At 45.0% G+C, this 52,593-nt stretch overlaps 1 protein-coding gene and 1 pseudogene across 2 annotated transcripts; both read left to right on the forward strand.

Moving 5' to 3' along the window:
• The first annotated feature begins 1,709 nt into the window (after positions 1–1,709).
• Positions 1,710–18,466, forward strand: CCN5 (cellular communication network factor 5). Its single transcript, XM_081868106.1, has 5 exons — positions 1,710–1,869; positions 8,627–8,843; positions 11,809–12,060; positions 14,341–14,543; positions 18,082–18,466. Exons 1-5 carry the CDS (start codon positions 1,822–1,824, stop codon positions 18,103–18,105), a joined length of 744 nt encoding a protein of 247 aa, XP_081724232.1. The 5' UTR covers positions 1,710–1,821; the 3' UTR covers positions 18,106–18,466.
• Positions 18,467–33,646: 15,180 nt separating this feature from the next.
• Positions 33,647–36,427, forward strand: LOC309345014 (P2Y purinoceptor 1 pseudogene; annotated as a pseudogene). The gene has a single exon. The product of its transcript is annotated as a P2Y purinoceptor 1 pseudogene (transcript).
• The last annotated feature ends 16,166 nt before the right edge of the window (positions 36,428–52,593 follow it).

Here is a 52,593-nt window from a genome sequence, read left to right on the forward strand (position 1 = left end):
TAGCCCTGCTATGTACTAAGCTTGGATCCTAGAAAAATAGGCAGGTAGGATCGTAGAATGCAACAACTGATTGGCCTGCAGGAGAAGACCAATCAGGCTCCAGGAGGAACTTAATCAGCCTATTAGGCTGGTAGGATCGTAGAATGCAACAACTGATTGGCCTGCAAGAGAAGACCAGTCAGGCTCCAGGAGGGAAGCAGAATCAGCCAATCAGACGGGACTCATTGTGTAAATAATGTATATAAAAGCCTGAGGTTTTTTGGGGGGTGGAATTCAGTCAGTGTTTTACAAGCTGCAATAAAGAGCATGAAATCACTGCAGGACTCTGAGTATATTTCAAGCCCCAACCTGGGAGCAGAGACAAAGCAGAGAAACACAAAGACAATCAGGTCAACGGACGTGGCTCTGGCAGTGCTTTACTGCTTTCCTCTTCCATCCTTCCTCCTTGGTGGGCAGTGGTGGCAGCTGCCTCCCCTCCCTCTCAGCCGGCCCAGGGGAAGAGGGCATGTGGGTGTCCTTTCGCCAGCTGGGAGCAGAAAGAGGCACTTATCTCCCCACAGATCTTGCCTTGATGAGGGACCCCATCATGGGAGTGCCTGGTTGCACCTCTTCAGAAATTTGCACCTGGAGCCATTGCTCCCTTGCCCCCATGCTACACCACTGGAATGGGGCTCTGTGCACCAGTGGGTGCAGGTACGGCTGCATACCCTTGAGCTCCCAATCTGGCATGATATATCTGACCTGGGCGCTGCTGGCCATTCAGCAGCATTACCTGCATCGGCACTGCCTTAGCTGCCCCTGGTGCCTCTAATGTTCCCTTCCCTGGTCTGGGTCTACAGTCATTGGCAGTGGTCAGTTGCTATTATCCAGGGGTCAGCGAACTTTTTCAGCAGGGGGCCGGTCCACTGTCCCTCAGACCTTGTGGGGGGCTGGACTATATTTTTTTGGGGGGGGAATGAATGAATTCATATCCCCCACAAATAACCCAGAGATGCATTTTAAAGAAAAGGACACATTCTACTCATGTAAAAACACACTGGTTCCCAGACCATCCGTGGGCCAGATTTAGAAGGTGATTGGGCCGGATCCGGCTCCCAGGCCTTAGTTTGCCTATTAGTTTGCCTATTATTCAACCTCCCTTGCAAGCTTGCCTATTAAGCTTGCAAGCTTGCCTATTAAGTTTGCCTATTAGTTTGCCTATTATTATTAGTTTGCCTATTATTCAACCTCCCTTGCAAGCTTGCCTATTAAGCTTGCAAGCTTGCCTATTAAGTTTGCCTATTAGTTTGCCTATTATTATTAGTTTGCCTATTATTATTAGTTTGCCTATTATTCAACCTTCCTTGCAAGCTTTCACTTGGGTGCAAAGGTGCTCAAAGTGTGCAGGCTTCCACAATACACAGAACCTCTGCTCCTCAAAGATCTCTGTGGAGCAGGCATGTTGCTGAGAGCACACAAATACACAGCGAGAGAAGCTCTCCCATTAAAAGATACACTTACTGTTGATACCTTTGCTGCTTCCCCCTCTGTTCTGCTTCTCTGCAACCAGCACAGCGAAACTTCCCTTCTGTGCTTTGTGAATGGGTTGCATGTTCTCACCTTGAGGTGAATGGAAATGTTAACTGGAATGTGGGGGGAGAAAAAGAAAAAGAAACAACTTGACGCTTGTCCAAACCTACTCGTGTTTATACTGGAGCCTAGGAGTGACATCAGAGCAGGGAAGAGTATAAACACTTGCAGGGCTTTACTCGCAGACTTTAAAAACTTCAGACACGCTGCTGTCTCCAAACTGCCTGGGGAGGGATGTGCTGAAGTGTCAGAATGAAACTCCAGCTTCTCTTGATCTCCTTCCTTTGTCTCCTTTCCAAGGTAAGGAAGCTGGGAATGTTTGTTTAGATAGCAAGGATCTTTCCCCCCCACTTCCCCACTTACAAAACAATTTATAATCAAGCAACTTCAGTTTGGCAACTGGAATAATTAAAGGATGTCTTCAAACACTAATGTGTCTTTTTAATGTGCATGCTGAAGTGTCACATCTGTGCAAATGTGCTGTTGTGAATAAATGCTGAAAGGCCAACTTTTATCCTTTAGCACCACGGTTCCCATATTTTAAATCACTGTATTTGGATCTACTTCATTAATTTTGTGCCGGTACCAAAGTCATGTGCTTATGCTAGCTGAGGAGCCTGCATAGTAATCAATTAAAAAGTTTTCTTCTGCACACTCAGTTCTCTGTTTTACAACCTCAAGAGGCACAAAGCCAAGCAGCTGGCATTATTTTTCAATATTGCTCAATTGTTGTCCAACTTTTGCTCCGGGAAATACAGAGAAGCACATGTATAGCTGATGCCTCCTGCAGGATTGCACAAGATGAACAACATTGTTCATTTAACATGCACACACACACACACACACACACACACACACAAACACACGAGAACAATTTAATCACTTGGGAGTTTTCCAGTGGTTTTAGAATACTGCTTCAGTTTCAGATTTTGGAAACACACTATAAATGCTGAGATCGTTGCAGTTGCCTGTCTTTAAAAATATGTAACACATGGACTGGATACCTGTGTGAAAATATAATCGGGTGTTAATTAAGGACAGAGCAAACCAGAATATAAAGCCTAGGGGAGGTAAAATTAATCAGATCAAAGCAGATATTCAGCATATCTACATCCAAGAATAGCCTGTAGTGGAGAGAAGCAAGCCTATGAAAACAAATACTATACCTCAACAGCTATAAGAAGCTGTGCATTATATCCCAATGACATCAATCCCCGTTTGGTCATATTATCCTAGGAAATAGAAAGGTGTGGTTTGCTTTTCCTTACTGCACACTCTTGGTATGACTCAATGTCAGGGGCAGCACAATTGATCAATTTTTAGATTATTCAGATAGCACTCCAGTGAGTGACTCTAGGTAGGTTTTGTTTCCAAATTCTGTGAGGGAGATGAAAGGGCATCATTTGATGAGTTACACTGCTAGAGATGCTGAACATATTAGCATCACAATGACATTATTTTCTTTCGAATGCAAGTATATCACCATAAAGAAGAAACACTGACAAAGAAGCTCACTGACAAAGAAGCTCTTGAGCAGATTCTTAAGAAGGCAGGTTCTCTTATAATCTTTGACCCCTGTCTACTGAGTAGCGCAAGTGTGAGTTACCATAGACACTAGTCCCTTTCTCACTTCATTGGAAAGGAAGGAGTGTGGCAGGCTGTATCCATACTTAACACATTGCTTTTTTTGGGGGGGGGGGTCTTGATTCACCACTTCCCTTCCCTGTTTGCTTTAATGCAGGGGTAGGCAACCTAAGGCCTGGAGGCCGGATGCGGCTCAATCCGGCTCACGGCTGGTCCAGGAATCGGCGTGTTTTTACATGAGTAGAATGTGTCCTTTTCTTTAAAATGCATCTCTGGGTTATTTGTGGGGCTTGCCTGGTGTTTTTACTTGAGTAGAATGTGTGCTTTTATCTAAAATGCATCTCTAGGTTATTTGTGGGGCATAGGAATTTGTTCATTTCCCCTCAAAAAATATAGTCCGGCCCACCACATGCTCTGAGGGATGGTGGACCGGCCCATGGCTGAAGAAGGTTACTGACCCCTGCTTTAACATGTCCACTGCCTCTCTTTTTACCTCAAGGCCTTACTCACGTGTCAATTAGTTCATTTGCTCATTCATTACGTTTTTATCCCTTCCTTGCTTTGCTGAGCTCAGGGAAGTTGTTTGCCTCCTGTGAAGTAGACTAAGCTGAGTATAGTAGACTAAGTGATTGGCCCAAGGTTAACCAGTGAGCTTCTTTGTTGAATGGGGATTTGAGCCCACGTGTTCCTGAATCTAGCCTGAGTTGGCTTTTATCATCTTTCCTTTCCCCTTCTGTGCCATGTCTTTTAGTTGGTAATCCATTAAATGATTGTATATAAGCCACTCCGGAGTCTTTGTGTATGAAGAGCGGGGTGAAGTTGCTATGAATAAATAAAAATGCTTGCATCTGTGTATGAGGTACATGTACTGGGAAGATATGGCTTATTGTGTGTGCAATTGTAAATCACAAGAAATCGTCTGCACTTGAGATCTGTGCTCTGCACAGAGATGTTATTTTTTTATAGAAAATATGATATTATAGAACACTGTTAGTCTGAAAACACCATGCTTGATTTAACTACAGTGCTTTTTCAGTCTTGACAAACCATTTAGTGTTACATCTAAAACAAGGATCATGGTTTGTTTTGTACATGGTTTTGTTTTGTACTAAGAAACCAAGATTGGTAAGCCAAGAACAAACTGTAGCCAATCATCATGGTTTGGAGCAATACAGATCAGCCTGAGGAGTACAACTCTGATGAGGAATGGCCAGGATCCTGAAACTCCACAGGAGCAGTGGAGTAGTGTTGATTTGGAACAATGGTTTGATGAGGGGCACAGTTTGGAGGACAACAGTTGGGCAGAACTGGGAAGTGAACAGCAAGAAGAAGAACAACAACGGGAAGAGAGTGAGCTAGCAAACTCTCTCTCATTGGAAGATGTGCAGCCTCTCAGTGCCAAGGCTAGGAGATTAGATAAGATGGCTTCGCAAAAGGCTAAAGGTTGAAAGATCAGGTAACTAGGAGACAAGAGGATGGTAGTGACTAGAGGGAAGTCGGTGGAACCTTAACTGGGAGCACCTGCACTCTGAGAAGGGTCACTTGTTCTTTTGCTGCATTCATTAAACATTTCCGTTACTGGTAAGAGACTGCTTTCTCTTTGTACTGCTTATCTATGGCCAAGGGGGGGAGAAAGCAGTGCCTCTGAAGCCTGACACAAAATGATATGTGGGCTACCATGAAGTCCAAACGTGGCCTATATGTAATTAGAGTAGTAACCATAAAAAGACCCTGTGTTGTGTTCAGGCATATTAATGGTGCCCTGTCTCCTTATGTACAGCCCAGTCTCCAGATTTTAATCTTCCTCCTTGACATGGACTAGGAGAATCCTTATCAAAGGCTGTGAGCCTTCGCCTAATGAAGCTGAATGAAATACAGATACAGTGGTACCTCGGGTTACAAACACTTCAGGTTACAGACTCCGCTAAAGTGATACCTCAGGTTAAGAACGGTTTCAGGTTAAGAACAGACCTCTGGAACGAATTAAGTTCACAACCAGAGGTACTACTGTACTAAACTCTGTGCTAGTTTAGATCAGGGGTAGTCAACATGCTTCCCTCTACGTGTTTTGGACTACAACTCCCATAATCTTTGCCCATTGGCAATGATGGCTGGGGCTGATGGGATTTGTAGTAAAAAAAAAAATCAAATCTGGATTCACCACTGGTTTAGAGACTAGCCCAAAAACATAAGCTAGCGACACATCACCAAAATGTTGTGTTGCAGTCTGTCAATTTGGAACACACCCTTTCAATGTATTTTAGAAGCTAGGAAGATGCAGAAAACTATTTATTTATCTTGCTTCTCTCATTATTGATGTAACAACTTTACAAAGGCACATAATTTTCCAGCCTTTGTTATGAGTTATGCCAGAGGACACTCAATTGGATACTTGTTCGATTGATACTAAATTAAGGTGCTACACTCAATATGCCAGCAAGTTTGGAAAACTCAGCAGTGGCCAGAGGATTGGAGAAGATCAGTCTACATCCCAATCCCAAAGAAGGGCAGTGCCAAAGAATGCTCCAACTACCGCACAATTGCACTCATTTCACAAGCTAGCAAGGTCATGCTTAAAATTCTACAAGGAAGGCTCAAGCAGTATATGGACCGAGAACTCCCAGAAGTGCAAGCTGGATTTAGAAGAGGCAGAGGAACCAGAGACCAAATTGCAAACATGCGCTGGATTATGGAGAAAGCTAGAGAGTTCCAGAAAGACATCTACTTTTACTTCATTGACTATGCAAAAGCCTTTGACTGTGTCGACCACAGCAAACTATGGCAAGTTCTTAAAGAAATGGGAGTGCCTGATCACCTCATCTGTCTCCTGAGAAATCTCTATGTGGGACAAGAAGCTACAGTTAGAACTGGATATGGAACAACTGATTGGTTCAAAATTGGGAAAGGAGTACGACAAGGCTGTATATTGTCTCCCTGCTTATTTAACTTATATGCAGAATTTATCATGCGAAAGGCTGGGCTGGATGAATCCCAAGCCGGAATTAAGATTGCCGGAAGAAATATCAACAACCTCAGATATGCAGATGACACAACCTTGATGGCAGAAAGTGAGGAGGAATTAAAGAATGAGGGTGAAAGAGGAGAGCGCAAAATATGGTCTGAAGCTCAACATCAAAAAAACGAAGATCATGGCCACTGGGCCCATCACCTCCTGGCAAATAGAAGGGGAAGAAATGGAGGCAGTGAGAGATTTTACTTTCTTGGGCTCCATGATCACTGCAGATGGTGACAGCAGTCACAAAATTAAAAGACGCCTGCTCCTTGAGAGAAAGGCGATGGCAAACCTAGACAGCATCACAAAAAGCAGAGACATCACCTTGCCAACAAAGGTCCGTATCGTTAAAGCCATGGTTTTCCCAGTAGTGATGTATGGAAGTGAGAGCTGGACCATAAAGAAGGCTGATTGCCGAAGAATTGATGCTTTTGAATTATGGTGCTGGAGGAGACTCTTGAGAGTCCCATGGACTGCAAGAAGATTAAACGCATCCATTCTTAAGGAAATCAGCCCTGAGTGCTCACTGGAAGGACAGATCGTGAAGCTGAGGCTCCAATACTTTGGCCACCTCATGAGAAGAGAAGACTCCCTGGAAAATACCCTGATGTTGGGAAAGATTGAGGGCACAAGAAGAAGGGGACGACAGAGGACGAGATGGTTGGACAGTGTTCTCGAAGCTACAAACATGAGTCTGACCAAACTGCAGGAGACAGTGGAAGACAGGAGTGCCTGGCGTGCTCTGGTCCATGGGGTCACAAAGAGTCGGACACAACTAAACGACTAAACAACAACAACAACATTACTTTGACGTTAGCCGCCCTGAGCCCGGTCCTGGCTGGGGAGCGCAGGGCATAAATATATTTATTATTATTATTAAACAGAAACTTACGCATACATCTAAGGATATTCATCCCATGTTAAGGTGCTTACTTATTCAGTCAGTGGTCAGTAATGAAAACGCAATAAAGCCAATGTCAAAATCAAAGTTGACCATAAATCAAAGTTGACCATCAATACAGAAGTGAGCTTCAGTCACATGATTCTCCTGGTATTACTGTTTGTGAGACTCCCTATCCTATTAACTGCTACGTATCCTTAGCTTTGATTGATCTTTGGAGGGGTTCAACTACTTGGAGGAGTCAGTCACACAAAGAACACTTTGTGCCAAATCAGTAGTTAGGGCTCTGCTTGGAGGGAGGCCTATTGTGCTCCTCAGCTGACCCCATCCATTTTAGGTGGAGAGGGATTATAAAGCAGAGTGTCTTGGTGAATTGTGCCCCAAATGTGTAGGGACATCAGAAGAGACCTGCTGGAGTGGGCCAAAGGGCCACTTAGCCAGCATGTTGCTCTCACTGTGGTGAGATGCCTATGGGAAGTCCACAAAGGAGATTCCAACTAAACATCAGGAAAAACTTCCTGGCAGTAAGAGCTTCTTCAACAGTGGAACAGACTCCCACAGGAGGTTGTGGACTCTCCTTCCTTGGAGGTTTTTTTGTGGGGATGTTCAGGGTGGCAGGAGAGGATATATTGTTTATTGATATCCTTCCTAACTTGCGCTAGCAAGTTCCTTCACTTAGCAGAGTGCATTCCCCTTTACACAGCAGAAAACTTGTTGCAAACTCGTGTGAGTTTCTTAAGACAATACGCAATTCAATCTGGCTTGTCCAGATCGAAATGTGTTCTAATGTTTTTCTGGTAAGACCCCTTGAATCCCTCCTAAAAGAATATAGACACCACAGTCTTATTCATAAGTAACAAAAAGAAAGTTTACTCATAATCAGGCAGAGCACAGTGTGATCCCTGAAGGCAGGCTTTAGGCTTCAAGTTTGAAATATATACAAACAGGTTTACCCCATAAGGGAGATTTACCTAGTGACTGCAGGCTAGCAGTCCAGCAGTTTGCAGGATGAAAGGAAGATGGGAAAGGAGAGTGGCAGCATGCCTTGTCCTTTTACCAGGTCTGGAAAGGTCATGCCCACCCACTAGTCACATGCAAAGAAGGATGCTCTAGGCCAGGAGGAACAGGAAGTTTCGACTGGCTGGATCAAACATTCTCTTGCATGTCCACTCTAGCGAAACAAGGAATGTTGTATTTGACTGCTCCCAGTGGATTACATCTCACATGTTTATTTAAGCAGAGGTTGGATGGCCATCTGTCATGGATGTTTTAGCTGAGATTCCTGCATTGCAGGGGGTTGGACTAGGTGACCCATGGGATCCCTTCTAACTCTTCAATTCTATGATTCTATGACATGCAAGACTTGAGCACAACAGCCCTCTCTCCACCTGCGATTCCCAGTAACTGGTATTCAGGGGAATGCTGCTAGTAGCCATGGTTTGTGTACCAACAAACGAAAGGCATTCAGTGTCACTATATCCTTTTAAAAAACTTATTATTATTCAGCTGCTCATTTTGCCATGTCCCTATATTCTTGCACTCTCTCTCTCTCTCTGCAGGTGTATGCACAGCTTTGCCAGACTCCATGCTACTGCCCATGGATCCCTCCACGTTGTCCACCAGGCTCCTCCTTAGTTCTGGACGGCTGCGGCTGCTGCAACATATGTGCCCGCAGACTGGGAGAGCCCTGCAGCTATCTACACGTCTGCGATCGGAGCCAAGGACTTGTCTGCGATTACAGCGCTGCCCTGATGGGGAGAGGAGGAACCTGCAATTGTGAGCTATTTCTTCTTGCCTCTCTTTGCAGGAGCCCCTTTGTCATTTAGCGGGATGGAACTGGCTCCCTCGAACGGGGCAAAGCCAGAAATGTCTAATGCATACGGAAAGAATGCCTGAAAAGATTAGGAAACCTGCGGGGTGCCCTTGAAACACAAGAGTCCAAAAGCATGTTGCACTCCAAAATCTTTATTAGATCTGTGAGTCAGGGCCAAAGTACACATGGCTAGCCATCATTCATGAATCTCTTGTGTTTTAAAAGTGTTAATAGTAACTGTGGGAATTACAGGGTAGCAGGGAGAGGAATTTGAACTGGGACTGCAGCGCTGGAGTGTGTGGATTTTTCAATCTCGCATTATTCTTTTCAGTTAACACCCCTCTCTCAAGAAGTTTCTATTGGTCCTTTAGGGCAAGACATGCAGGTGTTGTGTAGCTTTTTCAGGAGCGGGGGTTAATCAGGAAAATTTGTGTGGAAAGGGTTAAAACTTTGTTCCTCTATACCATGGTCCTGATCTAAATTCCAGATAGGTAAAGGTAAAGGGACCCCTGACCATTAGGTCCAGTCGTGGTCGACTCTGGGGTTACAGCGCTCATCTCGCTTTATTGGCCGAGGGAGCCAGCGTACAGCTTCTGGGTCATGTGGCCAGCATGACTAAGCTGCTTTTGGCGAACCAGAGCAGCACACAGAAACGCCGTTTACCTTCCCACCAGAGCAGTACCTATTTATCTACTTGCACTTTGACGTGCTTTCGAACTGCTAGGTTGGCAGGAACAGGGACTGAGCAATGGGAGCTCACCCCATCGCGGGGATTCGAACCGCTGACCTTCTGATCGGCAAGTCCTAGGCTCTGTGGTTTAACCCACAGCACCACCCGCGTCCCTAAATTCCAGATACCCTGCTGCTATTATACTCATACCTAATAATTATGAACAGCCGTAGCAAGACAGAAAGTGCCATACATAACTAGGAAATGCTCCATATCCTGAGAAGTACTAGTAAAGAAGAATATTTCACTCACCAAAGGGTTAAGGGCCATTGTGACATCAGCACTCGGTGAACCAATCTTCTCCCTTTGCCCTCGCATCTGTTGGCATGCGTGAAAATCCTGTGTCGAATGGTGCATTGGTCCACGCTGGCGATTCCAAACATTCACACCCTTTGGTGGGCACTTCACTAGAAAGGGGTGATGATGCTCTCACAGGGCCATAAATCAGAGGCTGTGATGACAGTCCTGTAAGTTGGTACACAGTGCAGGCTTGGTTATATGTCACGACTGTGTCTTCTCTATTCTTCCCCTGGAGCTCCCATGGCAGCAGGCAGGAATGCAAACAAAACTCAGCAAATATGCCCCGATTTCCTGTCCTACTTGGAGAGTTCAGGTCAGCTGACAGGGATGTGAGTTAAACAAATATCGGCCTTTGACAAAATAACAAGACCTAACTTGGAGCAAAGTGACTTTCCCATTTTTTGAAAGCTTTCTAGAAAGAGCAGGAGAACTGTGACCAACTCTTGGAAAGGTAGGGATCCCACACTCTGAGGATGGAGTCAGGCTTAGCTTGGGTATTAGTCCATTAGGCAATTAAACAAAACAGGGATATCAGAAACTGCCGGGTCAGAAACTATTTATCTAGCTAGCCTTGTATTTTCAGCCCTAGCAGGTGGCACTCCCAAGATCTCAGACAGAAGTCTTTCACATCATCTCCTGCTTTTAACTAGAGATGACAGGGATTGCATCTGGAACTCTCTGCATGGAAAGCAAAGTTCTGTCACTGAACTATAGACCTTCATCCTAGCAGGAAACAAGGCTGTGCTTGTCACTGCCAGTTAGGAGAAATCAGGGGTTCCAAAAAATGTGGTTTGTGAACCTTCTTTCGAGCTTCATTTTGGGTGGTTTGTTCCATATCAGCAATAAATATTCATATTGTTTTATTGTCCACCAATATGATTTGCAATTTTCAAATGCTCCTGGGCAGGGTAAATTTGGGAACCACTGGTGTAGATAATCCTGAGCTTCCACCCTTCCAAATGACCTGTTTATTGGGCATCCATCCTGATTTGTTTGCCACAAGATTAGATGATGTCTCATCAAAGCAAGAGTTGTCCCAGACTTTCCACTGACTTTCCCTGCCACTTTCCCTATTGCAAACAATCAGATCTTTTGAGGAAGCAGATTTGTTGTGCAACAGCTCCAAATCAGATTTAATTGTGCAACATGAATTTGCAGGTGTATGGCTGAATCCCACCTGAAAATTGTGACAGGCTGGACATCTTTGATAGACCAATGGTCTGACACAGTATAGTACAGATTTCTATGTAAATTGTTTTGGGCTGGCCCTGTTCATATGAGTGCAAAGGATTCTTCAAATAACCTGATCTGAAATAGTTCAGATTTCACTTCCCATTCCCACTTTGGAATGTTGCCAATGGATTTCTTGGTTTCTGAGCTTTTCCATGGAAGACTGTGCCACAGCAGAAAATCCAGATTGAAGGCCAACACAAGGCCTGATTGTGCAACTGCTTTTCACTCCACCTTATATTGTATAGCCAACCTTCTGGTTTGTGGAGTTGCATCAGTAGGAGAATCTCTGACACAAAAATATTTCTTATAATCATTAGGAACAATGTACCTCTCACCTGTTCTTGCAGTGGAAGAAGATACATGGATTCATCAGTCTTATAACTAGTCTTTTGGCCCAAAATGTTAAGTTTTAAATAAATTTTTTAGTTTTTGGCTTTTAGGCACAAATGTACTGGGTTTCTGACCCTAATTCCTGATACCTATGTGGGGAATTCAGTGGAGAAATTCCCTTTCCTAAAAACAACAATGCAGAGCCAATTTCAGTTTCAGAATGTGGAGGTACCATATTCCATTGCTGATCATATTACGTGGTAGCTCTGTTATAGACTGAATGCCTACATTTGATTTCTCCCATTGTTTCTGGCTGCTCTGAATGTGGACTACAGATGAGGACGACGACGACAGCTGTGAAGTGAATGGGAAGATCTATCAGGATGGGGAAGTGTTCCAGCCAAGCTGTAAGCTCCAGTGCCGCTGCTCAGGAGGAGGTTTCACATGTGTCCCCCTCTGCAGTGAGGATGTTCGCCTCCCCACTCCAGATTGCCCCCATCCAAGGCGTGTGGAGATCCCAGGAAAGTGCTGCCAGGAATGGATTTGTGAAAGACAAGACAGGCAGATCTTGCCGGATACCATGGCAGGTAAAACTCAACAGGTCATGGCCCACCTTTTCGGTCGTCACTTTGTTGTTGAAGTTACGGCCCAAACCAGCCTTGCATTTAAGCACTAGCCTGGTAGCCAAAGCTGAAAAGGTGTTGCATGCAGGTGAAAGAAGGGGCTTGCAAGGGTGGCTACTTAGACATTGTCAAAAAAAGAGGAAAGGCATTGCCTAAAAGGAGGCTCTAGAGCAGGGGTCATCAACCTTTTTCAGCCATGGGCCAGTCCACCATCCCTCAGACCATGTGGGAGGCTGGACTATATTTTTGGGGGGAAAGAACGAATTCCTATGCCCCACAAATAACCCAGAGATGCATTTTAAATAAAAGCACTCATTCTAGTCATGTAAAAACACCTGGCAGGCCCCACAAATAACACAGAGATGCATTTTAAATAAAAGGACACATTCTACTCATGTAAAAACATGCTGATTCCCAGACCGTCTGCGGGCCAGATTTAGAAGGTGATTGGGCTGGATCCGGCCCCCGGGCCTTAGTTTGCCTACCCCTGCCCTAGAGTTTCCTGGAATATGCATGTGCTGATTTATATTGCAGATTTAGAAGTAATCGCTGTAATTTAAACAAGCACAACGCATATCCCCATTGTGGGTAAGACTGTGGCCAGGTGACTTGTATGTACCTGCACAGTCTGCTGTTCAGGTGCTGCTGGTCTAGGCCTTAAAGCATTTGCTTCAGAGGTTGTGCATCTTAGATCCTCAACTGGAGTTAGATGATTGGCCCTTGCTGGAACTGAAAGTTCACTGGACAAATCATGTGCAGATTCCTCCTTCGGAAGACCTTGCTAAGAATGGAACCAAGGAGCTATTTCAGGAATCCCTGGGTGGAATTCAACCTTGCACTTGGTGAACATTTTTTCAGTGCAAGCATTGCGGTTTACCAGATGGAATAATCCCCCCTGTCCTCACCCCACACACTGTTCTGAGGCTTCTCTTGGCACAGAAATCCCAAGCCAATTTCTGGGGGCACAAGAGGAGGAAAGGTGGGAAACCTCCATTGAGCAAGCAGAAGCCTTTGCACTGGCAGGACTCATTAGGGGCAAGCCATGCCCTCTTCTTCAGATTCACTTTCCTATAACTCTCTCCTCCTCCTCTTCTGTGAAAAGGAAGCCTGAAAGAACTTGTTTTTTTTTTTTCTGGGAGTGGGTGATTTCTATTGACAATTATAAAAAAAAGACCTCACAAGCTTCCTCCTTATGCTTGTTTCTTTCCCAAATGTAAACATTGTTGTGTTGCTGCTCTCAATATGTTGAGCTATTGGCACAACACAGTTGAGCATTAAAACTCCAAAACCAAAAACAAAAACATTGGGGAAACACTGTAGAACTACTAATAAATCAGAATGCTATGTGGACAGTCCAATATAAATCCACCACAAATCTTTCTTCTTTGGCGATCACTCGTAGCCGAGTAAGATTGTCTTCCATAAACACTGTTTTAACAGTGAGTCCGTAAGTGACTGTGGAGGCCAATTCTGGATCCACATGTCGTTCCACAGTGGGGACATAGATTTCTGGGCAGGAGTTGATCATGGTGTGGGTTTGCCAAGCATGCCTTCCTCTTAGCACATTTCTCCCTTCCATCCTGAGTTCGAGCATCTTCAAAGTGCATGGCACCTTTGGTAAAGGCTATTGGAGTGCTCACAGGCCAGTGTTTCCCAGTTGTTGGTGTTTATACTACATTTATTTAGATTTGCCTTGAGAGAGTCTTTAAACCTCTTTTGTTGACCACTGGCATTATGCTTTCCATTTTTAAGTTTGGAACAGCGTAGTTGCTTTGGAAGACGATAATCAGGCATCCACACAACATGACCAATCCAACGAAGTTGATGTTGAAAAATGATCGCTTCAACACTGGTGATCTTTGCTTCTTCCAGTACACTGTCATTAGTGAACCACAAATATGTTGTTATTGCATCCATGACATGTTACAGAATACACCTAAAAACAACAACAACAACAACCCACCCCCAGTCTGGAGGAGGTCCTAATTCACAAAAGCTTAGGCCACAGCAGTAATAATAATAATAATAATAATAATAATAATAATAATAATAATAATAATTTTATTATTTATATCCTGCCCATTTGGCTGGCTGCCTCAGCCAAACCTGTGAATTTTTCAAATCCCAAAAAATCCTTCCCATTTTTTGCTACAAAACTAAGAAAGCTATCCCTCTGGAGGTTGTTACCATGAAATTTATGAGCATCCATTTTAATGAAGCTTCTTTCTTTCATTCCCTGCTCAGCACAAAGACTACCTGGGACAGCGTCGATATTGATCCCCTATGCATGTGAACAGTGGAGCACTGAATGGTCCGCCTGTTCTGCCACCTGTGGCGTAGGGATTGCCACGCGAGTATCTAACCAGAATCAGTACTGCAGGCTCGAGACCCAAAGACGCTTATGCCTCCTCAGATCCTGCCAGGGTCTGACGGGAATAGCCAGCATGGTAAGTGATGGGTCTGTGGAAAAAAATACCAGAAATCTCCACCAGGGCTGAAGTTGCTTTTTTAAAGGAGGGAATCCCCACCACATGGCAGGCATATGTCAGGTAGCTAATGTGGTTACTGTCACAGAGAATTCCTTGCTTTGGAGACAGAGCAAACGAGGATACAGAACTAAAGGGCAGGAAGAAGGGGCTGGTCAACAAGCAAGTGAGGGCAAAGACAAAGGAGGAGGTCCTTTGATGGGGTGAAGGACATTTGTGAGTGTGAAGCCTGGCTGGAAGACCATGGCTTGCTGAGGGACATAATGGAGAAAAGTCTGTATGTGAATGAGCAGCCCAGCAAGCCAGCTTTTTGGTATAGTTGTGGGAAATACATATTTGAGAAGCAAGCCCAGATGGGTAGCTTAATCTGAAGAGCATGAGACTCTTGATTTCTGGGTTGTGGGCTCAAACCCCAAGTTGGGCAAAAGGATTCCTGCATTGCAGTGGGTTTGGGACAGCTGACTCTCATGGTCCCTTCCAATTCAACCATTCTAGGATTCTAGGATCCACTCACAGGCTAAGCGCCTAGGGCTGCCCTGTGTTGATTTCCCATCCTTTCCTTCTGTAACAGCCCCATTCAGTTTTCCCTATTACAGTGGCAGAACCGGGGGGAGGGGGGAATTGCTGGGGAGGGAAGGCACAGAGGGGGGAAAGTTCATTGTGTGTGTGTGACCTATTCTCACATGTTAGATTCCCAAAACAGGAAGAATGCTCAAATTAATACTTCTGCCCCAAACAGATTCCCTTTACAGAAAGTCCAACTGGCTTTGATGGAGTTAAGTTTCAAGTCAGCATGCACAGCATTGCAGCCTTAATTCTTAATGCCCAAATCATGATTCAGTTATAATTTGCATATGAAAAGTGCCTTTCCTTCAAGTTAGCCACAGGTGTCCAGTGAAGGGGGTGGGGCGCAACTTGTCTGAGGGGGTTGCTTGCACCTCTGTTACCACCTATGTACAATGTGCATTCCCTCACTCCCCCAACTTTAGATGTTCCTGGTGGGGTTGAGCAAATGCACATTTCGTTGACATCAGGACATAGAGCAGCTTTTCCCAGCCTGGTGTCCGCTGGGCATTTTGGACTACAAATCCCATCAGCTGTAGACAGGGCTGATGGGATTTGTAGTCCAAAACATCTGGAAATCTGGAGGAATCTGGCATAGAGTGCATTTAGCCAGACATTATGGAGGGGGCAGTTCTTTATAATATTGTTTTCCAGTGCAGGGCAGGAGGCATTTTAATCTTCCCCCACCTGCCACAGGGCCCCCCAAATTCCTATGACTTGCGTTGTCACCTACCTCTACCTAAACTCTCCCTAAATTCTCCATGGACCACTTAGCTGTGTGCTAAAGGACCAAGAATCTTAAGAAAGACATTCTCTTTAAGTCCGATATAAATTGTTCCAGCAAAATCAATACTTGCAATTAGACTGCCAAGCTCTGTAAGTGGCTGAATCCCCAAATAGCAACGGACCCTCTGTGACCCAAAATGCAGCAGTGTGATTTATTGACACAGCTGGAGCTAAATGAGCTACCTGGCTAGATTTAAACTGGCCTGTTTTGGGGGGAGGGGGGGCTGTGCTGTTTTCCTCCTTCATTGAGGAGGGGCTCTGGCTCCACCAGGAACAATTCGTACTTTATAGCTTCCGAAGTGTGAAGTTTCAAGGACTGCAACAAAGGTTACTTTGCAACTATCTGTTGATAGTTGATAGCACACTTTCTGGGAAATAAAACACTCATACTGCTTTCCACACATCAAAGATATGTGTAGCAGCCAGTGTGGTGGGACAGAGCTGCAAGAGCACCTTCTGAACGCCAGTGTCACTACAACTTACCTGGACGGGGCTGGTGTAGGTCAGGGTGCTGGCAGGAGCATCAGACTGGTGTGAGGAGCTGGGATCAGGGGTAGGGCAGCAATAAATCACACAGCTTCAGTGATATTAACTCTTTATTCAAGGAAACAAGGTTGACTTATGAGGCAAGCCCTAGAGAGCACAGCAACGTGTCCCAGTAGATCTTGCCCTTATGAGGCAGCTGTGGGGATGGAAGGTCCCCACCTTCCCACAGTGGCCTAAGTCTCTTCCTGCCCCCTGGGTCCTTCCCAAGCAATCTGAGACTTCAATTTTGTGCCTGTCTTCTTGTCAGTTGGTTTTGGCATTTTCTGTTCCTGTAAAGTTGATTCAGTTTGGATCAGCCCAGGCTAAAATGTGTTCATAGTGTCAGCTGAGAAAAACAAACCCAGATGGAGTTTGGGAAGAAAAAAAATGTTTGATTTAAAGCCAAGGTCAAACTACATGTTACATTAAGCACATTTCAGTGAAAAGTGTGCTCAGCAACGCCACTTAAGTCATTGATCAGTCCAGACAACAGATTTTCACCTATACATACTGATTAAAGGGCTCCTTTGTGCAGGTACTGATATCTATCATCTATCTATCATCTATCTATCTATCTATCTATCTATCTATCTATCTATCTATCTATCATCTATCATCTATCTATCATCTATCTATCATCTATCTATCTATCTATCTATCTATCTATCTATCTATTTATCTCTAACTATCCCTATCTATCTATCTATCTATCTATCTATCTATCTATCATCATCATCTATCATCTATCTATCATCTATCTATATCTATATCTATCTATCTATCTATCTATCTATCTATCTATCTATCTATCTATCTATCATCTATTTATCTAATCTATCATATATCTATCTATCCATCTATTTATCTATCATCTATATCTATCTATCTATCTATCATCTATCTATCTATCATCTATCTATCATCTATATCTATCTATCTATCATCTATCTATCTATCTATCATCTATATCTATCTATCTATCATCTATCTATCTATCTATCTATCTATCTATCTATCTATCTCTATCTATCATCTATCTATCATCTATCTATCATCAGTGGAAGCAGTGAAATGGTGCAACCCCCCCCCCCAACATATAGGATACTGAGATAGGGAGATAAACAAGGGGAAATTGGGAAGGAACGTTGCAAGCATACCCTAAGAACATCAGCACCAGATACATGAAAATAAACTCCAAAGAAAACCATACCCAAACTAGACATTATGCAGAAGACATCATCATCATTATTATCTGAGAGTCTGCCAATTTGAACAAAAGAATAGCAGTCACAATGAGCATCTCAACCCATTCATATCCCACCATCTGTCTGCTCAAAAGGGCCCACCTTTCCTCTGTGAGGGAATAGATACAGATACAGAGCCCCGGAAAAGCAATTCTGGGAGGGATAATGTGATCAGGCAAACAACGAGAGGAGAAAATATTAAGCACCCCCTTCTCCCCCACTAAAACCGACAGCCTCCAAGGGCTGCTTCTCAATTAAAAAGAAACCCGGAGATTGGTGAGTTTTCTCCCATCCTCTCTTGACATCTAGTTTGGCCCTCTCATTCAGCTGTGCTTTTTCAGAGTATGTTGAAAATTCCACTGAGTGCATTGCCTCCACAGAGAGGAAGAGGAAGCCGCTTGTAAACCAGCCCGCTCCATTCAGAAGTTGATATACTGGCCTTATCCTAGCAGCTGGATCGTCACAAGTCCAAGATGCTCTCATTTCTTTGATAATGAGATAACTGCCTAGAAACAGAGAGAAGAAATGACCGTCTTTAGCTGGGAGAGAGGAAGAAAGCTAAAGTGCAGCTCCTCATCGCAGCCGACATCTGTCTTCTCCCTTGATTCCCCTGCAATTATGCTAGACAATGTTATCGTTCAGTGAGGGAAACCAGACCATATGTTTTAATACTGTACAATACTGATGTGTTTAATGCCAGCTTGTGGCTACTATTATAAATCCATCCATTGGAAAAAATGATGCTTTGCAGCTACAGTAATCTAAGGAACCGTGTCTTGTTATTCTTTCTCTATGTTATCATTTCACTGGAGAATAGTTATGGGGGAGCTGGGGGAGGGAAGGGTGAAGCAGCCACCATTGTTCAAACCAGGCTGTTGTTGTTAGAAATAAAAGAATAAATGCAATGATGAACTGGCTGAGAATGAATTGACCAGGGGTCGTTCAAGGAACTCGCAGTGAAATCTAATGTTTCGTGGCAAGCCCCAGGCAACATACAGCAGAAAATAGACCTTATTTGGTATACAAGAAAGGGAAGAACAGCAGTATAAGAGAAACAGAGCATCTGTAGTAAAGTTCAAGCCATTCTTTGATGCCCCGTGCAGCTGTTCTGCTTCTGTAAACATGAATAGGGAAAGGGGCACTGATGGTCTGAAGGACTGCTTCCTTTTGCTCCAACCATCAACAGTTTTCCCAAAGGTGGAAGGTCTATTCGACATTGCTGAAGGGTATTCATCATGTCTGTGATGCCATTCATACTTTGCACTCAGAATCTCTACAGAACAGCCTTTCGCCTTTATTGCTCCTAGTTTATGGATTGGATACTAAGAACTCACAATATACTCAAGGAAGCTACCCAAGAAAATCCCCAGCTGGGCAAAAGCCAATGTTCTAGCAATATTCTAGCAATCCAGCTGATGTGTTCTGGACTAACGGGGTCTTCAAAGGTGCTCCCTTGCAATATTTACTGCAGAAATGGACGACAATAGCCAATGAATGTGTCCCATCAGCACAACGATTTCTATCAGCACAATGAGACTTTCTCGCCTCTCTTTTTTCTACACCTTTCCCAAATCTGCTCTGGAGGCAAGGGAGAACCCCTACAACAGATGAGGCATGGGGGGCAGAAATATCCTTGCACTGATGGGATGTGTTACTCCACACTACTTTGGATACATCCTATACCTAGAGGTTCGGGTCATCTCTGCCCAGGAGGGACCACAAGCTGGTCCCTGTGCATCAACCTGAGATGATGGGACTTGCTGCATACCATGGAGGCCTCAGGTTTTGCTGGGTAATGTGCAAAAAGGTCACACATCCGTATAGTTTTGTATTCTGCCCACATTGTGCCCACGTAGGTCTCCTCTTCTTCCCTGTTGCTCAATGCCCTCCTTCAGGGCCAGACACCACCCCCCACCCCCCAAGACAAGCACCTGACTTTTCCAACTGATGACCCTGCGTTAGAAATGACAAGCACCGTTGTGTTTTGCAAATAAGGTCTGAAAACCTGTACTTAAAACTATCAGGAATTTCTTGGCCCAGGGGAAGAGATCTAATACAGAAGGTGTTGTCATATTTCTTTCTATGAAAAAGTCAATTATTTTTGGATTGGCCCCAGAGAATAAGGCAACAATTATCCTGCTATATATAGCAGATACCAAAAATAAACAGGACACGTTCAAGCTGTCACCAAAACAAGAAGGTTCTTCTTTGGGTGCCTTTGACATGTCTTGCTTTGAAAGGGCACCTGTTTTCAAATAATAGGGGGGGGGACAGAGAATATCTCCCTCTGAGCATCTTCACATTGTTAATTGAGGTGGCTAGGGACTTAGAAATAGAAGGTGTTCCAGCACACAAACACACACCCTTCCAAATTACCAGGCACACTACATAATATCCAGCCCCAGACCTTTTGCAGCCTGAGGCGAAAATAAGAGACCCAAAATAGAAAAACAATGCAGCAGAGATGGAAAGCCATTTGAAAACAAACAAAACGAAACTATTCCAAGCAGGCCATGGGGTTATCCAGAAGTTTTGTTGTGGTGATTGAAACTTCTAGCTGGACTGAAGGATGAAGTTTAAATGCCCTCTAATGGCCTTGCTCTAGATCTGCAGGCATAAAACTGGGAAATTGCGACTTGGCGTTTGAACAGTGATGAAGGCTAAGCAATGAACCTTTCTATATATATAAGCTGTTTATCGTTTGGATCTCTGACAGCAAAAGTGCATTTCCTCTCACTGTGTTTCTTTTCTTTACACAAGCCAGTATTTTGACCCATTCTGGTATGAGCAGGAAACAGAACTGAGGATGGGGCTGGCAAGGTAAGAGCAGGACTGGCTTGTCAATGCATGATAAGGTTACATTTAGGATCACCTATTATTATCTTGAGCCGGATCCCGACATGTTTCTCAGATCCTTTTTCTGACTTTTTAGTGTCAGCACAGGGCCACACAAAACACAACGTGGAACCCATATTTATCTACTTACACATGTGTCTACTCTTTTCTCATATAAGGTGGAAAGAGGGGCTCAAAGAGGCTGTGTGGACAAGGGGGCGAGAGGGCCCCCCACATTATATTCCTGTACCCAATCATTTCAGGCACTTTTATATATGGAACATAGCAATAGGCAGCATTCATTGAACAGCAGCACAACGATATTCAACAGCAAAACAAAAAATAAACAAAGCACATCCAGAGATGAAGCCCTGTTTGAACTCTTGTCCTTTCTGCAAAGTTGGTATATGTCTTCAGGCATTTTCCCATAGTCTGACTGGGCTGCTACTGAGAGAGCCATTGCTTTCATTCCCTCCTGGTGAACTTCCCAGAGTCATCTGATTGGCTACAGTGGCGAAGAGGATGCTGCTGCACTAGAGGGATCTGAGCCAGAAGGGCACCTCTTGTGATCTTCTTTCTAATACTGGAACAAAGGTGAGAGGAAATTTCTAGGGGTGGCTGAATGCAGAGAAACAAGGCTCAGGTTTAGGAACATTAAGCTCCCCTCACCAGTGGCATCACAACGGGGGGCGGTGCGCCCCGGGTTCCATGTCTGCGGGGGTGACAAGAAGTCACTCCACGAGGGCTTGCGGCGGTGCGAGCAGCCATCGCACTGCTGCAGCTACATGTAGAGGATCCTCCGTTCACAGCTACAGCTGCAAACAGAGGATCCCGGCACTGTCTGTACGGCACTGGCGCGTCGTCATCAAACTGCTATACAGTGCATGTGTGGCGTCACTACATACGGTGCATGTGTGCAACACCTTACATGCGCTGTGTTTAGCGGTGCGCCGGCGCTAGTGCTCCAGCGCTGTACGGACGGTGTCGGGATCCTCTGCTCATGGCTGCATCCATGAACAGAGAATAATAATAATAATAATAATAATAATAATAATAATAATAATAATTTACTATTTATACCCCACCCATCTGGCTGGGTTTCCCCAGCCACTCTGGGTGACTTCCAACCAAATATTAAAAACAATACAGTGTCAGACATTAAAAACTTTCCTAAATGGTTGTAGTGGTGATGGAGGGATCCTGGCACTGTCCGTATGGCGCTGGAGCACCAGTGCTGGCAAACCACTATACAGCGCATGTGCAGCGTCACTACATACAGCGCATGCACCAAACGTGACGCCGCACATGCACCCTATGTAGCGATGCCCACCTCAGGTGTCACACTGCCTTCCTTCGCCCCTGCCCCTCACTCATGCAGCCTTTCTGATATTAAAATATACACATACTCCCCTGTCTGTGTATGTTGGGAGTGGGGAACTGTTTTGACTCTGCGGGCCAGATCCTGATGAGATCCTGGATTAGCAGGCCAAATTTGACAGGGGGGTGACATTGCCCACCTGCCAATCACCTGATGTCACAATGACATGAGGCGATTGGGCACTTTGAAGCCCCAAAGTAGGGACATCAGAGCAATGCACGGGGCCTGCAAAGAGTCCTGAGTGATGGTTTAAAGACTTGAGGCTTGGGTTTAGCATAGCCAATCCACCTGCCCAACAGGTGGTAGAGTTGAAGCCTGTTTTACTTTGTCAGTGTGCCCTTTATGGCTCCTGGTTGTGCATTGGCAGCCGTGTCTGTAGCTGCTCTGCACCTAACATCACATATGAAAGATAAGGTAGGGAGCAAGTTGATGTGGTTTGGAGGAACTGGCCTCACAGCCCAAACCTGAACACCTGGTTTGCCAGATTTGGCCCAAAGGCTGGAGGTTTGCCATCCATGCTGTTTTATGCTCACACGCTGAATAAAAAAACATGGCTTCCAGAATCACATCTAGTTTGACCCTCAAGTCTTCTTTCCAGCAATAAAGTACAGTGGTGCCCCGCAAGACGAACGCCTCGCAAGACGGAAAACCCGCTAGACGAAAGGGTTTTCCGTTTTAGAGGCGCTTCGCAAAACGAATTTCCCTATGGGCTTGCTTCGCAAGACGAAAATGTCTTGCGAGTTCCTGCAGGTTTTTTCTCCCTTTCCCCTCCTTTTTCTAAGCAGCTAAGCCGCTTATCAGCTGATCCGCTAAGCTGATAAGCCTCTATAAGCCGCTAAAAGCCGCTAAACCGCTAATAGCGCTAATCCGCTAAGCTGTCAATGGGCTTGCTTCGCAAGACGAAAAAACCGCTATACGAAGAGACTCATGGAACGGATTAATTTCGTCTTGCGAGGCACCACTGTAATATGTTCTTTGGCCTGCAATAACAGTAAGACTGTGATTCATATCAAAAGGGGACTCGTAATAAATGGTGGTGAGGAAACTTAACAATGGCATTCTGTGGGAAAATCGAGGAGTTTCGCACTGGAAAAGAGCACTGGCAGCAATATATTGAAAGCAAAATTGGGCCACTCTTATCTAGGAAATGGAACAAATGATCAGGACAAACAGAAAGCAATATTTTTCAGTGTCTGGGCAGTGAAACACACTCCCTCTTAAGAAAGGTTTTGCAACCCCAGAAGCCAGGAGACAAAATTTTAGCAGACCACCAAAGCATGTTACCAGAGAACTCTATTCTGAAGCCAAGCGTTGTTGTGGGATGTTTTAAATTCCATAATAATACACACAGAGAAGTGGGGTTTACATCAAAACATGCAGCCGAGCAAAAAAAGTTACAGCCCATTTGGCCACCTCCTGGAAGATATATTGAGATAGGTTTGTTTGTGGCTTGTGGAGTGAGGGAATGATGAGAAAATGCAAAAACGGCTGCTGGCAATAGAAAAACTGACCCAGGCCAAGGACTGTGGAACTGGAAACAGCTAGGGAAACTGAGGGGGGGGGGGAGAAGAAACTTAAAAGGATTTATATTTTTAAAAAATTAATAAGGGAACTCAGATTGCTTCCATAAACAAATTACAAATCAAACAACGAAAGCTTCAAGTCATTGAAAGGTGCTTGGGGCAGTTTGTTCGGTTTCAACGTGTGAGCATAAAATGTTCCAATGCCCCCTAAATGAACATGTTCAGAGCACCCCAAGGTATGAATATGCAGGCAGGAGCAAGTCCCACTGTGTTCAGTGGGCCTTACTGCCAAGGAAGTGCTCATACGATTGCAGCGTTTGCCTAAAGCATTAGCTGGCCTATCGGATTGCACAACAAGTCCATGGAAGTCACTTCCCAGAGAACAAGGAAGGAAGCAGAATGGCTGCATATAAGGAGAACTCACCATACCATTGTTCCAAAAGTCGTGCGCTGCCCCCGCTCTCTGCCGAGCTTAGCTTTGCAAATGTGCTTGCACAAAACTTACACAGAGATCAGACCATACTGTCTTTAATGAGCAGTTGTTCTGATTTGTTTCTGGAAAGGTTATCTGACAACAAACATTCATTCTGAATTCAATGCTTGTGCACTGATCATTCATAAGAACATAAGGAGAGCCTGCAGGACCAGACCAATGGCCCATCTAGGACAGCATCCTGTTCTCACACTGACCACCCAGTTGCGTCTGGGAAGCCTGCAAGAGGAACAAGCACACACTCCCCTCCTGCGGTTTTCAGCAACTGATGTTCAGTAGCATTACAGCCTCCAGCCATGGAGGCAGAACAAATCTATCATGGCTAGTAGCCATTGATAGCCTTACTGTTATGTACTGAAGTTCTCACCCTGGGCCAGCAGGGGGATACTGTAGATAGTTTTCACTCAGGTCCACATATGCAAATAAGGGATTGAAAGTGACGTTCAGTGATTGGATAGTTACAGAAAATGGTTACTGTTGCATTCTAGTGGAGCTCTATATAAGCAGGCTGGCTGAACCCTTCAGTTCAGTTCTGTTCTGGCCTGTGAATAAACAAGAGCTGTTTGAAGAATCACTGTGTCATCTGATATGTTCACCCACAACTTAACACTTACTCTTCATGAATTTGTCTAATCCTCTTTTAAAGCCATCTAGGTTTGTGGCCATCACTGTGGGAGTGAGTTTCATAGTTTAACAGTGTGTTGCATAAAGAAGTTCTTCCTTTTATTGGTTCCAAATCTTCCAACATTCAGCTTCATTGTCCTGCAGCTCACTGATGACCCAAGTCCTTTTTGCTGCCTTCTTCTTCACCTTGCTTGCCCTCTTTAGGCCTGAGTGACAACAGTTCTATTTTGAATTTGTGCAGGGCCTGGGATCTAGGCCAGCATAATTGTTCAACAGCCTGAGGCTCCGTGAGGCTCTGCAGGAGCAGAGCGTTGTTTTTCTGACAAGCAAATACCTCTCCTTCTTCAGATGCATTGTGCTTTTCTGGCTAGATGTTGTTTTGAAGAAGCAAGAGTCGCAAACAAGCACTGTTAAACTCCCTAGGTACACTTCATGTTATTGATTGATTTAAAAGATTTATAAACCTCTTGATCAAACAGCTCTCCAAACAGGGTACAAGTAAAAAAACACAAATGTGTATAAAACCATCAGCCTTAAAACACAAATAAAACCTTTAAAATATTTAAAACTGATACAGGCAACTAAACTATAGGTAACTAAATTATATATCAGGTTAGGCTTGCTGAAACAAACATGTTTTCATTAGGCATCTGAAACAATACAGTGATGGCATCTGCCTGATGTTGATATTTGTGTCACCTACCAGCAGGGATTGGTTTTATTTCAGGAGTTGATGTTGTGTAATAATTGTCAGGCTGCAGGGAACCCAACCCCCTTCTCTTACGGCTGGCAGCCAGAAATGGGAAAACAAAAAGTTCTTATCAATGTAGTTTATTCAATACAGTGGATGCTCAGGTTGCAAACGTGATCCGTGTGGGATGCACATTCGCAACCCACAGCATTCGCAACCCATGTCTGCACATGAGTGGGTTGCAATTTGGCACTTCTGCACATGCACGACCGCAATATAGCTCTTCTGCGCATGCGTGACCGCCGAAACCTGGAAGTAACCCATTCCAGTACTTCCAGGTTTCGGTGGTCTGCCTCTAGGATAATGACGTTGCTCTGAGTAAAGTCCCACCTGCTCCATCTCTCCTATTATATGTCATCCCTACGGTGGTTGATCTGTGCTTTCTGCCTCTGAACTTTCTGTTCTCCTACTCTCAATGCCCACCTGGACCTAGGAGAGGGTGGGGTTCTGGCATGCTGTCCAAAGACGCTGAGTCTGTCAGCTGTCTCTCCCCTGGTGCTTCTTCTTCCTCCTGCTCCTCTCCCAATATTTCCCAGCTTCTCCCCTCTGCAGCCTCTGAACTGTGACCTTCTGCAAACCACTGTTCTAAATCTATACTGTCTCCCTCTTCTCCAGGAAGTGCAGGAGGAGGGGGAGGGGGTCTCCACCATTCCTTGTCCGATGTCCAGTCCCGGACAGTACCAAGCATGTCACACTTAGGACCAGGAACCAAATGCTCTCCATTAGAGCACAGTTCCATCACAACAGGCTCAAACAGAGAAGCTGTAGTTGCCTAAGAAGACAAGTCTGCTTGATTAGGCCAAAGGCCCACCTACTCCAGCATAGGGTTCTCATAATGGCTAACCAGATCCTAATGGGAAGCCTGTAAGTGGAACCTAAGCACTGCAGAACTCTTTGATTTCCAGCAAAGGGTTGTTGTTGTTTAGTCGTTTAGTCGTGTCCGACTCTTCGTGACCCCATGGACCAGAGCACGCCAGGCACTCCTGTTTTCCACTGCCTCCCGCAGTTTGGTCAGACTCATGTTTGTAGCTTCGAGAACACTATCCAACCATCTCGTCCTCTGTCATCCCCTTCTCCTTGTGCCCTTCATCTTTTCCAGCATCAGGGTCTTTTCCAGGAAGTCTTCTCTTCTCATGAGGTGGCCAAAGTATTGGAGTCTCAGCTTCAGGATCTGTCCTTCCAGTGAGCACTCCGGGCTGATTTCCTTAAGAATGGATAGGTTTTTGTGTGTGAGTGGGGTGGGTGGGTGTTTTGGATCAGGTTAGCCAAATTGATTTATAGAAACATCGCCACCCAACGCCACCCATCTTCCCCCCCTCCACCCCTTTTCTTCCTAATGTCTCAACAAATGAAACTGATTTGTAAAAATGTTACATGGAAAAAATACGAGAGACATTACACATACCTCTTTAAAACAAGAAAATCTTTAATAAAAAAGAAAGTAAAAGAATGGATAGGTTTGATCTTCTTGCAGTCCATGGGACTCTCAAGAGTCTCCTCCAGCACCATAATTCAAAAGCATCAATTCTTCAGCAATCAGCCTTCTTTATGGTCCAGCTCTCACTTCCATACATCACATACACAGCAAAGGGTATCCAGAGGCATACTGCCTAAAACAGTGAAGGTGAAATATGGCTATTGTGGCTAGTAGCCACCGAGAAACTTATCCTCTTTAAAGCCAACCAGGTTGCTGGCCATCGTTGCCTCTTGTGGAGCCAATGCCATAGTTTCACAATGCTGTGTGTGAAGATGTACTTTTTTGTCTGTTGTAAATTTCCCAGCGTTCAGTAGCTTCATTGAGTTCTAGTTTTGCGACAGAGGGAGAAAGCTTCATCCTGTCCACTTTCTCCAGACCATGCTTAATTTCATACACTGCTTTTCCTGCATCTTATTTAGTGATATGCCAATCGTTTGCTTTTGTTCTCTCTTCCAAATATGCTCCGCATGTGGGCTGGAGATGCAGCCAGATTCCTAGGTCCTGTTTACAGGGACTTCAGAGGCATCTCCACGCCAGATGTTGAAGATTGCTGGCATGTAGTCAGAAGACGGATGGGCGTGGGGTGTGTGTTTCAGGGCAGCCAACTATTTATGGGCAACTCAAAGTTTCTCCAGCTCCTCCTTCTTATGGTTCTTTATCTTTAAACTAGACTTAGGCCGGACAACCCTTGAATTAGAAGGCTGCTAAGATAGTGGCGCTGTGAGTTAAACCACAGAGCCTAGGGCTTGCTGATCAGAAGGTCGGCGGTTTGAATCCCCGCAATGGGGTAAGTTCCCGCCGCTCGGTCCCAGCTTCTGCCAACCTAGCAGTTTGAAAGCACATCAAAGTGCAAGTAGATAAATAGGTACCACTCCAGAGGGAAGGTAAACCGCATTTCCGTGTGCTGCTCTGGTTTGCCAGAAGTGGCTTAGTCATGCTGGCTACATGACCTGGAAGCTGTATGCCGGTTCCCCAGCCAACAAAGCGAGATGGGCGCCGCAACCCCAGAGTTGTCCACGACTGGACCTAATGGTCAGGGGTCCCTTTACCTTTTAAGATAGTGTCCTAAATCTAGGGTACTAGACAGTGTCCATTAGTGAATGGTAAAAATTAATAAACGGTCATATTTAGAAACTGAATATCCATGTTCAAACAGGCAATGGTCTCTATCCAATGCAGTGCTAAGTAAACATCCTATCAGTGCAAGGATTGCTGCTTGCACAATGGGTTATCCTTGCTTGTGCCCCACATACCCTTCACAAACCTGCTCTGGAGGGTTTGAGGGGGAACCCAGAACTGATGGGGGGGGGGGAGCTGCAGCAGAAGGGAAGAAGAGAAGGAAAGGCCCAACACATGAGTGGGGATCCTTGCACTGGTGGGATGCTTCTTTAGAGCTGCATTGGATGCAGGTCAACATATCTGACGACCAGATGCTGGAGTCAAAACAAAAGACGTTGGTTTCCCCCTTAATGGCTTATTTGTCAGCTTCAGTGTCATAGGCATCTGCCTGACCCCTGCTGGAGACAGAATGCTGAACTGGACGGTTCCCTGGTCCATCGACAAGCAAGGCAAACCCTATGTTCTAATATAGAATCCTTATTTGCCAGGCAACGTAGCTCCTCACTGCTGCCAAGGCAAGCATCGGTGCCAGAAATAAGTCATGCCAGGCATTTGTTCCCCTGATTCTGCTTTCAAAAATATCGCAGGGAGAAGCTGGGGCTGACAAACACCAGGGACAATTTAGGTGGGGTTGCTTTTTTTTTTTTTTTTTTACGCAACTTAAAGTTGTTGGTTTTTTTTTAAAAAATAGAATAATTGAAAAGAAAATGAGTAGAACCTGGTCTTGATTCTTTAAAAATGCTTGGTGATGAGAAGCTCTCGAGGTCATAGTGCAAAATGAGCATCAACGTTCAGACCACTATTTGCTTGGTCACATTTACAACACAGGATTGTGTAACCTCTGTATACACAGCACTTCAGATATGTGATAGGCTGTAAACCACCATTAGGCGTTGGTGGCAAGAATCATTCAGACCTTCAGCTCTCTCTCTCTCTCTCTCTTTACTTTCTCCTTGGGTGCTTCTCTGGGCTTTATTTGCTACATCCGTACAGTAACAGCTAAGGCCACCTGTTCATGCTGGACCATCAGTAGAGATCTTCTAGCACTGCCAAAATCGTGTGGGCACAACCAATATTTCCGTGTCCCCAATCTGTCCTGCTGTAAGGAGTGCATATGTGCTGGCTTTGATTGAGATGAAACACACACGTACATTTTTTTTAATCCAACCTCAGACTTAGCCCAGAGAAAGAGCTTAACTAGAAGAGATATTCATTGCCAACCTATTGGTGCCAATGTGGGGACATATTTGCATTTTTTAATGTAAATAGCAGCTTCAGGGGAGGGATCTTCCTCAGGACCATAGCGGGAAAAGAGTTGCATTCTCTTTCCATGCTTGCTGCAATCCCAACAAAGATCAAATGCCTCCAGCAGATACTGTTTGCATTTTTTTATATGCGATGTTGAATGCAAAGATGCATGGGAGCAGACATCTGGCTGGGTTTCCCCAGCCACTCTGGGCAGCTCCCAACAGAACCCTAAAAACAAAATAAAATTGCAAACATTAAAAACTTCCCTAAACGGGGCTGCCTTCAGATGTTTTCTAAAAGTCAGATAGTTGTTTATTTCCTTGACATCTGATAGGAGGGCATTCCACAGGGTGGGCACCGCTACCAGAGCTGTGACTTGTGCAGTCGGGTAGCTGGCGGGACCCCTGGAACAGCAAGGACCCCCTTCTGACCAAAGACCCTGGGCTGTTGAGTGCTATTTTGCTTGGCCCGTGCACACAAACAGGTGCACAGGTTACATGTCATCAGGCATTGTCAGGGAGCTGCCATCAGGGCCGGAGGGAGAGAGCGGGCTCCGGAGGGGTCCCAGAGAGCGTCCCGGGATGGGGAGAGGCAGCCCATCTTCTGGGGAAGAGAATCAGCGTAGCACCAGTGGAGAAGGGGGGCAGATGGGGGAATCGGCGAGGCGGTTCCATGACTCCTTGCCGGGGACCAGCGGGGAGAGTAAGGGTCCTCCGCTGCCTACACCCTCCTTGCGCAGAAGGCTTCCGCGCAGGGAGAGTAGGAGGAGACTAGGCGTCAAAGAGCTTCTTTGCTGGAAGAAGTTCAAGAAACGCCCACTGACAGATTCTGCCAGCGATTGAGACAGCCACGGGTGAGTGGCTGTCCAGACAGAAAAGGTTCACTCAGGCAACCCAGCCAGGTGTTGCATGGTTTAACCCCTAGAACCATTACAGGCATGCACATAAGCTGTAGCCGGTTGATTTCAGACAGACAGATGTTGTGCCACCGCTGGGAGAGGGAAGGAATCTTCTTCTTCGGCGATCAATCGTTGCCTAGTAAGATTGTCTTCCATAAACACTGTTTTAACAGTGAGTCCGTAAGTGACTGTGGAGGCCAATTCTGGATCCACACGTACTTCCACAGTGGAGACATTGGTTTCTGGGTGGGAGTTGATCATGGTGTGGATTTGCTAAGTGTGTCTTCCTCTTAGCACGTTTCTCCCTTGCGTCCTGAGTTGGAGTGTCTTCAAAGCCCATGATACCTTTGGTAAAGGCTGTTCTCCAACTGGAGTGCTCACAGGCCAGTGTTTCCCAGTTGTCAGTGTGTATACTACATTTTTTTAGATTTGCCTTGAGACAGTCTTTAAACCTCTTTTGTTGACCACCAGCATTATATTTTCCATTTTTAAGTTCAGAATAGAGTAGTTGCATTGGAAGATGATCATCAGGCATCTGCACAACATGACCAGTCCAACAAACTTGATGTTGAAGAATCATTGCTTCAACACTGGTGATCTTTGCTTCTTCCGGTACACTGATATTAGTTTGCCTGTCTTCCCAAATGATGTGTAAAATTTTTCGGAGACGCCATTGATGGAATCTTTTGAGGAGTTGGAGATGATGTTTATAAGTGGTCCATGTTTCACAAGCATGTAGTAAGGTTGGCAGTACAATAGCTTTGTAAACAAGCATTTTGGTTTCCCTGTGAATGTCCAACACTCTGCACTTCAATCGGGAGAAAGCCGCACTTGCAGAGTTCAGGCAATGCTGGATTTCGGCATCAGTGTTGGCCCTTGTAGAAAGATAACTGCCTAGGTAGGAGAAGTGATCAACATTTTCCAATGTTGAGCCACAGCCAAGCTGCCATAACAGCTCGGCTCTGCAAGCAGGAACTACCCCACTGCTTGCCCAGACGTGCTCAGTGTATGCAAGCCGTGGTTGTTTTGAACCAACATATTTTGCTTGGCCAGAGAGGCAGGTGGTCCAAGCATGTAGCAATCCCTAAGAATAGCTAAGGCTGTCATAAATACATTCTGTCTCCTTTTGCTTGAGAAGGGCTTTGGCTCAGAGACAGAGCATTTCCTTTGCATGCAACGGGTCTTCAGTTCAGTCAGCAGCATCCTCTGGCAGGGCTGCAAACGACCCAGATCCGAAACCCTGTAGAGTTCCCGCCAGTCAGTATAGACAGACAACACTGAGCTAGATAGACCAATGCAGGGGTCAGCAAACTTTTTAAGCAGGGGGCCGGTCCACTGTCCCTCAGACCTTGTAGGGGGCCAGACTATATTTCGGGGGGGGGAGGGGGGATGAATGAATTCCTATGCCCCACAAATAACCCAGAGATGCATTTTAAATAAAAAGACACATTCTACTCATGTAAAAACATGCTGATTCCCAGACTGCCCGTGGGCCAAATTTAGAAGGCGATTGGGTTGGATCCGGCCGCCGGGCCTTAGTTTGCCTACCCATGGACCAATGGGTGATTCAGTACAAGGCAGCCTCCCACATTCCTAGATGGATAATGCTTGTGAATCAGAACTGGACAAGTGGGGCTTTCTACAAATGGCCACTACTATTTTGCTACAGTTCCCAGGAGTCTCTGGGAGAGGGTTTCCTAAACTTGGGTCTCCAGCTGTTTGGACTACAACTCCCATCAACCCTAGCTAGCAGGATCAGTGGTCAGGGATGCTGGGAATTGTAGTCCAGAAAAACAGCTGGAGACCCAAGTTTGGGAAACCTTGCTCTGGGAAAAGCTATGTGCTGACTTTTGTGTGTGTGTATGCAGCCACTGTATGCTCACTGGAAGGACAGATCCTGAAGCTTGGGCTCCAATACTTTGGCCACATCATGAGAAGAGAAGACTCCCTGGAAAAGACCCTGATGTTGGGAAAGATGGAGGGCACAAGGAGAAGGGGAAGACAGAGGATGAGATGGTTGGACCAAACTGCGGGAGGCAGTGGAAGACAGGCGTGCCTGGCGTGCTCTGGTCCATGGGGTCACAAAAAGTCGGACACAACTAAACGACTAAACAACAACAAATGCAGCCACTGTGTGCTGCGCCGCTTCCCTGCCATCACTGTTCAGCAGAGATTCCTCTTCCCTTCACTTGGCTTGGCAAGTATCACTGTGTTTAGCTAACATCAAGTTAGCTAACTCAGGAAAGGTGCCTTAGCTCGTTTCCTCATTCTGACATTTTAGTTAGTAAACTTCAATCTTTGTCTCTCGCTTTTGAGATATGTTGGGTATCTTTAACCTGGAGAAGAGAATACTGAGAGGTGATATGATAGCCATCTTCAAATACCTGAGGGGTATAGCGTATCGTTCAGCTATGGAACTCACTCACTCAGTGATGGCCAGGGATCCATTAGCTGTGATTCCTGCATCACAGTGGGTTGGACTTAATGATGCTTGAGGATCCCTTCCAACTCTACCACTGTTTTATTCTAATTCATGTGACCTACCTGGTGAGGCAATTGTTTGTAAAGTAGGATAAAACATACAAAGAAAGAAAGAAAGAAAGAAAGAAAGAAAGAAAGAAAGAAAGTAAGTGCTTTTTTCCGGGGGGATGCAGGGGTACACATACCCCTAAACATTTTGTGAATCTTTGTACTTCTGTCCATTTACTGTATTTATTTTTCCTGGTTTGAACTATAAAATGGCGATTTTCTTGAGTCAAAATGAGAGTACCCCTAAACATTTTTTAGAAAAAAAAGCAATGGAAACAGTTAAGTGAGAATATTTATTATGATTATTTTATTTATTAAATTTATATACTGCCCCTTCATAAAAAGATCTCAGGGCAGTTCACAGAATAAAATACAAGATAAAACACAAGTAAATAATTAAACCGAAGCAACAAAACGATATAATTTTTGTCCCATGTGTATACATCATCATGTCCAATGACGTTATGCACATGTAAGCTGTATTCAAGAATATTGCGAAGGCAGTCCCCAGCTTCTTAAGATTTGTATGTGTAGCAGACTACACATGTAGGACAACCAGGCGTTAAATGCGACTTTTATTTGCATTTATTCATCACTTACACACCATAAAATACCTTAAAGTGGCTTACAATCGCTACTCACAGGTAATAAAGTGGTAAGATGGGGAAATCGTGGCAAGTTATGGCTACAGCCATCATCCATGAAGCCCAAGCCCTTCACCTACTTGGATCCTGCACAACCGTTTCCCTGGATGGATTTGGAGAACCTGCGCGAATGCAGGAGAAATAAAAGCAGGAACGCGTGGTGAGGACCAGCAGCAAAGCCAATGACATCTAGGTAGTCGTGCAAAGGCGAGGTTCAAACCGAGGGCACGGGAAGGGTGGCCGTCCCACGCCCCCTGCTTCCCCTCCCCCGATGCGCCCCCCTCCCCGCCCGCCTTCCCCTCTCCCAAACAACCCCAGCTTGGACTTTCACTTTCGGGCTCCTCCCGGATCCCTCCTGCATCTCCGCCCCCTGCTCTCCTCGCGTCCCGTCCCGTCCCTTCTCACCTCCCCTCTGCTCTGCAGACTCCGCCGCGCTCCGGGAGCAGCGCGCACCCGACAGGCTCCCCTCACGACCGTGCGGACGCGGCCCCGCCGACGCCTCAACCGCGAGCAGCACGTCGGAAGGCGACAGCTTTCCAACGCGACCCGGAGCCACGAGTCGAATCTGGAGTCGGAGAGGGCGGAGATCGGACGCAACGCGAAGCAAACCAGCGGCAAAGTGAGACCTGTCCTCCTGCGCCCTTTCCCCTTCCTCCAAAATCGCCCCGTCGAGGCGAAAAACCCTGCACCTTTTCTTCCTCTGCAGCGCCGTCCATTCCGCTTCCCTCCCTCGAGTTTCCACAGCCTCATCACCTTGTCCTAGGACACCTTCTGCTTCCTCCTCCCGTTCTTTGTGCCCATTGCCCACTCCGGCTCTTGATTCCCAGACCTCCCTTCTGAGCCAAGGCTGCAAAGTTCTCCTGGTGCCTCTGCCGTCCACCAATGCTGCCTCCTTTCCTAAACCTTCCCTTGGGAACTCATAGATCTCTCCTGCATAGATATATCCCCTGCTCCTTTTCCTGATTTAGTCCTGGCAGGATCCCCTTCTGTAGTTCCTCTCCCTGGTTCCTCCTCCTCTACCCCAGCTGCAGCTTTGTCATGGACCTCATCAAAGGAGAAATAGACAGCCTGGCCAACACCACAGTTGGCACCACCCCACTCAACATTGAGCTCCTGTGCCCCGTGAACACGGATTTCACCCAGTGGTTCCTGCCGACAATATACCTGGTGGTCTCTCTGCTAGGGGTTGTGGGCAACGGGCTGGGCTTGTGGAACCTGTGCGCCAGCTCTCGGAAGGGCAGCTGGAGCTCCCTCAGTGTCCTGGTGTGCAACTTAGGGGTGGCGGACTTGCTGTACGTGGTCACACTCCCTTTCCTGGTCTCCTACTACCTCCTGGGTCGCGTGTGGCTCTTTGGCCAAGGCTGGTGCCGGGTGACACGCCTGCTGTTCCACCTGAACCTTTACGCCAGCATCGGCTTCCTGACCTGCATCAGTGTGCATCGCTACCTGGGCATCGTGTACCCACTGAGGATGCTGGGCAGGTGCCAGACCCTCGGGCCTACCGTCTCACTCAGCGTCGTGGTCTGGGCCTGGGTCCTCATCCAGCTCTCTCCCGACTTCATCTTCAGCAAGACAGACCGTGTGGGCGTCAAGTGCCATGACACGACAGAGCACGAGAACCTGGGGACCTACCTGCCGTACATCCTGACCATCACGGTGACCGGCTTCGTCATCCCTTTCCTCATCATCACGGGATGCTACTGCCACGTGGTCCTGGTCCTGCAGAGGAACCGGAATGTGGACCCTATCCTCAGGCGCAGGAGCATCAAATTGGTGGTGCTGGTGACGGTGCTCTTCTCTGTCTGCTTCCTCCCCTACCACATCTTCAGGAACCTCAACTTGCTGTCGCGGAGGTGGCAGCTGCAGGGATCCTGCACTCAGACCTTGAGGAACATCTACATCGCATATCAAGTGACACGAGGCTTGGCCAGCCTCAACAGTGCTGTGAATCCTCTCTTGTACCTGATGGCTAGTGAGGACCTGGTGACCCGGTCAAGGGCTTTTGGCCAAAGGATGAGAAAGGCGCTGGGGTATCTTTGGCAAAGTCAAAACCAGCAGCGCTTGGACCAAAATAAGCAAAGCATTATGCTCAATGAAGAATGTGAGGAGGTGTCTAATTATCTCTGAACTGACTTTAGAAGAAGAAAAGCATATCCTCAATGCTTATGTGGGCTTCTTTGCAATATCTATTTCTCTCTGGGCAGAGACTATGGTAGTTTTTAAAAGAACTAAACGTGATATGTCATGGAGGCACCATTGCATGTGATTTAAGCACATATTTATTTTATGCCCTTGTTTTCTCCAGTGAAACAGATCTAGTAAACCTTGCAAGTGCTTCTTGGAAAGGCTATGTTCAGAGGCAATAGTGGGGTGAATGTGGTGTTTGTCCTTTACCAGAAAGGAAGGGTTTATCAGAAACTGTCCGATGCACAGCCAAGATTTATAGCACTGCACGTTAAGCATTCTCCACCTGTACAGTTATTCATTTACTCAATTTGATAGTCCTGCACCTGTTTACTCAGTATATGTCTAATTGCCACGACTGGAGGCCTGCGCATTTGAAGACAATAGGATTTAAGCAACCTGACTTAACACGAAGGATTGCAAGCCTTATGTATATCCATATGTGTGGTACCACTTGGTGGGGAGCATAAGCAGGAAATTTATCCAGATGCCTGCATTAGATGCACTTTTCAATTATCCATGAAAATTTCCATTTCTCTTTACTGGAGAAAGCATGTCAATACTATTGCTGTCACTGTAGATCCAGGATTTTCAACAATTCATTGACACTTTCCCCCTCACATTTTTGACCACAAATGATTAATACAAACATTTGGGAAGAAATGGGCTATGCAGAATGTTTGAGGGCTAGAAACTTGTGGTTTTGTTTCTGGAGGGACTGTGTTACAGTGTTTACATTGAATCAGACAACATTCTCTAAAGTATATCCTGAAGTGACTACACCAGTTAGTCTGCAACCTTATGCACACTTACCTAGGAAGTTATTCTGAGCTCAGTAAGACACGTACGGCTTACAATATCACTGCTTAATGTGTGCAAATGACCTTACGGCAAATTATGATGATTACAAATATAGCTGTACTGGAGTTATTTACTCATTTGTACGAATTCCTTTGGTGTCTATTTCAAGATTTTGAAATGAGGAATTAAATAATTTTTTGAAATGGTTCTGAGCACATTGAAGAGGTTGCATTTGCTTGATTTTAAGGTAGCTTGTGGTTGTTTGAAAGATTGGCTGTCAGTCCATGTAGAAAGAATTGAACCAGGAGCCTCTCCAACAAAAGTCAATGAGCTCTTGAGCTAAGTCACCACATCTAATGTGACATGAGTCTCTGTTGCACCAAGCAAACCTCTCATTATCCAAACACAGAGATGGGGAATCTGTGATCCTACAAAAGTTGTTGGACTCCAGGACCAATCAGCCTCAGCCAGCATGCCCAGGGGTCAGGGATGATGGAAGTTGTACTTCAACAACATCTGTACTTCCCCACTCCCTGGTCCTCCTCAAACCACCCCCCATCAGAACATCATATGCTGTATTTGCCAATTGGATAAAGGGTGTAAAACAATGTGTGCATTATGCAGTGAAGTTAACAGTTGAATCCAAGGGTCTGGTAGATTTTGCTTTATCACAAATATTTATCTCTTAGAAAATGCCCACTTGTCTTGTATCTTCCAGAATCAGTTTTTAAAAAACCACACAGCTTCATCCACGTTTGTTGGACTCCCACATTTGTGTCCTGTCTTTTGAGGAGTGTGCATGATGGTAGGCATAGAGGCAAAGGATGTTGTCTTATACTGAATCAGACCATGGGTTTATCTAGTTCAATATAGTGGTACCTCAGGTTACATATGCTTCAGGTTACATACGCTTCAGGTTACAGACTCCGCTAACCGAGAAATAGTGCTTCAGGTTAAGAACTTTGCTTCAGGATGAGAACAGAAATCGCGCTCCGGCGGCACAGCGGCAGCAGGAGGCCCCATTAGTTAAAGTGGTGCTTCAGGTTAAGAACAGTTTCAGGTTAAGAACGGACCTACAGAATGAATTAAGTACTTAACCTGAGGTTAACCAGCAGCTCCCTGGGATTTCGCATAGGGTCTCTCGCAGTCCTGCCTGGAGATGCCAGGGATTGTATTTGAGCTATGGTCTACAGAGACACAGGCCTTCACTCAACTATGGTTTACCACAGAGCTACAGCATCCTTGGAGCTATCCCGTGAGGAAGGTTGGAGAAGGGAGAGATGGAAAGAGAGAAGAAGGCCCAAGGTCAATCAGTGAGTGCAATAATTTCAAAATGGATAAAAGTAATAATTTGTGTTGATGCTGCTAGAAGAAGGTATAAGTCATTGAACTGCATCCAAATCTTCACTGGGCAGAATGGAAAGGTCACCTTGTTTCTCAGCTATTTTGGGAGAGCAAGATAGTAGAACAGTGCAGATGCGTGTAGTCACTTTAGGCAGCCAGGGGTCTAATCACAAAACAGTTAGCAGTTCATACATGCTAATCCGCAGGAGATCACACATTGGTGTACTTAATATTTTTATCCAACCCGTTTTATTTGGTATGCAACAAATTTAAGCATTTTGTTTCTGGAGATGAAATCTGAAAGCATTGTACAGGTTTCCGGCTTACAACAGCCAAGCATCAGATCAGAATGGTTATCTTGGGAGGAGTACCTTGCAATCATATTGTTTCTCTATACAATTCCATATGACATTTTAGGGGCTTCTTGGTTTCATGAAAATAAACATTATCAGAGCAAAATACATATGATATTCCCCGTCCAGTCCATGATAATCTTTGTACATCTCCTTGTTGGTTTGTAAAAATGGAATAAGGAGGTTTTTATTGTCTTAGGAGGACTGGAATAGCTTAGTTGGTAGAGCATGAATGAACCTCTTAATCTTAAGGTTTGTAGGTTTTGAGCCCCATATTGAATGAAAGATTCCTGCATTGCAGGGGTTCCTTCCAACATGTGGCTCCTTCCAACTCTGTGACTCAATGTTTCTATGACTGAGATTGGATCTCTTGTCACACTATAAAGTCTCTATCCTGTTTCACAGGAGCTGAGGTCTTAACAGTGTAGATCGCTTCAGTAAAAAGCAGCAGTGCACTGATAAATCTGAACTCAAACTACACCTTACATGGGAGGTCTGTGTTTGGATCATTCATTCATTCACTTAATGTACCACCCTTAATCCAAGGATCACAGGGCAGTTTGCAGTACACTAGGTCCTAGGATACTGTGCTGGATCCAGACTGAGGCTGCAGTTCTTTGGAGGAAAGGCCATAGCTCAGTGGCAGAGCATCCGCTTTGCATGCAGAAGGTCCCAGGTACAATCCCCAGCATCTCCAGGTAGAGATGGGAGAGACTCCTTGTCTGAAACCCTGGAAAGCCACTGTGGGTCAGTGTAGCCTGTATTGAGCTTGATGGACATATGGTGTGAGTTGATGTGCTGCCACTGGGCTGTGGTCTTTCCCTCTCTGTTCATCAATTTCAACAGAACCTAAATTGAACCAGCTTAATCAAGATCCAACCCTTTGCATTTTTGTATGGAATGCAGTTAATGGTGGTCAACCCTTTCCCCACCATGCCATTTTGCCGGCCAAAACCCACCCTCTTCAACTGCTATTTTGACCTGCAAAAGGCTAGGATACAAATCCAGAGATCTCCTGCATAAGGTATCACTTGGCTCTTATGTTATTTGGAGTTCGGCTGCTTTTCTTTCAAGTGGAAATGCACAGGACAGAAAAACACACATAATCTGATCTGATAAATCAGTGGTGGTGCCAGTTTAGCAAGGGAGTAGATAAACTAAATCCAGCCCCACAGCGGTCCCTTTCCCTCAGTTGATCAAAATAACTATCCCCAGGTTTTTTTAGCAGCTAGATCAGAACCACACATGTAGCTAGTTGATGTGAATCTGGACATAGACTTTACGTAGGTGCCTTTTTTTGGTAAAAGATAATGTTTGGGAATTCACAGTCCTTGTCCAACTAATGTCACTTGTGACAAATACAAGAATTTCAGGGAAAACTTACTGACTGGATAATTATTGCAGGGTGACATATGATGATGGCTTCGGGGTGGGGTGGAAACAAGACATTCTAGATAGATTTTAAAGGGTTTTTGCTGCTATTGTTGACACGCCATTGCATTTTTGCTAAGAGCTAGTATTTAATTCAAAAATAAAATTATCTGCAACTGTAGAAGTGGCTTGGGCATTTCTAGCTGAGCGCAGCCAGTTGAGCACGGTCACTGCTTGTAATATTTAAAGAGGGACTTGCTTAGGCTAATGGAAATATAGGCATGGAAACAGAATTCCACACATATATCCTTATTCAGATGAGGAACCACATGAGCAAACAGAAGCTGCCACAACTGTATATGAGTAGTCGTTGGGTCCTTCCCGATGGCCTTTTTCTTGTGCCTTCATGATGATTTATGCTCATGACGGTAATGGGGCAGTTATATGTGATCCCACTTTTAATACTGTTTGTGTCTGCAAAACTTTCTATTGCTTTGTTCCCAAAGAGTGCATACCCCGTAGCATCCTGATGCCACAAATGTCTTGGGTTTTGGTTGGGTTGTATGTTTTTTGGCCTTGTTATAGTGCAAGAGTGCCCCTCTCAATGGCAATAATGTGGTAGCATTGGGGAAGCACGGCAAAGCAACGTTTAAAGTGTATGATTCTGTATGGTCCAGAATTGATCCACCACTAATGCAGTATAGTTATCTCAAATACATGTAGCCAAATGCACCCACAAGAAAACCACACCGCTAGACTACAGGAACCCTTCATCAGAAGATTGGAGATAGGTATTGCTCAATGGCATGAAAGGGTCAGATTTTGAATGCCCTGCCTGAATTGCTAAATTGGCAGCACAAAATTACACGTGTTTTTTCCTATCCTGTACATTTCCCCTTAGCCAGTTTCCCTTTGAATGTGAGGTGGTGGTGACAGGACAACTCTTTACCCATAAATGTATATGACCAATAAAATTTAGGCGTGGAAGCCATGGCTCAGTAATAGAGAACATGCCATGCACACAGACGGTTTGAGGTCCAACCTTTGGCTGATTAAAAAAGAGGGTCAAGTAGCCATTGATGGGAAGGAGACCCTGGAGAGCTGCTGCCAGTCAGAGTAAGAGCTAGGCAAACAGTCCTAAGTCTGATATGGTATACAGCAGGTTCCTATATTGAACACAAATAATTCAGTTTATAGTGTTTCTTCAGTAACATCAGTGGTCAGTCCTATATGTGTGTTCACAAAAGAGCAAAAGAGACATGCTTTTTATCACTGCAATTGAGAAGGGTTGTGGGTTTGTTTGGTTTTTTTGCCTATTTCAGCATTTATTTCGACTGCGATATATGCAATATGTCAGGCATGTGCTGACTTTAGTTTTGCAGGATAGGAGATCTCTCTCTCTCTCTCTCTCTCTCCCGGAGACCTGGGAACCTGAGGTTATGCTTGCCAGATGCAAAACAGGAACAGGACTACAGTGGTACCTCGGGTTACGTACGCTTCAGGTTACATACACTTCAGGTTACAGACTCCGCTAACCCAGAAATAGTACCTCAGGTTAAGAACTTTGCTTCAGGATGAAAACAGAAATCGCGGGGCGGCGGCACGGCAGCAGCGGGAGGCCCCATTAGCTAAAGTGGTGCTTCAGGTTAAGAACAGTTTCAGGTTAAGAACGGACCTCCGGAATGAATTAAGTACTTAACCCGAGGTACCACTGTATTGCATCTTCATTAGCGGGGGGAGGGGGGATTTTCAACAAGCTACACCTGCTGACATTTCATCTTCTACGCAACTATTAAAGGTGTAGGAGGCTTGTCTTCATTTGTACCTGGCCAGCCTACTTAGAAGTCCACCAACAGGAGCCAGGCCCAAATTTGTGACTTGGCCGGGGGAGGGGGAGCAACCGATGCAAAGCAGTGACTCAGGGGATGATTGCCCAATACATCCAAAGACTGATACTCTTCTCTGTTTTGTATAGCCTAAGTGCAAGCAGTTCTTTTACCGGGAGCCAGAAAACTTTGATAATTAATGAAAGCCGCCCAACAATCTCATCTGATCAACTGCACTACGGCTGAGTGTTTTTCTGAAATGTGATGCCTTCTTGTCAGTTATTTTCATTAATAATTGCATTTATATACACACTATTACCCCCCCCCCCATATCTGCATTTCTGTACACATGATGTGGCTGGAGAACTGCATTGCAAAATTCAGAGGAGTACACTTTTCAAAAGGTGGCTGTGCTTTCATGTCACATTGTTTTGAGAAGTATGGATTAGGTAGGTAGCTTTGCCTTTAAAAGCAAAAGGAGCCAATATTCTCTCCCATCACTACATTGCACTCCCTCTATCCCTTGTCCCATGACATCATCATGCTTTGCGTTGTCCTCAGTGGTGTAGCAAGATAAGGTGGTACCCGGTGCGGAAAATTTTTTGTCGCCCCCCCCCCCCATTGAAATCTAGTTGGACTCCCAAGAGACTGCGATCTACTCACAGTATAAAAAGACTGGCTGTGATCTACCCATTGTCATTGACAGGAGTTGCTGAGCTTTTTTAGGGGAGGGTTGGCCAAAGTTGTTGAGCTTTCTTTGGGGTTACAGGGTTTGGGTCCTGAGTTGAGGGAGCTTCTGCTTCTCTCCTTTCCTCCATTCTTTGCTTGTTTGTTTGTTTGCTCGCCTGCCTCCTTCCCATCCTCTCCCTGCCTGCCTGCCTACCTCCTCCAGTAGCCAGGGAGCTCAGAGCTGTCAAAACAAAGGGGGAAGAGGGGAAGGCCACCGGCAAAGTGCCGCAGCTTTACCTTCCCCCGACGGCTTAGGGTAGGCGAGAGTCGCGAGCAGGCGGTGCGCCAAATGTCACCCCCCTCAGTGATGACACCCGGGCAGTTCGCCCTCCGCCCCCACCTTACTCCACCCCTGGTTATCCTGTCCCCACTTCACAATATTAGCTGCCATTGGGGTCAGATAAATGCACAGTGCGGCGTTGTCTATAGAAGAGGGGAAGAAGAAACACAGCAGCGGTTGGGTGTTTCATGTCAACGGAGAAACCCTAGCTCAGGAGGAAATGCAGGATGGGGCTTGTAGTTCAAAAAAGGCTGAAGGACACCTCTTTGGCTAAGCCCACCATATCTATGTGTTGAACTTTCCCAGGCCTGTGCAGTTAAACAGATCAAGGAACAGGTGGTGTAAAAGACCCTGCCTGTTACGCTGCAGGAGAACTGCTAGTCAAAAGCGCTAGGCTAGATAGACAAATAGTCTTGCCTTGGTATAAGGCAACTTCCTGTGCAATGTCTACTTCCACTCTTAGTAAACATAACAACATAATACAGAAAGTCACCCCTTATTAGTGACTTTTAGTAGATGAATGGGTGGTACCAGAATCTCATACCCCCCCCATCATTTCTCTGATGAAAATAGCGACATCCTTAATAATAATAATAATAATAATAATAATAATAATAATAATAATAGCCCACACATCTAACTGGGTTGCCCCAGCCACTCTGCGTGTCTTCCAACATGATAGATGATAGATATAGATAGAAGATAGATAGATAGATAGATAGATAGATAGATAGATAGATAAATAGATAGATAGATAGATGATAGATGATAGATGATAGATGATAGATAGATAGATAGATAGATAGATAGATAGATAGATAGATAGATGATAGATAGATAGATAGATAGATAGAGAGATAGATAGATAGATAGATAGATAGATAGATATAGATAGATAGATGATAGATATAGATATAGATAGATATAGATAGATAGATATAGATAGATATAGATAGATAGATGATAGATATAGATATAGATAGATATAGATAGATAGATATAGATAGATATAGATAGATAGATGATAGATATAGATATAGATAGATATAGATAGATAGATAGATGATAGATAGATAGATAGATAGATAGATAGACAGACAGACAGACAGCCAGATAGATAGATAGATGATAGATAGATGGATGATAGATGATAGATAGATAGATAGATAGATAGATAGATAGATAGATAGATAGAGATAGAGATAGATAGATAGATAGATAGATAGATAGATAGATAGATAGATAATAAACCATTAAAGATAAAAAAACTTCCCTATACAGGGCTGCCTTCAGATGTCTTCTAAGGGTTGTATCTCCTTGGCTTGGCGGTTGCATAACTCCATACCCTCCAATATTTCTCCAATGGAAATAGGGATGTCCTAAGGAAAAGCGGGACATTCCAGGATCAAATCAGAAACTGGAACAGCTTCCGTAAATCTGGGACTGTCCTTGGAAGGTAGGGACACTTGGAGGGTCTGGAATCTTCCAGACAAGTAGTATCAAAAACCGAAAGCTATTTCTGATTATATATTTGTTATTCTCGGCTTCCTTTGCTTAATCACTTGCCTCATTTTCATTTCCAGTCAGGGCTTGTCTTCTAGGAAGAGAAGGCTAAAGCCTATTGCCACAAAATGTCTGCAAAGGGTTTTTCAACACACACTGAAGCCAAGGATTAACTTCAGTGTTGATCACCTCAAAGAACCCCCATTTGTTGCACAAGAAGGCAAATCTCACAACACCCAGTGCTTAGTTTGAGCCTATCCATTTCAGACAACCCACAAGAGAGTCCTCAAGTTTCAAAGATGGTTTATTTCACCAGCTGAGTTTGAAGAGCTGAAGAGCTTTCCATGATAAAAGCTAGCTGGACTGGATGAAGATTTATTGCACCAAAGCTTGGATTGTGTGCACTGCCGGCCCTCTTTTGACGTACACAAAGGAAACCAGGCTCCTCTGTTCATACCAGATAATGATAGCAACCAAATAAACATTTACAGCTTTTGGTGACAGGTTGTTTTGAGCTGTTTAAAATTTGCATGAATGCAAGCCAGCTGGCCCAGAGTCTCACAGAAGAGCCACAGAGCTCATTCTCAGCGTGCAAGTACAGTGGTACCTCTAGCTACAAATTCATTCCGGAGGTCTGTTCTTAACCTGAAACTGTTTTTAACCTGAGGTACCACTTTAGCTAAGGGTCGCGGGTGGTGCTGTGAGTTAAACCACAGAGCCTAGGGCTTGCCGATCAGAAGGTTCGAATTCCCGCGATGGGGTGAGCTCCCGTTGGTCGGTCCCAGCTCCTGCCAACCTAGCAGTTCGAAAGCACGTCAAAGTGCAAGTAGATAAATAGGTACCTCTCCAGTGGGAAGGTAAACAGCGTTTCCGTGCGCTGCTCTGGTTCGCCAGAAGCAGCTAAGTCATGCTGGTCACATGACCCAGAAGCTGTACGCCGGCTCCCTCAGCCAATGAAGCGAGATGAGCGCCGCAACCCCAGAGTCGGCCACGACTGGACCTAATGGTCAGGGGTCCCTTTACCACTTTAGCTAATAGGGTCTCCTGCTGCCACTGCGCAGGCACAATGCAATTCTTGTTCTCATCCTGAAGCAAAGTTCTTAATCTGAGGTACTATTTCTGGGTTAGCGGAGTCTGTAACTTGAAGCATTTGTAACCTGAAGCATCTGTATCCCGAGGTACCACTGTACAAGGAAGAGATAGATCCATACCCAGCTACCTGTCCAACCCAACAACTGGCTGGTGGCTGGTGAAAATTGTAGTCCAAAACTTCTGAAGGTGTGGGAATGCAGGTTTAAATCAAACATGGAGCAGCAGCCTTAGCATCAAGGACTTTGATGAATGGTTGAAAGTCTATAGAGTTCAGTCTATAGAGAAGATTAAGGAGTGGGTCGTGAGAGCAGTCTTCATATCTGAAGGGTTGCCATGCAGGAAAAGGATGGTGTAGACTTGTTTTCTCTTAAGATCATAAGAAGAGTTTGCTGGATCAGGCCAATGGCCCATGTAGTCCAACATCCTGTTCTCATAGTGGCCAAACAGATGCCTATGGGAAATGCACAAGCAGGATTTGAACACAGGAGCACTCTTCCCAGCAACTGATTTTCAGAAGTTGAGATTCCTGCATTGCAGAGGGTAAGACTAGATCATTCTTGGGATCCCTTCCAACTCTGTGATTCTATGAAATAAGCTTCCTTAAGAAGTGCCCTTAATCTTGTTTTCAAACAGCCCACTACTTTCTCCTAAGAGGAGGTAGGATACATTGTGCTCTCAAATATCCTTTCAAGGAAAGCTGGAAAAATGTCCTCTGCAGTGAAGCATTCAGGGATGTGTTCAGCTTCAGACAGCTGGACTTTTGGAGATCAGGCACCCTGTGTCAATTTCTGTGTCTCCTTCTGCCTAATTTGACTTAATTAGAAACACTCGACGTACTTTAGACATTCTTGCAAGAGATCAGCTGGAACTGTAACATACTCCCTTTTTTTGTTTTCGTGCCTCAAAAAGAATGTTTAGTTTTGTCTCTGAGTCAGCTGGGGCATTTGGGGCCAAGTATATAACACCCAATATTAAATAAAAGTACACATTTTAGGGGGAAAGAATATGGAGGGCAGGGGTGGGTGTATATAATGGTTTGTGGGGTCTGGATACAAGGCACTCATGCATGTTTAAATTCATGTCCCTGATTAGCCGCAAGACTTACTAGGTGGTCTTGGGCAAATCGTTAAATTGATTAATAGTCTACGGATTAAATCTAGATTTGTGTTGCAGGCAGCCAAAAGTCATAGCAAGAATGTAAACAAACATATGGCACAGCACATGTGAAATCCTTATGCTAGTAAGAAGCACACATAAGCTATTTGCACTACTTAATGTCTTTATGGTTTAAAAAAAAAGTCATATACAATATTATTGTTGTTTAGTCGTTTAGTTGTGTCTGACTCTTTGTGACTCCATGGACCAGAGCATGCCAGGCACTCCTGTCTTCCACTGCCTCCCGCAGTTTGGTCAAACTCAAGTTGCAGAAGGTCGGCGGTTCGAATCCCTGTGACCGGGTGAGCTCCCGTTGCTTGGTCCCTGCTGCTGCCAACCTAGCAGTTCGAAAGCACGCCAAAGTGCAAGTAGATAAATAGGTACCGCTCCAGCAGGAAGGTAAACAGTGTTTCCATGCGCTGCTCCGGTTCACCAGAAGCAGCTTAGTCATGCTGGCCACATGACCTGGAAGCTGTACGCCGGCTCCCTCGGCCACTAAAACGAGATGAGCACCGTAACCCCAGAGTCGGCCACGACTGGACCTAATGGTTAGGGGTCCCTTTGCCTTTTTATTATTACATGTAGACCAGCCTGGGAAACATCTGTCAGACAATTTGTCCATCTAGCCCAACTGTCTTCAACCTGGTGCCCTCGACAGATGTTAGAACCACAGAATTGTTGAGTTGGCAGAGAGCACGAGAGTCATCTAGTTTGCCTGCTGCAATGCAGAGATCTTTTGCCCAAGATGGATCTCAAACCCATGACCCTAAGATTAAGAGTCTCAGGCCCTACTAATCAAGCTATGCTGTTGTTGGACTACAACTCCCTTCAGCTCCACTCAGCAAAGCCAATAGTCAGGGACGATGGGAGTTGCAGTCCAACAATATTGGGCCATACCCAGGGCTGGATTTAGGTTTGATGAGGCTCTCAGCTACTGAAGGTAATGGGGCCCTTTATATGTCCAGCTGTCCTTTGTCAACAACAACAAATTGTCGCTTTTTTGTGTTGAATATATGATATATGGTAATTTATGGACCTAATAGGCATCTAAAGCCATTTGCACATGCAGAATGCACCCTGTATATAGAAATGAGCAAACCAGTGATATTTTAGGGAGCAGGCTAGCAGGCAGGGCCCATTACTTGCATCATAGAAGCCTACACAACACAAAACACTGTTGCTGTATGTAGGTTTTATTTTATTTGTTTTTTATCTTATATTTTGGAAATGTACATCCAGTTTTTTTCTTCCTTTAATTTTTTTGGGGCCCCCAAGAGAGTGGGGCCCTAAGCTATAGCTTGTTTAGCTTATACGTAAATCCGGCACTGGGTACCCTTGCTGTATTTGTATATTGGAAGGAGTGTACACACAGTTGCCTGTTTAGCTGCACAACCTTATGCATGTTTGGTACCTACCCCTTGATAAATTTCTTTTAAGACTGCAGAGTTAGCAATATCCTTTGTTTAATCAAACTGTATCTGGGGTGTGGCTCTCTAGAAGGAGATAAGCCCAAAGCATTCTCTTAAAAAAAACCTAAACTGTCTATAAAAAAACAAAACTGCCCAGAAAGGTACAGCTTTTTAAAATAGGTGGTGGTATGGAGCAGAAAGCAACCACCTTCTTTGCTTTCCTGGCAACCAGTCCCAAATCGAAACAACAACATCCAGTAGCCAGGTTGAAGAGTGCAGGTACCATTTGTTTGACTTGGGCAGGCGTTTGGCTTTGATCTAGAACTATGCAAGAAAGCCTCCTTCATTATTAACTCCCAACTGTTGTGATTTTTCTTCCTCCCCAATGCTTATACATGGATTAAAGAGAGAACAGTTGGAACATTTCCCCCATTGTTCACCTTCACTGTGGAGTAAATAAGAATCGAAGGGGACTGCAACCTCTCTTTCGGACTGAGAGAACAGAGAATAATCCCTTTGAGTGTAGTATTTTCTGCTTACTTTGATCTTTTTTGGAATAGAAGGTGAAGGGAATTCACTGCCGTCTCCATCTGTGTAGTGTCTCCCTTATAAACAGTCACGGATTGCAGTAGTTGTATAAAAATCCAGAAGGCATATCCCTTCAGCAGCAAGCAATCGCAGGAAAAGAAACCAAAACCTGCAGATAGCATAGATCCAGGGACATTTTAGCAGAGTGGGCAGCATCAGCTGGAAGCACGGCCAGGCCAGTACAGTACCTCTGGCATCCTTGGGCAGTTGCCAGGGCCCCAGAACTCTGCTTTCTCTCTTCCACCATCAGGGACCTTAGGGATGAAGAACTGGTAAGAAATCAAGTTAATAAGATTGTAATAATCTATTAATACTCAGCATGTTGCCCATGTTGAAGCCTCTCTCATACCTCCCATCATTTCTCAGATGAAAATAGGGACACAATTGCCAGTTCTCATGCCAGATCACATTCAAACTAGAGCGCTTGCATATTATTTATTACACATCGCTGAAGGCATTGCTCCACCTGATTTATACTGCATTCATTTTCTCTGCCATGGCCCAAACCTCCATTGCTTTGCAAGTAAACAGGGGGCTTATTCTTTGCACTAAAAAAAGACTTGGAAGTTGCCTTGTTCAAAAGCTCTCCATTACTACTTGGGGTGCCATGGCAAGCATTGCTCTTCATGGAAACTTGATGAATGAGTATTTAGACGAGTATTAGAGAGATGAGAGGCTCATCCACATTTCTGCTTGTCCTGCCACATTCCCTGGAAAAGTCTGATCTTGAATGCTGAATTGGAGTCATCAGTTTTCCGGGGATTGACTTTTGCTCCATTTCAGCGATAAAAAGTGGGTCTTCCAGGAAAAGCAGCAGAGCAAACAGAAATCCACTCAGACATATGCCTAGAAAGCAGAGGACACGAGGAAAATGGCTTGAAACCATGTTTTTTAAGCATGGGACCAGTGCTGGATTTACGTATAAGCTAAACAAGCTATAGCTTAGGGCCCCACACTCTCTTGGGCCCCCCCCAAAAAATTAAAGGAAAAATAACCTGGATGTACATTTCCAAAATATAAGATAAAAAACAAATAAAACAAAACCTACATACAGCAACAGTGTTTTGTGTTGTGTAGGCTCCTATGAGGCAAGTAATGGGCCCCACCTGCTAGCCTGCTCCTAAAATATCACTGGTTTGCTCATTTCTATATATAGGGTGCCTACATTCTGCATGGACATGTTGCATGGCAACATGCGCAAATGGTTTTAGATACCTATTAGGTCCATAAATTACCACGTAGCATATATTCAACACAAAAACCAGCGACAATTTGTTGTTGACAAAGGACAGCTGGACATATAAAGGGCACCATTACCTTCAAGAACTTAAAGGTAAAGGGACCCCTGACCATTAGGTCCAGTTGTGACCGACTCTGGGGTTGCGGCGCATCTCACTTTATTGACCGAGGGAGCCGGCGTACAGCTTCCGGGTCATGTGGCCAGCATGACTAAGCTCCTTCTGGCGAACTAGAGCAGCACATGGAAACGCCGTTTACCTTCCCGCCGGAGCAGCACCTATTTATTTATTTGCACTTTGACGTGCTTTCGAACTGCTAGCTTGGCAGAAGCAGGGACTGAGCAACGGGAGCTCACCCCATCATGGGGATTCAAACCGCCGACCTTCTGATGGGCAAGTCCTAGGCTCTGTGATTTAACCCATAGCGCCACCCGTGTCAATAAATTAGGGCCTCATCAAACCTAAATCCGTCCCTGGGCACAGGACAAGCAGAAGTGCAGAGAAACCCTGAGCCTAAGGAGAAGCAAGCTGATATCCAGGCCCACTACCAAGGCTCGTTGTAAGTGAGAAGGCAGACAGGTGAGGACAGACTGAGGACACTGTGTCAGTGCCCCATTTGCTTTTTTGGACTAGCCTCCAGTTGGGAACACGTGCAGCTGCAATTGCTTTTACCCTTTTCCTTGCATTTCACGACAATTCAGCTTCACAATAATATACGCCAGGAATGAGCACCTCTAGATGGTTCTGGACTCCAACTCCTGACCATTGACCATCTTGTCAGGGGCTGATGGGAGTTGGAGTCTAAAAAATCTAGAGCAGCACAGCTTTTCCACCACGGACACATACAGTGAAAGCAGAACAAACGAAGATAGAATGATTGCTATCCAGAATCAAAACAAAACCACCACATATCACTGTGCAGAAGCTTTCTGCACTTATTAGATTTTTGTGTGACTGAGCAATTCTTGCCTGACGTTTTTTTAAAATGCTAGGAATGGGCTATGGGTATAATGCTAGCCAAATCCTTAAGGACAATTCGCATGGGAGCTGCAGGCCAATACAGGATGCAATTCTCTTATATTAGAGAAGAGCAGGCAATCAGGTTAAAATACACTTTAGCATTTCCCTCCATTTTTTAGGAGACTTTGAAAAATAGCTCTGTGCCAGTGCTCTGTCCACGTCAATTTGAGATGAATGCAGTACAGCCATTACTGGAATGGCATGGGATAGAGAGCAATGAAGAATTATTCATGGAATTACTCTTTGTATTCTTACCAACTGAGGGTAGACAGGCACTCTCCTAGTTAAATTTCAGGCACTAGATTTGTTGTTGTTGTTGTTGTTGTTCCAGCAGGCAGTATAAGGAAGTGTTTGGTTTTATATTATTGTTCTATTGTCACATTTTCTTTATTTGTTCTTATGTACACTACTAAGAAATTCAAATAATTAAGTAGTATATAAACATCTTAAAGAGACCAACTACAGGGCAGATTCTGCAGCCCTCCAGATGTTGTTGGGACTACAACTTCCACCATCCCCAGCTGGAGGCCATACTGGCTGGGGATGGTGGGATTTGGAGTCTGACAAATGTGGTATCAAATTTAGGTCTCACACTATCAAAGAGAATTGTGTGCAAGAAGGAATTCTGAATGGATACTGAAATATTAAAATGGTCTTAGGACCATCCTACAGTTTGGCAGCCTGTTCCCTTTTAAAGAAAACACGTCTTTATGAAAGAGATAATATCAGATTTAGTGGACCATTTGAGCACATTTACAACTTAGCAGATGTATTTCATTCTTGTTGTTTTTGCACAGGCAGAATAGCAAAGGCTTTGAAATTGTGAAACACCCTCAATGCTTGTGCTATTTTGACTTCAGATTAAGTAGGAGTTGTTAAATAGAAGGTCAGCTATTCAAACCACGAATGAAAACACAAACAGTGACTGCCTTATGAGTTATTGAGTCTCCTTGAATCCATCATTTCTCTGCAGCTTAAGGTTCGTTTAATGGCTGTTGGCGAGACAAGAAAAAGCGTATTGGAAATCTCAGTTGTACAAATGATGCACAGCCTGCCTGAGACATGAAACAAATGGCCTTCAGCTGAAATCTAATCCTGACAAAACTCCCCACCTACCTCAGAAATTTTGGCTGCAAAGTCCTCATTCGTTAAGCACAACTGGGTTATTGGCATTGCTACAATATCCAGGTGGGTCTTATAAATATGTCACCATATCGGAGACTTCCAAAGCCTGTGGCTTGTTCTAGATAACAACGGATGCTGAGAGTTATACATTTGCAGGAAGCTTTAATAACAGATCTAATGGACAAACTAAACGTCCTTGCAAAAAAATGTCACGGGTGGCCGTATTCCCATACATGGGGACAGAGGGCGGAGTTCCAACACTAAGGAGACTGATTGGTCAGCACAAGTTTTTCTGCTTGCCTGATGAAATGATCTTCCGACCACTGCCCCATCCCAGTGTGTGGTCCTGAAGGTTCTCCTGGCCTTTCAGAGTGGATTTGGGGGGTGGGCAGAGAAGGAGGGGAAAACAAATGCAGAGGCTGGTGGGACTTCTATGGTTACAGCGTTTCTACAGTTCTGTTTAGTGCACAAAGTGACTATGAGGTGACTTGCTCGAGGGCACCCTAGTAATCTTTATGCTAGGACTTGAATGTAAACGTCCCACACCGAAACTAACCGTCGGTCTGTGTACTATAAGGTTGTTCCCTTACTCCATGGGTAGGCAAACTAAGGCCCGAGGGCTGGATCAGGCCCAATCGCCTTCTAAATCTGGCCCATGGACGGTCCAGGAATCAGCGTGTTTTTACATGAGTAGAATGTGTCCTTTTATTTAAAATGCATCTCTGGGTTATTTGTGGGGCATAGGAATTCGTTCATATTTTTTTTTCAAAATATAGTCCGGCCCCCGACAAGGTCTGAGGGACAGTGGACCAGCCCCCTGCTGAAAAAGTTTGCTGACCCCTGCCTTATTCCTAAGATGGCTAAGCCTTTTTTTTATCGGTAAAGACTCTGAGATGAAACACTGCTTTGTGTGGGAGAGCAGGACAAATGCCACAGTAACTATAACAACAGTAACTAATGGCGAGATACCACCTGCATTAGCGGAACTAGGATATAATGCCAAAGCAGATGGATTACAGAAGATGTGTTTGGCGGAAGGTTCCAGTTTTGAAGGACTTTGAAGAGGGCATTTTCCTGGCGCCCAGAAAGACTGTCTCTGAGAAGGAAGACCCCCTGGGCCCTTTCTCAGAGCCTAGGCAAGGCAGCAGGGAGGTAAAGATGGGCACCCAGCTAGCTGCTGCAGATGGGTGCTGAGCTTGGCTACCATGTAGTGTCCACACAGGGCCACGTGGGTTGGGTAGTGGTGAATGTGTGGCACAATGAGCTGGTGAGGGGTCCTTCTGAACTCTGGAGACCTTGGCCTGTGCCCAACCTGCCTGGTCACTAGCATACCATCCAACATTTCTCTGATGAAA

The sequence above is a fragment of the Podarcis erhardii genome (genome assembly GCF_964252035.2).
Source record: "Podarcis erhardii genome assembly, chromosome: 6".
In the NCBI taxonomy this organism is placed as follows: domain Eukaryota; kingdom Metazoa; phylum Chordata; class Lepidosauria; order Squamata; family Lacertidae; genus Podarcis; species Podarcis erhardii.

Excerpts from the sequence above, each read along its gene's own strand:
- CCN5 (XM_081868106.1), top strand. The coding sequence starts at position 1,822 with ATGAAACTCCAGCTTCTCTTGATCTCCTTCCTTTGTCTCCTTTCCAAG. Across the intron at positions 1,870-8,626 it reads TCCTTTGTCTCCTTTCCAAG|GTGTATGCACAGCTTTGCCA; the intron begins GTAAGGAAGCTG and ends CTCTCTCTGCAG. Across the intron at positions 14,544-18,081 it reads TGACGGGAATAGCCAGCATG|AGAGGAAGAGGAAGCCGCTT; the intron begins GTAAGTGATGGG and ends TTGCCTCCACAG.